Genomic DNA, 72,089 nt, shown 5'->3' with positions numbered 1-72,089 from the left:
GGGAAAGATCCGCTCGTTTGGCGATGTTGCCAAACGAGCGGATCTTTGCGTCTATGGCCACCTTTAGTCAGAATACTATGAGTAATGTATGTAACATTTTAAAATACCTTACATTGTCTCACATGGTTACATGTATCCTGGTTAAATGTTGGTTCAGTTCAGGGCATTTCTAAGCATTATGAGCCTTTTGAGAGTGCTTCCTGGCCTTTTGCAGTGTCTTATGCGACTTAAAAGAGTTGGGTCCACCAAACTCTGATGCTGTTAACCCAGTGACCAAAAAGTGGTCTGTTTCTACATTTCTGTTGGTTGCAGATGGTAAAGCACTGAACTTATAGATAATATATATTTTTTCTTTACCCTTACCCATCCATATTCTTGGGGTGTTCTTTGTTTTTTTTTTTAAAACATAGAAGTGGCAACCTTTGGGGGTTATTTCCTAAAGTCCGAATGCAAAAATAATGAAAAATTTTAAATTTTTTTTAATAAAATCCGAATTTTAAAAAATTACGAATTTTTCAGAATTTATTAAACCCCGAGGTTGGAAATGTCAGAATCTGAAAATCCGGCATCTCAGACCTGTTGAGGTTGCATAGAAGTCAATGGGAGAAGTTTTTCGATGGGCGCTGGGTTTCCTGCGATACCCAGAAGTTTTCTGAGTTTTTGGGTAAAAAAATTCCAAAAACCATGAAAATCATGAAAATTGCTTGAAAAAATCCAAAAAACATGGTAAAAATCTGTTTTTTTCCCCCAAAAATCAAATTTTCGGCAAAATGTAATAATAAATAAGCGTAAAAAACCCGAGCGGATTTGATCAGAGTTTGTAGCAGAAAATACTGAGATAAATTCGGACTTTGATAAATAACCCCCTTAGTGTGGGGCCTTATTTGACTATAACGACCTATAGTGTCAAATATATGAGCCTATGGTCATCTCTAATGACAGCCTCTACAATATCCTGGCAGTGCCAAAATTTGCCCTTTGTGTAAGCATTTTGCCCTTTTGATAATGACATAAGAATGGCTTTTTATTATATAAATAACATATATTTAGTAAACTGTAATATCTGGAATATTTCCCACCCTTACATCCTTTCAGTCTCATCTTGTGCATGCTTTTACCTGTGTCTTACTGAGGGTCATTGCAGGGATCTTCAACCTGCTGTCCCCCAGCTGTTGTTGAACACCAATTCCCAGGAGCTCCCAGAATCCCTTTACAGCTGAAACCAACAGACAAACAATTGTATAACTATATTCAGATAGGAAGGAACTAAAAGCCTTCATTGCTGTTAAGCTCCCGACAGACTAAAGGGGTCATACTTCCCTGCTCATTCTTAAGCCTGGCCCCTTTAACCATTCCTGTCATGCTGCCAAAGTGACAAAACTGCTGTTATTGCAAAGGATTACCTTTCATCCATTACAAACATTCATATGGGGTGACACAGTAAAAATATTGAATAATTGTGTTAGCTCAGCCATAAAAAAATGTTGCTCACTCAAAGCAAAATAATATTGGTAAGGATTATGTTTTATCTTAGAACGTCCTCAACAGTTTTATTACAAATTGATTTATATTATTCACTTGGTCCATAAAAAAAACAGGGGCTTTGGAGAATTTATTAATCACGTGAGTTTTATTATAAAAAAGGAAGTCGCGGATATCTAAAATATAAAGCCTGGTTATTTTAGAGGTGTCAGGCAACCGATTTTGTCAGCTAAATAGTCCAGTTTATGAACAGGGCTTAGGCAGATTTTATTATCTACACCTAAATAGGACATATTTGGTCCTACCGTCATTAATCTACAGAGACATGTATATATTTCATCTATATAAATTATTATGATATATTTAGTAACATGGCATTATTGTGATTATTATTTTTTTCTATGTTTTATTTTTCTCTCTATTCCTGTGTCTGTGTTTTGTTTGAAAGTCCATCTCATTCTCACTGTTCCTGAGACTCCCACAATGTTAATTAATGGTTCCCATATGTGTGTTGTGGATAGTAACTTGTGGTATATATATAAAACGTTTATGATGGGTACACACAGCCAAGGCACGTCCCATGGGAAAATAAGGAAACAACCCAAGGAGCTATAACAGTGGACGAGCCAAGCCAAGAAGGATTGAGCTAAATTACTTCTGTACGACAAAAAGAAAAGCCTCTTAGTATGTTTATATTTTAAGTTTGCTGCTGAGTTTGTGTTTGAAGTGTTCATGAAGTCCATATTGTTGTAATAAGGTTTTATTATTTTGTGTAGCCAGATTACCAGTGGTATGTTCCAGACCAGCTTCCTCCAGATGTGCAGCACAAGGAGAATGGTAAGAAAGCAGCTGTGCTAGACACCCTTTTCAACTTTGCATTCCCTGATAAAGACTTTTTAGGAAGATTCATAAAGTAAGCCACAAACTGCAATTGGAGTTTTATTGTCTCTGTTTTGTTATGTATACTTGAGCCATATGTATTGCATTGTCTTTGAGCTTGATTGTCACAGAGTACTCCTATACATAAATTCCCTACTGGGTTACTGGTGTAGGGCTAGTACTGAACACTTTCCTTGTTATGTATGAATGCATATTTTTATTTATATAGCTCTACTTATGTATGCAGCACAACACTGATGATCTTAGATGATAAGCATTAGAATAATGCATTTAATATAGACAGTGGAGCCAAATGGAAATAAAGCATAGCTATCCTGCTGTTTTTTTTTCATGAAAATTAACTATCCAAGAAACCATACACACAGAAAAGTAACAAGGAGTGTGATTGGTTGGGGTAATAGGCAGTGACTGCAGTTACAAGAAGTAGGAAGTATGAGGAATCCTGAACTATCATAGCACAACAACTAAAACAAATACAAAATCAATTAATTAGAAATATGCTCTATTTTCTATAAAATTTCAAATACTATTTAAAATGTTGCATTGGGAGACCCATTTATCAAAGTCCAAATTTATCTCAATATTTCTGAAAACAAAACCTCAGATCAAATCCGCACAGTTTTTTTCATCTTATTTATTAATACATTTTCCCAAAAAATTATATTTGCAGGAAAAAATCCGAAAAAAACTTGAAAAATACTAAATTAACCTATTTTCCTATTTTCGGATTTTCCAACTGATTTTTTCTGATTTTTGCCAAAAAACCCGGAAATCTTCGGTTATTGCATGAAACCCTAGTGCAGATCATAAAAATTGACTTATATGCAACCTCGGCAGGTCTGAGATGCCGGATTTTCGGATTCAGACTTTTTCAATCCTCGGGTATAATTAATTCTGAAAAATTCAAATTTTTCAGATTTTCTGCATTCAGAGTTTAGTAAATAACCCCCTTAGTGTCCTTTAAGTACAATTTGTTTTTGTTTTATTCAGCAGAATAAATGCTTTGGCATACACATGATTTTTAATCAAGCCATACGTGGAAGTGAGGAGAAATATTTGAGACTGCTGGGACCTTGTTGGCTCTGCTAAGATTGCCTTTTGTATTTCTTTCTTACCTTATTACTGGTGATATTATATGTGTAACAAGCAATTTAAATTATAATTTGATTTTTGAATATTGATTATTTGTAGAGCGTGAGATATCCACAGTATGTATTTTGTAAAGTACAAACTATTGCCAATTAAGAACAAATGGTTTATGTGAATTGCACTCTCAGTCAAGACTACATATTCCGTTCATTCAAGCACAGTTACACGTAGGTTACACGTATAGTCAAATATTCCTTTGCAGGACACAGTCCTTACATCATACTCACCCCATGCAGATCACCATCTGCTGAATCCTGCAGCTCAGATTTTTTAACTCAATATGACACTGTTGTAAACTCCACTTTACAATTGATGTCACATGAAAACCTCATATATCTATATTATGGTATAAAATTAGCTAATTGCTTGTTTTTCCATACTTTTTTTTGCATTTCAATCATTATTTAATTTCAGAAGTTGGTTGCTGCATGGTGGAGTTATTTATCCAAAGTGTTTATCCTTCATGCTTATCATGCATTTTTATTTTTTTCTAAACTAATAAAATAAATACTGGAACAAACTTGTATAAAACTCATTTAATAGAATATGGGGATTTAAAAAGCTCTAGCAAGCAGAGCAAGCTGTCCCACTAAGAATATTGTTTTCAATAAATAAAAAAAGCATTTGTTCTCATAATCTCAAACTAGCCAAAGGGTAAAGAAAATATATCTGGGGCGTCTAAAAAACAAAATCCCAGATGAAAGAAAACACACTGTATTTTCAGTATGAAGCAATGTTATTTTGGAGTAACAAATCTCTGAACATTCAATTTGTGTACATAGACACTCTGTTCTTTTTAAGAGTTGAGTCATTCTGCCACCTGAGACCCTTGCACTGCTGTCCTACATACGGGCTAGCCCACGCCTAACCTTATTTGCAAGGGCATTGTTTCCTAGTAGTGAGGTGGTGGTAAATTCCATTATTAGGAATTGAAAATGGTCATTAAAATGTATTATATTCAAAGAATATAATGTATAAAAATAACCTTCTATGGTATACAATATATGTGAAACACCATAACATTTAAGAAAAGCATTTCATTAACTAGCAGTATTATGTAGCACATTTTTTCGTACAGTTATGTCTCCTCTGGCTTTGCTTGATTTATATAGATGGCATGACAGTTTCAGTTAAAATGAAGGCTGTAATAAGAGGTGCTATGTGATGTCAAAACATAGGTTGCTCCAACAGCTAGTGGAATGCCTTGGTATATTGCCATTAGTATCTCCAGTTCTGGTGGGAGGAATTCTTTGGTATATTGGCATTAGTAGAATTTAGAGATCTCCAGTTCTGGTGGGAGGAATTCTTTGGTATTTTGCCATTAGTAGAATTTAGATATCTCTAGTCGTGGCTCTCGCTGCTTGTAATCTAAACCAAACTAAACAGATTTATATTAAAGCTGCAAAATTGGTTTGTGTACGGTGGTTCCCCTATGCCAACTAATATCCATGTACTAAAGATATCATTCATTTCCGGAATATGGCAGGTTTGAAATTTTCAATTGTTAATGATGCCCTAAGCATGGTGCATCAGCAAATAAGGAAGTGAAGAGGAGCTGTAACGTCATATCACTTCTTGCTGTTCTGATCATTCGTGGTCTCTCCACAAATCAGGACAATAGAATAGCGCCCATACCAGCCCGGTCCCCGTACACTCTCCATTTGTTCGGCCAAAGAGACTTTGAAAGCGTAAACAATGGGATTATGTGTGGCTGCCTTCAGGGACGTTTCTGTTCTGATAGATATATAGTATTATCATTGGCATATACAGTAGGCTGACTTTTGGGATATCTGAGGCCAAGTATTTTATAAATTAGGCGCACGTGCAGATGTCTAACGTAATGATTTAACTGATCAACCCGCTGACCAATTTGATGGATTGCTATATAAAGAGTTTTACCAATTGAAGCTCACATGTAGGGGCCCATTTACTTAGCTCGAGTGAAGGAATAGAGAAAAAAAAACTTCGAATTTCGAATGTTTTTTTTGGCTACTTCGACCATCAAATGGGCTACTTCGACCTTCAACTACGACTTCGAATCGAATGATTCGACCATTCGACTAGTCGACCATTCGATAGTCGACCATTCGATAGTCGACCATTCGATAGTCGACCATTCGATAGTCGACCATTCGATAGTCGACCATTCGATAGTCGACCATTCGATAGTCGGAGTACTGTCTCTTTAAAAAAAAACTTTGACCCCCCTAGTTCACCACCTAAAAGCTACCGAAGTCAATGTTAGCCTATGGGGAAGGTCCCCATAGGCTTTGCTAGCTTTTTTAGCTTGAAGAAATTTTTTTCGATCGAACGAATTGCGGTAAATCCTTCTACTTCGATATTCGAAGTCGAAGGATTTCAATTCGGCAGTCGGCAGTCGATTAACCCTCGATATTCAAACTTAAGTAAATTTGCCCCTAAGTGATGACCCCTTTCAAAAGTAAGATAGAGTTGGGCTCATTTACTTACCACACCGTAGTGTGCAAAGTACAATGTTCTGCTACATGTGTTGCCATGTTTTTTACTAACAATTCCAGTGTTGCTGTGCTCGCCAAAGTGTTACAATTTGAAGAATTGCACCTGTACCTCATTGTAAATTGGGCCTAATTTTGTTTTTTTCCGATTGGCATAATTTCTGGCATTTGTTGTTTGAGTAACGTATGCACGTATGCTAAGGTGCTTAAGTGATTGACGCAAGATGCTGTGGGAACCTTTGAGCTACCACCTGGTTCAGAGGTGGTTGTAGCTCCAGGGTTCACTGTGTCAATAGCCACAATCTGTTCATTTATGACTGGGAGTTTGTAAGGTCTGAGCATAACTATATAGAAGTGCAAAAAGTGCAAGTGCTTTTAATGAATGGGATTTTATTTAACTTACTTTGGGCAAATCTGCACAACCGCAACTTTGGTAGCAGGTGTAAATTAGCCCAAGTGTGTTGGGTGAAGTTGCTCTTTAGGGGTTCAATGATGTTTTTGAAAAGGAAGAAAGTATTAACTGTATTAAATATATACAAATAACATAAAAGAACACATCTTATGATTTCATCCAAAGATTGAATGCAGACAGTTATTTGGTGTAAATTTACTGATGTAACATGCTCCCCCAGAAATCCCATGAGAGGAAGCATCTGTAATATCAGCGCATCAACAGAGGAGCCTGGGAAAGCTGAAGAGGATAACAGCAATAATCTCACAGGTTCTTGTATCTTTGCCGTGCTATGGAAACCTTCAATAATAACAGCATCAAGCAATGTCTGGGAAACCGAATGTGCACGACTGCCAGCAGAATAAATGCTCCCATAGCCACGTTTAGAACATAGCTTTGTCTCACATCACAGATCATAGGCCGAGGCTTCTTGATATTACTGTAACAGCTAATGCTTCTATTTAGAGACAATATACGCACATTATTATTGATATATAGCAGTAGTTGTAAAGGTCTGGGTTGTTCTTTCACTCTCAAGAAAAAAAATAATTAGCTGCATTAACATTGTAACGATGAGACTCTGTAACACTATTTTGTCCAGGTTCCTGCTGCTTCCCACAAGATGCACATTATTTACAACTCTCTCTCAGGTGGACCCTCACTGTAACTGTCTTACTGCTGAACTTCACAACACATAGGTTACAATTCCCTCTACAGTTGTCCAGTGTCGAAGTACAACCCTGCATAGTGGCACCCTGTAGGGGTGTTTCCATCACTGTTCTTATCTGCTTGAAACCCTATCCTGGTTGGTAATCCATAGTCATTAACCCTTGTGTTCTCAGTCTGCATCTAATTTCTTTATTAGCTACTTTAATGGGAAGCTGCACCCAAAAAACAGGGGTTTTTACATAATAAAAGAAATTGTAATATTTCCTTTATACTTTAAATACATTTTTAGTTGATTTAGGGTTATTTGTAAATGCAATTGCAATTAAAATATACAGCCAATTATTTGTCTGGCTGTTTCATTCCCTGCACAACTGGTTATCACAACTGTCCTTCCAGACCCATTCTTGGGGCCAACAACTGGATCAGTCCAATGCTGCACTCATGCAATGCAAAAAGTGCAAGTGCAAAAACACACAAACAGTGCAGCAAGGGTTAAGTCCATAAATCTCCAGGATCACATGGCCAAAAGGCACAAAAAAGTCTTCTGGCTCCTCTTCCCCGAAGCTAGTGGGAGTCACTTTATCCCCAACATCCCCGGCCAAAAAGCCTATAGGAGGCAAGTGTATTCAGACCCCTTTGCTGAAAGGCAATGGGTGGCCCCTCTGCCCTTTCTCCTCAAGCCCGAAGGTCAGAATAACCAATGGTCCTCCGAGGAAAAGACGGCTTGTGTGCCCAAGTTGGGGCTAGGTTTCAGGAGAGGAAGGAGTCTAACTGCCACACATCCTCCTCTTTGATCCATGCTTTGACCTGGAGGTCTATTGAACCATGATCCTAAAAGTGCTAAGTGCCAGGGGTCAAAAATTTGCAACCTCATCCAATGGTCAATGTTGGCTCTGCTGCTCTCAGCCTCTGTTTTGTAGGCAGGTTGAAAGATGCAAGATCAGACTGGGTGGGCGGGACACCGGGAAAAAACCTCAGAACCTCTCCCTGCATGAAGCTGTTTTTCTTTTTTCTATTTCTGACCTTGCTCGCTGGCCCCCCCATACTCCTTGGCACAACCACAAGAAGAAGGTAGGTGTGGGGGGGGGCAGAGGGGGTTTGTGGCTTGGACAGGGGGGCCAGAGGGGGCTTTGATGTTGGTCTGACACTGGAGAGAAGTGTATCCACTCTCTTCCACAGCTCCATATTGCTGCATATGACAGGCACATCTTCTACCTTCACATGGAGATTATTGTTTTCTTTTGCATTTGCTATGTTAACCCTTTAAGTGACCCAATCCAATTTAGTGAAAAGGATTTACATGATGACAGTCACTAATAATATGTTTGGAAGTGCTGGTATTTAAGGAATAAAAAATACAAATGAAAAAAAGGTATCATTATCATGTATCATATTGGGGGAAATTTACTTACCTCCGAAAATCCGCCAGCGCTGGCTTCACGCACATCGCAACACTTCGCCAGGCATAAATTCGCCTGGACAACGCTAATTCACAAAGATCCGAAGTTACACACAGGGTACCGAACGCTTGCGAAGTTGCGATTGCGATAATACGATAAGCAGTTCGAAGTTACGCTAGCAATGCCTAATTAGCATACGGCATGCAGTTAAAGTTAAATGGATGTATATGTTGCAGCAACTATATTACATTACACAAGGCCAGGGAACCTTAATAAAATACAATAGAGTTGTTATAATGCCCTACACATGTGCCCACTGTATAGTTTAGGTGCCATATGTTAGGAAATGTAGGCGGGAAGGAGGGTACCCCAAAAAGAATTTACGATCTTTTTCAGCCTATTACCCTGTAAAAAGTAAAAGACGCCGGCGTTTTTTTTGGCAAACTCCTATCTACTCTATTGTACTTCGTCTGGTCTGAGCTGGCGAAGTAAACTCTGGCGTAACATTCAGTAAAATAAAAAACGTAGTGAATTATCGTAGTTACGTTCATTCGCCAGTACGAAAATTCATCTGTTGTTAGAGTGCGAAGTACCGCTAGAGTCTAGGGGGATCGTAGGATTGACGGTGCCTACAAACAAACCATACTTGTTAGGTCAAATGAGCCAATTAACATACAGAGTTCTGTCTTTTGCTTCCACACTTATTCCTGCTACAGTTAGAGCTGCAGTATTTCTGGTCAGGTGATCTCACAAAATGGTGGTTCAAGGTAAGAGATGTAAAAGGGCAATATTTACTTAAATATATATACCAGTTACATAGTTACATAGTTAGTTAAATTGGGTTGAAAAAAGACAAAGTCCATCAAGTTCAACCCCTCCAAATGAAAACCCAGCATCCATACACACACCCCTCCCTACTTTTAATTAAAATTCTATATACCCATACCTATATTAACTATAGAGTTTAGTATCACAATAGCCTTTAATATTATGTCTGTCCAAAAAATCATCCAAGCCATTCTTAAAGACATTAACTGAATCAGCCATCACAACATCACCCGGCAGTGCATTCCACAACCTCACTGTCCTGACTGTGAAGAACCCTCTACGTTGCTTCAAATGAAAGTTCTTTTCTTCTAGTCTAAAGGGGTGGCCTCTGGTACGGTGATCCACTTTATGGGTAAAAAGGTCCTCTGCCATTTGTCTATAATGTCCTCTAATGTTCTTGTAAAGTGTAATCATGTCCCCTCGCAAGCGCCTTTTTTCCAGAGAAAACAACCCCAACCTTGACAGTCTACCCTCATAATTTAAGTCTTCCGTCCCTTCCGTCATTTATATCCCTCTTAAGGACTGGAGTCCAAAACTGAACTGCATACTCCAGATGAGGCCTTACCAGGGACCTATAAAGAGGCATAATTATGTTTTCATCCCTTGAGTTAATGCCCTTTTTTATGCAAGACAGAACTTTATTTGCTTTAGTAGCCACAGAATGACACTGCCCAGAATTAGACAACGTGTTATCTACAAAGACCCCTAGATCCTTTTCATTTAAGGAAACTCCCAACACATTGCCATTTAGTGTATAACTTGCATTTATATTATTTTTGCCAAAGTGCATAACCTTGCATTTATCAACATTGAACCTCATTTTCCAGTTTGCTGCCCAGTTTTCCAGTTTAGACAGATCACTTTGCAAAGTGGCAGCATCCTGCATGGAACCTATAGTTCTGCACAATTTAGTATCATCTGCAAAAATAGAAACAGTACTTTCAATGCCCACCTCCAGGTCATTAATAAACAAGTTGAAAAGCAAGGGACCTAGTACAGAGCCCTGCGGTACTCCACTAACAACACTGGTCCAATTAGAAAATGTTCCATTTACCACCACTCTTTGTAGTCTATCTTTTAGCCAGTTCTCTATCCAGGTACAAATACTATGTTCCAGGCCAACATTCCTTAATTTAACCAGTAACCTTTTGTGTGGCACTGTATCAAATGCTTTAGCAAAGTCTAAGTAAATCACATCCACTGCCATCCCAGAATCTAGGTCTCTACTTACATTCTCGTAAAAAGAAATTAAGTTAGTCTGGCAAGATCTATTACGCATAAAACCATGCTGGCACAAACTCATAGTATTATGATTTGCTATGAAGTCCAGTATCTTATCCTTTATTAACCCTTCGAAAAGCTTTCCTAATACTGACGTCAGACTAACTGGCCTATAGTTTTGAGGCTGAGAACGGGATCCTTTTTTGAATAGAGGCACCACATTAGCAATTCGCCAGTCTCTCGGCACAATGCCAGATCTCAATGAATCCTGAAAAATTAAGTAAAGAGGTTTGGCAATCACAGAGCTAAGCTCGCTAATTACCCTGGGATGAATACCATCTGGCCCTGGACCTTTGTTAATCTTAACATGTTCAAGTCTCTTTTGAATTTCTTCATGTGTGAACCATGCATCATTAGTTTGGTAAGATTCTTTAATATGACACTTAATATGATATAATCTGTTGCTTAAGTATTCATTTTGGGGATATAGTTTTCCTTTATTAAGCCCTGGTAAACATAAGGTAGGGTTTACTAGATGGGTTTTAATTCATGCTTTCCTCTAAGTCATAGAATGAGAAGTAAAACCTTTCTTGCTTTTAAATCAATAATGTATGCAATGTAAATAGCAGCAGTAAGAACACTTAGCGAGTCTCTTCAAAAGCTTTTGTGACAAGTTCAGTGATTACCCGATATTTTTCTTGCCACACCTACTGAGAAAGGGTGTATCCTAATTGCACGTCCCTACTGTCTAGACTGAGTAAAAACGATTCTATTTCTTTACAAACGATTTTTGCGATCCACAGCCGCATTTGGAAATGGAGAGAAAAGGGGGAAGGTATAAAAATATATGTCATACCAAAAGGAAAGAATTAACTAAATTGCAGATGGTGAATTATTTTAACTTCCCATTAGAGTTCCACACAGAATTCTTATGGCTTTGAACACGTTGTTAACAAGTTCAGCTCTAACTCTTTTTATACAGTATATTGTTACAATGGACTGAACGTGATTGTGAATTTTGTCTATGGCTACAGATGGGCATTCTTTTCTAAACCTTTGCATTTTCACATTTTTAAGAAAACTAGTCATTTTTGTACTGCATTTGCTAATCTGCCAGCTGAAACTGTATACAGTATAGAAATAAGGTGTGTCAAACATTGCTCAAAAGTTTATGCAGCTGTTTCAGTATTCAGAAATGGAAGCAAATTTGGTGAATAATATTATCAATATCAGCCAAATGACAGTGTAGAGAGTGGTCCCCAATCCCATATTCATGTCACTCACTGATGGAACCAGTAATAAGTGTAATGCCATCTCACCATCTCCATAACTGGTATTTGTATCAGAACAAAGTGCCAGAAGACTCTCTTAGGAGGCCCCATCCGACACTGGTAGTTGTTATAAGGAGCTGAACTTCCTACAAATCTAACATTTTTTTTTGTAAATACCTGTGGTTCTTTTTGGCAGGACAGACAAATTTTATTATTCTACACATGGTGGTAGGAAATCAAAACGAGACTATTGGAGTCTAAACAAATACTCATTGAAAGTAACCATCTAATTTTTCTTGAAAAGTTGGTTGACAGTTTAAATTATTTGAAAGCATAGGTGCCTATTATTGAACAGTCTCTTTGCCAGACAGTATATATTATTGCCAAAAATTCCTGCGGCACACTGATTTGTGAGCAAGAGATAATATTTATTTAGCGTAATAACATACAGGTAGGGGCACATTTACTTAGCTCGAGTAAAGGATTAGAATGAAAAATACTTCGAATTTTGAAGTATTTTTTTGGCTACTTCGACCATCGAATTGACTACTTCAACCTTCGACTACGACTTCGACTTCGAATCGAACTAAAAATCATTCGAATATTCGACCATTCATTAGTCAAAGTACTGTCTCTTTAAAAAAAACTTTGACCGCCTAATTTGCCATCTAAAACCTACCGAGCACCAATGTTAGCCTATGGGGAAGGTCCCCATAGGCTTTCTAGCCTATTTGGGATCGAAGGAAAATCGTTCGATCGATGGATTAAGATCGTTCGCTCGAAATCCTTCGATTTTTCCATCGAATGATTTTTCCTTTGATCGTTCCATCGAACGAATTGCGCAATCCTTCGACTTCGATATTTGAAGTCGAATGATTTAACTTCGAGGGTCGAATATCGAGGGTTAATTAATCCTTGATATTCGACCCTCGAAGTTAAATCCTACCAATAGTAAATGTGCCCCGTAATGTTTTGCATCTACCTGGGCCCTTTTTCAAGTATAGGTAAGACTGAAACATTGTCTGTATACTATTTGCTAAATAAATATAAACATAATTCAGTGTTCTGCTGTAACTTTCAATTATATTTTTTTGACCCTTGTGCAGACCTGGGATCCATAGGGAGCACCTGCCACTACAACATGGTTTTTGCTTACAGGGGGTTAAGTATTTCATATTTCATATTTCAATTAATTAGTAGATAATACTGTGACTGTGGCAATGCATGATGAATAATGATAAACAAAACTTCCCTGTTTCGCTTTGTCAAAAAATTCACAACATGGTAGAATAATTCGAAGAAGCCAAAAGCATTGGAGTCAATGGGGATTTGCTGTTTTTTTTCTTGCACCAAATGCATTGGGGTCAGTGGGTGTTTATTCTCATGCCAAATGGAGTCAGAGGGCATTTTCTTCCTTAGATTTTTCTTGTACCAAATACATTGGGGTCATTTTTTTTCTTGGGTTTTTCTTATGCCAAATGCAAAGGTCAATTGGCATTTTTTCTCATGTCTTTTCTCGCGCCAAATGCACTAGGGCATTGTTTCTTCTTGGTTTTTTTTTCCAGTGAAATAAAATGCATGGTGAAATTCTAAAGCAGATTCTCAAAGTTTTGCCACTTGCAAAAATGCACATTTCATCACAAATCTCTATCCTGTGAATTAAATGCGCTTGTCCCTACAATAGTAATACTAATCATCATCTTAGGTGCTTTAGAATGACATAATGGAGAGTGTTTATTGATGCAATTCATTAAGGTACTTGTTTCTAATCATACTCCTGTACTTCCACATGGTTGCGAAAGTATCTGTCCTGTCTCTTGCAAAACTGTAGCAATTGATGTTTCAGAACCCTGGAACTACCATCACCCTGGACCTGGTGGTAGCTCCAGGGTTCCCATACAGGGTGCATCAATAGGCGCACCCAACTTTTTTTTTTTAAATTTAAGCTCCAGAAGTGATGCAACCCCAATTGTGAAAAGGCAAGATGAAACTTTTCCAAACCAAGTGCATTTGTGTGCAATTTTAACACATTAAGCACAACCAATTTCTAAGCATGATCACAATTATGTTGGAATTATGAAGAAAATACTGCATTATGGGTAAAACCATGATAATTTGCATCCACAAATTGCACTTCTGTTTGTAAATGACTCCTATATATTTATGGAGGCTTTCTGTTTAATAAGATATTGCTCTTTTATACATATAATCATTCAGATTTTTCATATTCCTGCATTTATCAAAAAAGGGGTTTCGATTATACTATAAATGGTACAAGGCACATTTTAATATTTAGTGAATCCTACTTGTTCCTTTCCAAGTAATTACGTTGAATCATGCTCCTACACTGAACCCCACTCTTGCATGATACCCCCTCTGTGATTTTACATATGCTATTTATATCTGGAGCCATTCCATGTAACAATGTTTGTCAAATAGTTCTGTCAGTGGAGTCACAAGACCAAGTCAATAACCTTGAGCATTCCATCTGTACCTAATGATGTATAAGCTTTTCATTTGGAAGAAATATACCCCTTGTATTACTTGTAGTGGGGTTACGCCCAATCCATCATATTGGATTCAACTGAATACCGAACCTTCCATAAAAGATTCTGCCATATGATTTAAGAGAGCAGCCCCACTATAGGTGCTAACTGATTTGAAAAGACTTTGGAAAGGAGGACAGTAAGCTTCTTGCTATCTTCTGTTCCTTGGCTCTGCAGATGTTGGAATCCCATGTTTCAGAAGCAAGCCTGACAGTGACATAGCAGATTAACACAGTGAAACAATAAAGCAGGCATATAGTGTCTTAACAGTATTATTTGTATGCATACTGCAAACATTTTATGCAGCTATTACATCAGTCCAGCCAGAATCTGAAAAAAAGCTATACCCATTATGATCACTTATATTTCTGCTTTTCTTCAGCCCAAGAACACGTCTGTCACCACGAGCTCATGATTTCCATATGTGCAGGCCTTTCTGTGGTTCTAAAGGGCAGTTCTGTAGGCACAGATGTGAAGCTTAGCAGGCGCTATGAAAATGCAATGGCCAATGTAGGCTGTGAGCAGCACACATTTTAATGAGACACTTCTACTTCTCTTGGTCTTTAAATCATGTTAGCTTTACTTATTACAAAACATTACCAAATAATGTGTATTGCACTGCCCCCAGTTTATGTGCAAACAATGCAATAAACTGTGGGCAATGCAATAAGGAAGGAGGCCGGAAACCCTTCAAATAATTGCATGCTGTTCAACTGAAGCTCTAAATAAATTAACTAAATGCAATAATTATAAGTCAAAAATAAGTCTATGGCACAGTGGCAAGTGTGCTGCGCCAATGTGGTGAGTTGAGAAACTCAACTAAGGCAGCAGCGCCCCACTAAGAACCAGGGGTGGCAAAAATGCTGGTCCTGGTAACTTAAGAACCGAATTTCCGATTTTCAAACCAGAAATTTGGCTATTCTAGTACAGAGAGTGCAACTTACCAATGCATATTGAATAAGAGACTGGAATATGAATAGGAGAAGCCTGAATAGAAAGTAATAAAAAGTAGCATTAACAATAAATGTGCAGGCTTTTTTTTTAAGATGGGGTCCCATTTGAAAGCTGGAAAGAGTCGGAAGGAAAAGGCAAATAATTAAAAAAACAATAGAAAATAAATAATGAAGACCAATTGCTTGAAATTGGCCATTCTACTGTATAATGCATGTAAAGGAAAAACAATTAAATCCTATTTTTACTTTCTTTAATGAAAAAGAAACTCCAATATACTTTAATTAAAAAATGTGTACCGTTTTTAATAGAAAACTGACTGTATGCAGTGAATATAGGTGGATAGGAATTGTCAGATGGTCCCTAACTGGTGAGCAGGGGAACAATCATACTTATGAACAGCTGGAGCCCCTGCCTTACTTACCAGCCATGCAGAACTCAAGCAGCTTTGTTTATGATGATCCCTAAGCAGCCCAGACCACACTGAGCACAGTCTTAGTCTTGCAAAGATGTTTAACAAAGTTACAAGATGGTGACCCCCTGTAGCCAACTTTAAAAGCATAAATTATTTGTTTGGTTAGGCTTGTGGTGCAGTAAGTTCATGTTTATATTTAGTATAAAAAAAACAGCATTTCTAGGCTTATTCTATTTTAGACTTTACATGTCCTTTAAAGTGAAGGTGTACCACCCCTTTAAGTTATTTGTATATGTATTGCTATTAAAAGCAGTGTATGCCTGTCCTTTCTATTCTCTGTCCTGATGGCTCAGACTGTTGAAGCAATGTAAGACAAGGCAGCTGATTAACAGACCTGTCTTTGCTGGGAAACTAAAATATATACATAAAGCACTAAAAATGTTTAACAAATATATAATGGTAAGTTGCTTAGAATTAGTTTTCTTTTATTAGACAAATTTTTATTTTGGGGTTGACCTGCCATTTAATGGTTTGAAATTCCATAACAGTGCTCTTCTGAAAACATGGTGAAAAGTAATATTCACTATTCCACAGAATATACAAAAATATACATTCTGGTATCTTGATCTTTTTTTATCATACACAGAAAAAAAAGGTTTAAAGGTAAATTATACCCCCCCCAAACAATGTAGGTCTCTATAAAAGAATATTGCATACAACTCATATGTAAAACCCTGCTTCATGTAAATAAACCATTTTCATAATATACTTTTCTAGTAGTATGTGCCATTGGGTAATCATAAATAGAAAATTGCCATTTTAAAAAATAAGGACAGCCCCCTGGGATCGTACGAATCACTGTGCACACAAATAAACCAAACATGTTAGGTCACATAAGCCAATTAATATACAGAATTGTGTCTTTTGCTTCCACACTTCTTCCTGTTACAATAAGAGTTGCATTATTTCTGGTCAGGTGATCTCTGAGACAGCACACAGACCATCACAAAATGGTGGTTCAAGGCAAGAGATCTAAAAGGGCAATATTTACTTAAATATATATTCCAGCTTGGTAAGATTCTTTAATATGTCACTTAATATGATAATATCTATCTGTTGCTTTAGTATTCATTTTGGGGGTATAGTTTTCCTTTAAGGATACGAATTTGGAAGACTTGAAAAAATCTGAATAAATAAGCCAGTCCCTGCCGCCATAAGAAATATGTGCTTGTGTATGCCAGCAGTAGTGCAGTTTTATACATTCCCACATATAACTTACTTGCGGAGGCCGTGCCAAAATTTACAACCTGAAATGCAAATATATTGTTCTTTGAATTCTTCCAACAAATACTGCGTAATATAAAAAATAGGAGAGGGCAAGATTTATCCTTATTTAAAGCCATTTTCATTCCTCACTGTCATTAAAATACTACACTGTACATAAAAGGGAACACTTCTTTAGATACATCCCATATAGTTTTAAGTTCCATACAGTGATTAACAGTTCCTCTTCTGCCCTTCCACATCGACCCCAGTTCCCATTCTTATTTCCTATTCTCGTCTCAGATTCAGTCCTATCATTGGCCAGCTAAGTGCAAAAATCTTCATTTGAAGTGGGTGTTTGAAGCTTACAAATGTGTAAACTTTGTCATTTTTATGACTTTTTGGGCACGAGAAGTGAAAGTAAAGTGTTCTTTTCTTGAGCATGACAAGCAGTCTCAGAGAATTTATCGAATTCCTTTACAAAGTTTGTTTTTTTGTTTTAAATGGAAGATTTGTTGACGTATGGTGACATTGTCATCTTATTAGCAGATTTATGAGCTTCCTCTGCTTTTGTAAACCAAAGAGCCAAGCACTGGCAATCAAGTTAAGATCTAAAGCTTGGACTTGTGTGGTCTAGATAGTTTGTGTACAACAAACCTTGTATATGATTTTATGTCAGCCTGATAAAAGGTACCAGAATAAAGCAAACATCTGTGTGCTTTTGCCTTGCTTTTTATAGTTTGCCGTTAATTCTGGACCTAAATCCTATTGCATTTACAGTATTATGTGTGTGCAGGTATAGGATACGTTATCCGGAAACCCATAATGCAGAAAGCTCAAATTACAGAAAGAGCATCTTCCATAGACTCATTCTATCCATCTAAGACAAATTCTCTCTGTAATTATAAAACAAAAACGGTGGTACCGTGTTAGCCAGTAGCAAAAATAACAAATAAAAAAACAAACAAAAATAAAAAGTATTGTAGAAGTGATACCTATATTGGCTAACAATAAAAATACATTGTAAGCTTGGTGCTCCGAAAGCTTGCAATGTATTTTTATTGTTAGCCAATATAGGTATCACTTCTACAATACTTTTTGTTTTTTTATTTGTTATCTCTGTAATTATAAAACACTAACTTGAACTTGATCCAAACTAAAATTAAAGACAATTGGGTTTATTTAATGTTTTCATGATTTTCTAGTAGACTTAAAGTGATTCTGATGCTAAAAAATGATTATTGAAAATATTAATGTACATCAAAAGTTACCTATAGGTCATGTTGATCGTTTTCTACAAATAATGTAATGTAAAAGCATCTGTAAATACTTGTATGGTAAAATTATAAATAGCATGCTAAGACAATATAATGATAGATGTAAAAAAAAGGTTTAATTCCTGGTGTCAGTCTCTCTTTAAGGTATGAAGCTCCAAATTACAGAAATATCCATTTTCCGGAAAGCCCATCGTCCCAAACATTCTGGATAACAGGTCCCATACCTGTTCCATATTATTTAATTTGCCATTATCTAATAGATTTAAACAGATGTAGCAAACTGGAAATGAACATGAAAATGTGCGACAAAGCAAAGTGTGTTCGATTTCTATTGATTTGACTCGCTGTTGGCTTACTCTGCTGTGGGTTACAAGAATGGTGATTGCTCTCTAGTTAACTGCCTGACAGCTTCTACATGGGAGCTTGCATCTGCTGCACTGTTGTTATAAAACTTGTGCTGTGCTGTTTTGCCAGGAAGAGCCTTAATCTGAATCATTTACTATTTTACCTTTCTCCAAATAAAATTTTAAATGCTATCAGGTTGCTGGAGTTGTCAGCAACCTTTTAACAGAAGCTCTTCTACTTCTCATTCAGTCTGTGAAACTGCAGAGTGGCAATAGAAAACCAATACAACCAAAAAATAAAAAGAAGACAAACTGCAAATCATCAGCTAAGTGGGACTTGCCGTATTATAATCTTCAGCAGGAGGATGTGTGTGTACGATTAGTGATGGGGGAATTTATTCAGCAGGTGCAAACTAGCGTAAATTTCGCACGATTCGCCGCCAGTGAATAAATCAGCGAAACCGACGCGAAAATTAGCCAGTGTCAGAAACGGATGCTGGCGTCAAAAACGAGACACTGGCGCTGTTTTGCAAAATTTTCGCCGTTTTGCAAATTTCGCAGGAAATTCATGAATTTTTCTGCAAAGCGAAATGCCACTAATTCGCCCATCACTATGTACGATCTCAAGTCAAATCAAGCAGGTGATTTTATGTTGGGGGAAGTATGAAGACATATAGGTCTATGTAATAAAGTGCTGTTATGGGAAGGAGGAAAAGGCAAGTGGCAGTTAAGAGCATCAGTGGTGAACCCAGCTGTCAGAAAGTTCCCTGCAGCACTGGTGAACAGAGCTCTATTTTGTGTGGGTGATTTACAGCCAGTTTGCAAATAATGCTATTCACAGCTATATGTCAATGTTTTTCAGTCGTTGAGGGTATTTGGTTTATTTTGTATCTAGCCACTTTTTGTGCAACATACTGACTTCCCAGCGGTTTTATATTAATATATTTAAGCTTGGAGGGGCTAAGCCTCCCCAAACCTGTTTACAAAAAAATTAAAAATCCTCTGTCTCTCCAGTGTATCTGTTTGAGCTTGTCTGGGGGGAAGGGGCAGAGGGTGCTTTACCCAAGATGGTTGTTTGTGTTGGAGATCACGGCCAAGGGGCAAATTCACTAAAGCGCGAAGTGGCTGACGCTAGCGCAAATTCACTAGCGAAGTGGACCTACTCTAGCGCTACTTCGCACCCTTATGCCAGGTGAAGTTGCGCTATGGCAAAGGGACGTAACTACGCTAATTCACTAACTTGCGGATTTTCATGAACGTTAACTCTTGCACCAGACTTGCCTTCGCCAACTGAGACCAGGCGAAGTGCAATAGAGTAGATAGGGCTTGCTTCAAAAAAAGTTGAAATTTTTTCTAAGTCCCAAAAACGCTGGCGTCTTTTCCTTTTTAAGGGTGATAGGCTGAAAAAGATCGTACATTTTTTTAGGGGTACCCTCCTTCCCCCCCTACATTTCCTAACAGCAGCGTTCCTAGAGGGGGACGGGCCCTGGTGCGGGATGCGCAGCCGGGCCCCGTCCCCCTCCGTACGGCACGCTGCAGGGGTGATTTCAGTGGAGTTTAAGCGCTGCCGGGGGGCCCTGAGGGGGTGCGGGCCCTGGCCCGCTCGCACCCCCTGCTCCCCCGGTAGTTCCGCCACTGTTTCCTAACATATGGCACCTAAACTATACAGTGGGCACATGTATAGTACAAAATAACAACTCTATTTTATGAAGCTTTCCCAGCTCGTGTAGTGTAATGTATTTGGTGCTACACATACGTCCATTGTACTTTAACATGGCACCGTATGCAAATTAGGCATCGCTAGCGTAACTTCGCTTTGTTTGACGAATTAATGCTAGCGCAACTTCGCTACCGTTCGCTTCCCTGAGCGCAACTTCGCATTTTAGTGAATTTGCGTACCGCTGGCGAAACTACACCTGGTAAAGTGCGGCTGAGTGTGGCGAAGCTATCGCCGGCGCAACTTCGGATCTTAGTGAATTTGCCCCCAAGAGACAAAGCAGCTGCTCATCCTTCACCTGTCTGGTATGGGCAATTTACATTGCATCTGAACTCCTGGATAAGTGGTTTTGGAAGTAGTTATTGCAAGGGGTTACTGGTATAAAACATCATGGTCAATGGCAGTTCCATCAAACTATTCAGTTAGCTGTTGGCTGAAACTGAAAAGGGTGCGCAGGTGTGATACAGTCATTATGGTGCCTTTATGGCCAGATCACACTTTCACACCTTTGTGAATTTCAACCAACACCTACATGAAAAGTTACATTGTGATTGGATATTACATAGTAACATAGTAAGTTAGGTTGAAAAAAAGACACACGTCCATCAAGTTCAACCTTTTAACTTTTTTTAACCTGCCTAACTGCCAGTTGATCCAGAGGAAGGCAAAAAACCCACCTGAAGCCTCTCCAATTTGCCTCAGAGGGGAAAAAATTCCTTCCTGACTCAAGAATGGCAATCAGACTAATCCCTGGATCAACTTGTACTATGAGCTATCTTCCATAAACCTGTATTCCCTCACTTGCTAAAAAGCCATCCAACCCCTTTTTAAAGCTATCTAATGTATCAGCCTGTACAACTGATTCAGGGAGAGAATTCCACATCTTCACAGCTCTCACTGTAAAAAACCCCTTCCGAATATTTAGGTGGAACCTCTTTTCTTCTAATCGGAATGCGTGACCTCGTGTTAGCTGGAAAGACCTACTGGTAAATAAAGCATTTGAGAGAGATTATTATATGATCCCCTTGTATATTTATACATAGTCATCATATCACCCCTTAAGCGCCTCTTCTCCAGCATGAACATCTCCAATTTGGCCAGTCTTTCTTCATAGCTATAATTTTCCATACCTCAGCTTAAAATACAATAATGTCCTGTTTGAGTGATGGAGACATTGGTGACTGTTTCTTTAAACCGTTACATCACTGCCCATATGCACAGTTTGTTTTGTTTTTATGTATTGGACACAATTGCTGCTGATGCAACTCCCCGTATGCTCACCATTATCATGGTATTCTTGGGAAAACTGCTGCATTGTTGGTAAAAAAGAAATACCAATTTGTACCTGTAAATTTCACTTTACACCGTGTATTGCATTTATAAGCAGCCCTTCTGCTATCTGCCAGAGCTCAAATATTTTCACCTGACTGGACTCTTTCCAGTTATGGTGACCATAGCAATTTGAGTTAGTAAAAAGTATGTGTAAACATCATTGTGGAAACCATTCCTTCCCAACACATGCAAGGGCCAAACTGATTGCGAGAGTCATGTGCGACACATGCTTTGCTGGGAGTCAATAATAGTATCACATATATTAGAACAAGATGAGTGATGCAGAAATAGTAGGGCATAGGGAAGATTCTTATAAGAGAATCCTTATTTATTTGCAATTAAGTTTGCGATACCTACCTTTTAGAATGAAAGCATTTTAGTTTTAGGAAGATTTACATCCTCTTTAAGTCTAGGCTTCCCATTGGATGAGTGTTTAAATGAACATTGTAAGCACCCATGTGCAGCCTTACATTTAAGAATGTGAATTCTGTCATTCTCTTTTTAACCAGTAGGTGGTGACTGTACTTCACATACTAAAAATGTGTACTGAACAAACTACTTGCTATGGAAACTCCCTCCGGCAATATTTTTCCATACAGCATAAACAATCAGAGCAGCCAGGAAAAAGAGCTTATAACATAAATATTTATCCTGCTATTTTTATATTGTTATATGGAGTGGTAATGCTCTTCTTTTATCTTCTAAACATTCACAGCTCCTGTCTACGTTTTGAAGCTGTCATCTCCTCTGTTACTGAGAAGCCACTGTGTTGAGCTCCATGAGAAAGAAAGGAAAAACGTCTGGGGAATAGGTTAATGTCTAAAAGACAGAAACAACTGATAGTGACAAACGAAACCTTTCGTATCCTACAGGAGGAGCTCATAAAATCATCACGTGTGGCAAAGAAAACAGAGATTAGGTGCTAGTGTCTGCTGTGCAGGATCTGTCAGCCTCAATAGGACTGTTCCCATTCATAGCAGCTCATGTCCCAGCACATCATTGGGGACTGGCTCTATTTACTGACTGACATAAGCTCAGAGGGGGAATATGACCAAGTGTTTGGAGAAACAAATGCGATTTCAGGCCATTTACTGTAATAGTCTATCAAGGTTATAGCAAATCTACAATCTATAGGAGCATCTGTAAAAGGACCGACAATATCAATAGCAAGTTTTTCCCATGCTGAATTAGAAAATGGTACTGGTTTTACATCTGATCTCAACTTAACTTTGTTTACTAAGTTTCTTTGCACAGACCAGTGAAGTGTTGCTTTGTGGTGACATTTTAGACACTGGCTGTGTGGCAGGCACTGGTGCTGTAGTAATGAGACCATCAACTAATTGTAGGTTTAATGCAGCAAAGAGATCCCTTCCAAGTATAGCAGTACCCTTATTCACAACGTAAAAGTCACATTTTGCAGTATTTGATTCAAATTTACAGTCACTGGCACACAACCAAGCACAGGGATTGGATCATTTAAGTAACTGACCAGTTTCATCAAAGGTGCAACAAGCAGATCTTTTGCAGGAATCACCCAGTCTGACATTGTCTTTAGACCGCCAGTACTTATGTATGAGAGAGATGAACTAAGGTCAGATGATTAATGATTTCCTTGGACTAACTAAACAATATGTAGGGCACCTAAACAAATAAACAAGGTAAAACACTCAGCATTCTATTGTTATTATATGTTGACAACAGTTTCACAAACCACTTATACTCTGGAGATGACAGATCCCATCCAGACCACAACATAAAGCTTCACAAACTGCTACATGCAGCATTCCCTATGTTTATTTTCACTTGTTCTGTTTATATATGTTTAGTAGGAGATAAGGAACACTGCATCTATAATAACAACCTTCTAATTATAAAATGTGTCCCACAATAAGGAGGTTCCCCCATGAAACAATTGACTGTTCAGATTTCAGTTCATTTGCTGGCAGGAGCATGCTGGTAGTTGATTTTCTGTATTAGCTGGAGTGTTGAAGGTGTTCTTTCTCTATGGAAGTTAAAAGGGTTAATATATGAATATATTAAAAATGGTTATTCTGTCCCAGTATTCAGTTTTGAAAGCACTGAAGTTAACAGTCATCCAAGAATATCTTTAATATTGCTCCAGTAAACAAGACCTCAACCTGCAGAAAAATGATAACAGGGAACAACAGCAAATACTGTATATGTTCAGCCGAGACATCAGCAGGACACAAGCTTATATGTGCCAGGCTTATAGGATTGTCTGGAGCCTTCATTAACACTACCATTGCTGGAAAGGAAAGGATTTTGCAGCAAGCAGTTAAGAGGTTTATTAGAATTTTTTGTCAGGGCTGTTTAAATATAAATGCAAAATCAGTAATGGATTTGGCACAAGTATTAGTATTAATATTGAGTTGGAATATGTTATACTATTTGACAAAAAGTATGCAGATACCTACTTGTCAATGTCTCATTGTAAAACACAGGGATCTAATGGTCTTTATGCTTCTGAGAAAGTTCTGAGATTTGTTACAGTTCAGCCCCAAGAGCATTAGTGAGGTTGGATGCTGTTGTTGAGGATCAGGCATACTGTATATAATATATACTGTAAGTGATGCACAACATAATATTATCTTGTCTAAAGGTCCCCATACACGGGCCGATAAAAGCTGCTGACAAACTGAGTCGGCTGCTTATTGGCTCGTGTGTGGGGCCATCTGACGGGCTTCTCCCCATTGATATCTGGCCGATGTTGATCGGGCCGGGTAAAAAAGCCGCGATCCAAAAAAGCTGCAGTCCCGCGGTCCGACTGCCCGTATAGCCTCCATTCTGATCTGATCATTGGGTCCTAGGGCCCATGATCGGATCAGCCCGATATATCGCCCACCTCAATTTGGGCATATCGGGGAGAGATCTGCTCATTTGGTGATGTCCGATCTCCCTTTGTATGGCAACCTTTAGATAAGAGTCACATATAACCTGTGAAATGGTGTTTATGTATATCGTCACTTATAATTGGTGAAATTTTTTTTATGTTACATCATGTACAAAAACCTGTGTATATATATATATATATATATATATATAAGAAACATTCTATTTAGTCTAACATAGACTATATTACTGGTCCAGAAAAACCCTATAGTAGAACCCCCTGTTTTTACAGTTTCCTGGATTATCCTCTGATTATTTGCAGTCCAGCACTCGTTTCTTCCTGGATTTTATGTTTTCCTGAATTTTACGTTCGTTTTTAGTGGTCCCTTGGAAAAAGTTAATGCAGTTTTCTACTGTATTTAAACCACTTTCAGAACTTCTATCCTCAAACCACATTACAAAACCAAAGTAAGAAAGGCTGCAGCTCATTCATTAAACATTGTATTACAGTGGCAGAGATGGAAGATAGTGTGTTGTACACGTGGTGGAGGGGACCCAAACAAGTATTTCCTGGGTGGCTGGAGAAGTTAGGTAAATTAGCTGCCATTCAGCCCTTTCAGCAGCAACTACCCTACTTACTACAAAGGTGGTGTCAGCCTTCACCTCCACTGCAGGGATCCTGTGCCTAGAATGGTATCATTACTCCCAGCAATCATGCCTCATTACTGCTGTGACAAATATACACTTACCTATTTTAAAAATGATTTCCAAATAAGAAAAAAACTAGATCTAGGGTACATAGTTTGCTGCTTGATCCATTATGTAAAGAAGTCATTTGTAAGCCCTAAAGGGGCCCAGTTAATTATGACAAACCAACCACTGTTTACAATGCATATTTGGCACCCCTGCTACCTTGTATCCCAGTCAACCACTTTCTCTTCAATCTCATTGTTCTTTAGGATATCAGAAGCCACTGACACAGTTTTATCACCTGTGTAAATCAGTTGGTCATGGCCATGAAACTCTCCAGTGACTTGCAATATGCATATATCATTTCTTATATAATATTGTTTCCTATATAATATTGCTGGACTCTGGAGACCAAATAGAAAACGGTATGAGGTTAAATTAAAGGGATACTGTCATGGGAAAAATTTTTTTTTTCAAAATGAACCAGTTAATAGTGCTGCTCCACCAGAATTCTGCACTGAAATCCATTTCTCAAAGGAGCAAACAGATTTTTTAATATTCAATTTTGAAATCTGACATGGGGCTAGACATATCGTCAATTTCCCAGCTGCCCCAAGTCATGTGACTTGTGCTCTGATAAACTTCAATCACTCTTTACTGCTGTACTGCAAGTTAGTGATATCACCCCCCTCCCTTTTCCCCCCCAGCAGCCAAACAAAAGAACAATGGGAAGGTAACCAGATAGCAGCTCTTTAACACAAGATAACAGCTACCTGGCAGATCTAAGAACAGCACTCAATAGTAAAAACCCATGTCCCACTGAGACACATTCAGTTACATTGAGAAGGAAAAACAGCAGCCTGCCAGAAAGCATTTCTCTCCTAAAGTGCAGGCACAAGTCACATGACTGCGGGCAACTGGGAAATTGACAAAATGTCTAGCCCCATGTCAGATTTCAAAATTGAAATCTGTTTGCTCTTTTGAGAAATGGATTTCAGTGCAGAATTCTGGTGGAGTAGCACTATTAACTGATGCGTTTTGAAAAAAACATGTTTTCCGATGACAGGATCCCTTTAATGAATATGGTGCATACAGAATCCATCCATCCATTGGCTCTCCCTCTAGCTGAGAATTTATGGCTTATTATTGCCCATCCCAATCAGCTGTCTCCCAAACCCACACAGGAGCTGAGATTGGTACAGTTACAAGACTAAGTGCCATCTGTGGTGTTTATACAAATGGCCTGTAGATGTCACTGTGCTCAAGACATACTGTGCAGTATGGACAGCTTAAAAGTGAAAGTTACTGTTGTGTAATGCCTGCATGAGCCTGCTAATAAAGTACTGTTATACTCTACTCATCCTCGGCTACCCAAAACATAACAGATTGAAGACGAGATGGCTCTTCTACCTCTGCAGCAGCCTGCACCTTTTCTTCCAAACCCTGGTGAGCCTACCATACCTTTTACTGCTTGGATCCGTATGTTTGAAAATTACATTATTGCTGCTGACCAAGGGGATATTTCTGCTGCTAGAAAGCGTGCTTTACTTATTCACTGCCTGGGAGCAGAGGGACAGCATATATTCTATACATTACCATTACCTAATGATACTTATGAAACTGCTCTTACTGCTATAAAGAACTTTGTTGTGCCAAGAGTAAATGTGGTTGCTGAAAGATATAAATAACGCCAACGTGTACAACGTAATGGCGAATCCACAGAACAATTTGTAGCAGCTTTGAGAGAGCTGGTTGTTACCTGTGAGTTTGGGAATGCTAAGAGACCAAATAGTGGAAAACAAACTCACCTCGCATTAGAGAGAGAGACTGCTCCTAGAGCAAGATTTAACCCTTGCAAAGGCTATTACAGTTGCTAGCCAAATTGAAACAGCAGTGGCAGAGGCTAAAACTCTCAGTCAGGGAACTGCTGGGAATGTACAGATTGTGAATTCAGCACTGTGGCCTAATAATACACAGTCACAGGCAAAATAAAGTGCTAAGGAAAGGGATTCACCTACACTGCAAATCCATACAGCAAATACAAATAGAGAATACTGCTTTCACTGTGGTTCAACACAACACACTGCAAATCATGTTATTTGTCCTGCAAAGGCTATACAGTGCCGCATCTGTACAAAAGTAGGATATTTTGTAAGATCTGACGTAGTTCTGCTAAAGATGTTCATGAAGTCACTACTACAAATGTTACAGTATTAAGTGTGGATAAAGCTGTTACATTTATTCCAGACAAGTTTATATGCACTGTCAGTGTCAGTACTGCTTCTGCTGACAAGGGACACTCCATTAACCTGATGCTTGATACAGGTTCAGCTGTTTCTATACTACCAAAGGATATTTTCTTGAAATACTTTGAGTGGGATCACCCTGTTATTCCTATAACAGAAATGTAGCAATCGCTATGGTAAAATCCCATGTAGAGAACTGGCGCGAATAAGAATACACAGACAAATATAGAAACTGACTTTTCACTTGGGTAATTCATGCACCCAAACAAGAGCTGTGTCTAGTAGGATGCTGGATGATGTCACTTAAAATCTCATGAAGGCTCAAAATAACAAAGATATAATACACCTAATTTGACACCACATTGACACCATTCGCAAAGGAACCCCATATATACAACTTTCAGCCAGTAGCAATGGACCAGCAAATGCATGAATTGACACTAGTGGACCCTGGAATTACCCCCAACTTTGACATGGAGGTGGTTTCGGAGTTGAAGTAGTGGCTTGCGTCAATCAATAGCTGTTACAGACTTGTGACAAGTGGAACAGATTTTTTATCACCACAGCATTAGTTAGCCAGATGTGACAGTGCAACATGTATTTGCAGCCGCGCAACCTATAATCCACCTTATGCAATGGTGGTGTAGACCCCCCTAAATGGTAGACACACATTATACACTGCAATACATTGTATTAAAGGAGCCACACACACTCGATGTGCAGGTAGGGAGCTTACCCAATTTATTCAGACCAGTTACATTTGGGGGTATTAACTTTAAATTAGGGATCCACCGGAACCTGGATCTGGCCAGGATTCGGCCTTTTTCAGCAGGATTCAGATTCGGCCGAATCCCTCTGCCCGGCCGAACCGAATCCGAATCTTAATTTGCATATGCAAATTAGGGGTGGGGAAGGAAATCAAGTGACTTTTTGTCACAAAAGAAGGAAGTAAACATTTTTCCCCATCCCACCCCTAATTTGCATATGCAAATTAGGGGTTGGATTCAGTTCAGTATTCAACCGAATCTTTCACAAAGGATTCGGGGGTTCGGCCGAATCCAAAATAGTGGATTCGGTGCATCCCTACTTCAAATACATGCAAATGTGCTGCACTGATTGCATACTGATTGTGTTTAAATGAAATACAGTGAGAGCAGCGCTTGTAGATGGAATTTATACATATTCCAGAAAATGTACATATGATCTCTGTACATAATCAATCTATCATATGAAGCAGGGCCCTGTATAGATCTATCCGGTAATTACATTACAGATCTGCTTCCCTTCAATGAAATTTAAATAATCAAAAACTTTGACTCCTAAACATCATGGCTCTAGTAAACATTACATGCAAATATATGAAGAATCTACTTCATATGGTATTGGTCCTGTATATTTGCTATTTAAATGGTTCCTTTGGATAATGCCTTTTGGAACTCAAAAATATGTGGTCTCCTGCCTGTTCTACATCCTATTTCCAAACCATGAGTATTGATATGAAGTTGCTTCTTCTTTTGCTGGTCCGCATTTTGCTGCCATAATCAGCTGTACTCTTTTGGTAAATCTTGGAACTCGGCCTGGAACATTGTTGGAGCATTTGCTTCCATTTAACCACAAGAACATGAGGATGCGTAGTGATGTTGGGGATCAGGCCTGGCTTACAGACCATTTTCCACTCGCGGATTTTCAGATGTATTGAGGTCAGAGCCTCTTTGCTGGCTACCGAAGTCAAATTCATCCATTCTCATCTTTGTAAACCAGTTCTATATGGACCTTATTTTGTGCATGTGGTTGTTATCCTACTGCAACTCAAACTGTTGTTACGATGTAGCACAGAATTGTCAAGAATATCATTGCACACTGTAGTCATAATATTTGTTTTCAATGGAACCAAGCTATGCCGGTTACTTTTTGCCTGTTGCCAAATGTTGCACTTGCCACCACAATTGCATCTCAACACAGAACAAGCAGTGGGTCTTGGGTGCCCTATCCAAGTCCAATGCTGCAACCATGGGCCCTTAGCAATGGAAAACAGATTACAGCCCCTGATCTTAGACATTCACCAAACTTTATCCTTGGCACAATGCATTTAGGCAGGTAGTATTCTACTGGTACCTGCCACACTTGGACTTTTCCATCAGACTGCTAGATGATGAAATGTAATTTATAACTCCAGGGTCCAATGGTGATGACCTTTACACCACTCCATGCTTGGCTTTGCACATGTGATCACCCATATAAACGTCACACTCCCTATGAATAGTTACAGCCAGAGACAATTAGGAATTCAACAATGTACCATCTGATGATGTCATTTTAAACAAAAGATACTTATAACAGCTAATAATACATTTGACTGTTTTGTGTATACAATTTAATATTTATTAATTACATTTACTGCTTGTATAGTTTTCATCATCCCATGCTTTGTATTAAACTTACTTTGTACAAATAAATATGGGCTCCATATGGAATGTTTGCTATGATTCTTCATCTGCTCTGTTCTATTTTCCCAAGTCTCTTTGACCTGATAAACATGAAGAAGCATTGTGATCTGTGATACAAACCAGCAAAACTCTTGCCTGGTTATTAAACCCAGACTAAGATCATTTATGAATGCCATTATTTTATATCACCTTCACTTTTGTCAATGGCATAACCCATTGTAGTGATTGGAACAAATTTATTAACCAAAAAAATTCTGCTGGAAAAAGTGCAGGTGCTCAACGTCGCTTCTTTTTTTGTGTTACAATTGGCTCATATTCACGTATTCATGTTTTTTAACCAAAATATTAGCATCACTGGAATTTAAAATGACAAGTACATGCAATGCATTGTGGGTGATTGTGGTTACTGAAAGAATGTGAACGTTTTAAAAAATAGTTTTATTAAAAAAGGTTTAAAATATCCCCCACAATTGCACAGACACAAATACAGATGTATGTGTATATATAAGTAGGTGAAGTGATAGTCCCTTTTTAATATAACTGATATTTCCTGGGTAATACCAGGTGTTATTTATTACTTTTGGGGGTAACATCCCCCTCTGTGCCACAAAGTTCAGTGAATTGTGGGTCATCTCAGACATAATAACTCACAAGTGTAAGTGCTAAATGTTGATTTTTACAGCCCTTTAGTGAACCTTGTCCGTACAGTTGAAATGATTACACAGTATTATAACTATGCAGGATTTTACATGGGATTTTTTGGCAATACTGTTTGGTGTATTTTAACACTGTTTTTGTTTTGGGACCTTTATACGTGTGCCCCTAAGTCAGTAGCAGAAGTTATTGGGCAGTAAGTCATTACATGGGGGTGAAAATCCTGGCTTTGCTAGTGATTGATCATCCTTGTTGTGCGAGCAGTCTTTCTGTATGTGAGAACTGTTTCTGATTATCCTGCACATGCCGCTTGCAAGGTTGGGGGAGTCCTTACAGTATAACAAGATACCTTTGATCTGCTTTTATATAAACATAATCGGATTTGGCAAATTGAAACAATCTTTTGTGGGTGGCTTCAAATTTATGATTTCAAATCAAGAAAAATGGCAGCCTTTTTAAGGTTCTCTCGCTGGAGTCCATAAATTACACAGTTAAAACAAGCTTGGCAATTTGTGTTTGAGCGAGAAGCAACAACTCTGTGCACCAAGTGAAAAAAGCCAGCCAGGGGCACCCCACAGAGGGACACTGGAGACGTGCTTGTAATTTACAGTCTAGTACCAGATGATCCCAGATAAAGCTGGGGATAAATCCTTTTTGATTTTGGTTGAATTTTTTTCTGCCTGCATTTTAGACATGCCTGCATATTTTAGTAAATACAGGGTGACCACAGGGCTGGCGCTTGCAGCAGATCTGTGAAATGCTTTGCATTTGGGCTGCTGGATGGAAACTTCACCTCTCTGTTTATTCAAATAACAAGCTTGTTTTCCTTTCCTCTCCCTGTTTGCGGTGACTTCTCTCTCTCCCTCTCTGGTTTTCACAAAAAGCTACATTTGGGATACACTGGCTTCTCTCGCCTACATCTGAAGGGCAAGTTCAGCTGAAACAGCAGAAATTATAGCTTCATTGCCATTCTCTGAATTACATTAAATATATGAAATTATTAAATGGAGAAATATATGCCATATTCTCCAGCTATTTTATAATAAAAACCAGCACTCAGTAACACCCAGTAGAAGCTATTAGGGGATGCTGGGAGCTGTAGTTTTGTAACAAGTTGTGCCAGAACTACAAAACATTCTAAATGTTTTCTTATTGCAGTTGCCCCTTGCCAGCTGAATTAATATTGACCATCACTGATGGCAAAAAAAAAGTTAGCAGAAGTAAGAGCTTTCCTTTAAAAACAAATAAGACTTTCAGGGTGTACAATGTTAATCTATTCCAGGCCCACTTCCTGTTGCATGTTTCCCCCCTCTATCAGTGGTATTGCCCTTTGTCACTCCCAGGCTGTAGTGCCTGCCTGTGCCCCTGCTATTGTTTTTATAGTTAAAGTGGGCGGGGCTTAGTACCATTCACAAAGTGTGCGAGGAAATGTGGGCACTGATTGGCTGAGACGTCGGTGCCCTGTGCCGCTGGTTGGAGGGTTCAGTGTCGGGCTTTATGCACAGGGTAGGGGAAGTAGCGTGCTCTGCTATTGACATTCAGCACCAATACTGCGCCGTGTCACAGTGAGAAGCTGAGGGATCGGGATACCCGGCAGCAGCGCATCCATTACTGGAGCTGTCTCACACTACTATTGGATAACCCGGACACACAAAGATTTTTGTTTTTAATCACTTGACAACTTTTGCAACTTATTCCCCAACTTCTACTGGCTGCGACTATCAGCGACCAACTTTCTCTCGCAGGAAAGGCTATTAACATAGTCGGGGAACCCCCATATAAAGTGCAAACAGAGAGAGGGGATCAGCTCAAGGTAAGCCTATGATTGGGGTGGCCTGGTACCCCCCCCCCCCCCTTGCTGCAAATCGCAGGGCAAAGTCAAAGAGTAGAGAAACGATGATGTGAGAGCAGGAATGAGCGTCTGCCAATCGGCTCAATAACTTAATTGGTTGCTCTGTGTTCCAAAGGGGCTTTAATAAAACATAGAAGTCGGAAATCGCAGCTTTGATATCGCTGCCAAGGCACAATCGCAGGGGCTTTTATGGCAACACTTGCAAGTTGCAACTGGAGAAGGAATATTACTGTTTTGTTGTGGGGTAACATTTCCCCCCGCCTGATATTTCTGCAAACCTGATATAATAAGCATAGTCCATCATTTTAACAGTGAGTTAGGCACTTGTTTCCTTTAATAACTCAGCTTAGAACTGATCCTAAAGCAGCTAAGGAGATTTGTGGGTGAGGGGGAATCTGTTAGTTGCACAAGGTAGGGCAGAACAAAATGATGGATTATTCTTGCAATAATCTCCCAGCCTTCCTATATATTTATCTTTTTTTCCTATTAATAACATTGGGATCAGCCATCATATTTACCGGCCAGGTGGCAACCCTACCAGGATCTGGGGACATATTGCCAGACTGTGTGTATGGTGGATCCCTTACATAGAAGTATGAGCTCATCCACTGGCACAGTGGGAACCCCGGGGTCAATCAATACACTGAGCACATTGACTGGTAAAATGATAAGGAAACATAATCAGGTTAGAACTATATGTATCAGTATCCAGCTTCACAGGGTGATGGGGGCTGCTTGGAATGCACAGAACCTCCAGCGGGACACTTATATATTTAGAGAGGGAATTGCTCACTTTAACAGAACAAAATCCATTCAGTGACCTCTCTTAAAATCCTGATTTCCCCTTTGTGTTTGGTTTCGCCTTGTTTCACCCAGGGCAGAACTTTATCTGCTGTCCATGTAAATGAGGGTGCAGCAGGAAAAAACATCAACTCAGAACAGACAAATAAATACTAATTCTCCATTGTCAAAACGAAATTGGATTTTCATGAAATTGTTTGTACAGTAGGAGCTGCTGAATGTTATATATTTGCAAGAGCCAGAGGTGTTTTTGGGACACAGTGTAGCAGACTTTGCCCCTAGCAAGAAAACTGATTTTCCATTTGATAAACATGTTATGGCTCATGGAGATTTGGTTTGCTACAGCATTTACCATGCCTTCCCGAAATAAGGAGATTTTTCCAGACATAAATACAATTTATCAGAATTATTAAACCTTGCTTTAGCTGTATGCAGCTCATTTCTATTTCAAGTTTATAAGTTCCCCTTGGTTTATACTTTTCCCAGTGCTGTGCAGCTGTAAGGAACTGGTAAATAATGCCAGTGATCCATGGGGAGTATTTCCTCATATCCTAGTGATGGTAATTAAGGAGAGGTTTAAGAAGAGCCTTTTGTAGATAATCAAAGTTAGTTAAATAAACAAAAACAAAGTAGTGGACCCTCATGATCCCATTAGAATTTCTGACTTGCCTCATTTGCTCTCTTGCTTGCTAGACAGTTTTACTATGCAGTTATATAGCAGCGAGGCTGCAATCCAGAAAGCCAAGTAAATTCACTGTGTCGTAAAATGCGTCTAATCGTCCTGAGCCATTAGGCTTAGGGTAGATTGTCTATTGTCTGTTATTTAATTTGGGAAATTTGGCAACAAAAAAGCACTGGGCATGGTGATTCTTTTAAGGATTAAATATAAACAGCCATTTAAATGCATGCTTATGGTGCATTATTGTCTTATTAACATGCTTGTACGTATGAATATTCTATACGAGTGTATATATATATATACACATGCATTCAGTGACATTTTATTTGGTATACTACACTCGGTTATACATAGTAAATGTTTAGCAGTGTATAAAATCTAGGACAATATACTACATATAATGTCTCATACACTACAAGTATTGTTAAATGAGAATTTATATGGACAAGCCAGTGGCAGTAAAGACAAGAAAATATGCTTCAGATGATGGCTTAAGGCATAATGGATAGAAGCATTGATGCACAAGTCACTATAATGGTTTTTCAGAGCACAATGTAATCTCTTGCGATTATAACTGCATGTGTTTAGGTGTTATTGTTGGCTTGTGCCTTGTTTAGAAAAGTTGGGTTCCCTCAGTACTGAATGCGACTGAAACAGCTTAAAACAAGCTTGTAGGTATTGCTCAAATCCAGTTCATAGATGAGTTCATATAAATCTTTTGGCAGTGCCATGCAGGGGCTGTTGTGTTCAGCACTACCACCAGTGTCGGACTGGCCCGGCGGGACACCGGGAAAAAACCCGGTGGGCCCCGACCCTCATGGGCCCCCGCCGGGCCAGACCACCTCTCTCCATTCACAAATCGGAAAGAAAAAACTGCGCCGCGCAGCCTGCGCATGCGCCGATGCGGCGAGTACACCATCGTGCGTGCGCGCTGAGCGCGACAGAATGCGTGCGCGCCGGCGCACTTCAAAGTAGGGGCCGGACGGGGAGGCCAGAGGGGGGCCCTAGACAGCTGTCCCGGTGGGCCCCGGGCCCCCCAGTCCGACACTGACTACCACTGTGGGTCACTCTAGGGAAACATTTGGAAACCTATATTCTATACTCTATGCCTGCTATCTCAAGATTTGGCTCAGAGGAAGCAAAGGAGCAGAGTCGAGTTATTATTATTCGCTAGCAGTGAATGTGTTAACCTATTTAAGAAGTGTTTAGTAAAACAAAACCAACGTTAAATAAGGAATTTTTATACGGATCAAAAAACGATACTGTACACTGTATCTAACCAATATGCAGACTTTTTTTTCTAATTGGAGGCTTAAAAGATTATTCAAGTAATATGGTCGGAGCTGCACTCAAGTTTATTATCACTTAACCACAAGAATGCCAAAGATTTGCAAACTACAATATTTTTTTTGGGGGGGGGAAACATTGGTCAATCCATACAAGAAAGCAGTTTATTTTTAGCAACAGCTAAACTGCTGCTGCAGTACGCAGTGTTAAGTATTGTAATTGGGAATTATTCTCCTGCCCTTTTAACCCATTAGAGTTAATTATATGGCTATAAATAGAGAATCCCTATTTCAGTTACCATGAATGGTTTGTGGCGTTTTTATGAAGAACTGCAATTACATCCCAAAGCTTTTTACAGTGTAGTCATCTGTTATTCAGCAATTTATACCCTCTGAGAGGAGGAAACTATGGAGCAAATTTTTATTCTTCAAAGATTGTTTCAAAATTCATTGGGGAAAAATTTAGGCAAATGTATCATATTTTAAAATGAGATCCCCACCCCCCAGTTTATTCTGTTAAACACATTGACTGCTTACTGACTAAATGGCAACCACATGTTTAAGGATAGTGCACTTTTGTAGATAAAAAAACCTTGTATTCTCATATCACAAAGGTAAAGTACGCTGAATTCCTTGAATTTTCTTATTTTTTGCTGACTGTATTTTCATTTCCATCCCACTTATTATATCGACCTATACTTACACTGAATATTCGTATGACCGCCATGTGACAATAATTATTAAAATAGAATCTAAATTGTTGGTGCTAAGTATGTTCCCACTGGTGTAAAATGTTGTTTTAAACGATATAATCAGCAAATATTTTGCCTTTGGGGGGGGGGGGGTTATGCTGTAACATACAGTACAGGGAGTCAATTAGTAATTTTATCAATTAGATAATCAAAATCAAAATATCATATCGGGCATTCAGGGCTGTAATGATATTGATTATTGTCTGGCAGCCATCACCATTAAAAGAAATATAATTACCCTTAAAAATTACTAGCGTAAGTGAGATAGACATGCTTACATTCCTGCAATCTGAAATGCTTTTCAGAAGCTTGACTGATGACTTTTGTATTTGTTTTATTTCAGGTTTTATTGTTCATTGGGTAAATTTTTCAAATTGCACCCACTAGACAGACGTAAAATATGAGGTCACAAGGAACCTCAAATAGAATGCATTCTGCATTGCAACAACGTCATATGTGTTCCCTTTCAAAATGTTTAGAGATGATATGCACACAAAAATGTTTCTTTTAAGTCTCCCCTAGAGCTTGTTTATCTAAGCGACACTGGAAGGAATGAAGAAAGATGGCATGCCCTTTAGAAATGAACACATTAAATTCCTTAAGAAAGCTTCTCTTGAAGTAGGAACTGTTTAGAAAATTAGTAAGTGGTATTAGTGTTCTTTCTAAGGGTCTTAAAGAGTGCATAGACTTGGAGGTCATTTAGGGTGAGATCTGGGGCTAAATGTTATTTGCTCTCTTAGATATGAATCAATTACTTGTACACTTACAGTTTCCACTTTATTTAAGATTGTTATTAGCTAAGGGGACCCTCTGCACAGACACCATGTAGCCCACACACTCTCTCATAACCTAACTGACTCTGCATCCCTCCACCTCTGTCTTTCCTGCAGAACTGCAACATTCCTCCTATGCATTCTACTCCCGTTCTTGTTAACTAGCACATTTTATTTTCCATCCATTATCTCCCATCTTATTCTTTGTAGTACAGGTATAGAATCCCTTATCTGGAAAATCCAGAAAGCTCCAAAGGTCATTATTAGAAATTATTTTCTTTTTTTTGGTAATAATAAAATACAAGTATTGTACAAGATCCTAATTAAGTTCATTAATCAGTATTGGTGCTAAAACAATCCTATTTGGCTTATTTATTGTTTAAAAAATGTGATGCTTTAATTTACTAAAGGATCCCTTATCCAGAAAACCCCCAATCACTAGCATTCTGGATAATAATTCTGGATCCCATACTTGTTTAAGGACTACCACCATTGTGTATCCCTCTCTGCAATGCAGACCTGCACTCTCACCCCTGTCCTCTCTATGTTGTATCTATTTATAAGGTTTCCATGTTGCAGCATTCCTTTCACATATGCTATACATCCCTTTACCCTGAGGACTAATTATCCCATCTGCTACCATTTTGGTCCTGTCTTATTTATCCCACTTATTTAAAAGAACCTCTATCTCCTGACTATTCAATTCCCCACCCACTCAGGCAAGTTGCTCCCCTTCTAGTAGCCAAACAAACTAATCAGCAGATAGCAGTTACGTTATTGTTGTTTGAAAACAAACACCTGATTGGTCGCTTTTGGTTAATATATCTGAAAAAAATGTATTTGATATTACATTACTCCCGCATTTGAGTCTGTTTGCTCTATAGCAGTTTGTATATCCCCCACCAACACAGTGTCTCTATTTCAGTTTATCTTTCTGACATGTACCATTAACCAACACAAACACCATTATTTGTATTATTACATATACTGACAAGAGACAAAACTTGGGAATATTGGAATATTGGAATTGGATGTATAATTTTCACGTGCACCTCTCATTTACCTCTCTAGAGGCTTTGATCTGCCAAATGCATTGTAATGGATAGGGCCAAGTCAGATAACCTCTGCACTGTACCACATGCAGTATTCTATCAACATATTGGAAATATCATACATATATATATATATATATATATATATATATATATATATATATATATATATATATATATATATATATATGTATATTTTTATTTTTTTTTAATATACCAATGACACTGTTTCAGAATTGTTTTTCATCCGTGCTTTATAATAAGTATGAGGAGGTCCATGCTATAGATCTGTAAATAGAGGGTCATACACTTTGAAAAACTCTTTATTTTGTGCTTAGGGAATATCAATGATATATTCTATAGCAATGCTGTAGACAAAATTAAATGAGCTGTTAAAATTAAAAGGGTTGTTCTTGGCCCTTTTGATTTTTCCTGTCCCCATATATTTTTGTAATTTATTAGATGCTTATTGGAGGAGATAACGTGGATTATAGGAACAGAATTATGAACAATGACTCAAATTAAACAATGGAGAATCTAAACGCCAAGTGATAATACTTATACTGTAGGTCACATAGAGGTGCTTTGTCACGGGAAGGTAATTTTGGAGGCTTTGTTGCCTGTAAGGACCTTGATTTCCACATGAGCAACAAAGCATCCCGTGTACCATTGCTCTTACGATAGGGGCACATAGACATACAGCAAGAACAGCAATATAAATACATTTTCTAATCATTAAATGACACATGCAGTAATTATGAGCCAGTGCCATTGGCCACCACATGACTCGTACTGACTTGAATGTTAACACATGGAAGTAGAGATATTAGTACTTTTTATCTTAGAGCATATGGAATGGTATTTTAATGTTCATGTATCTGGATAATAACAAACTTTCCATTCATAACCTTTGTTACTGTACTTAATATACATAAAGTCCCTTTAACCCCGAACCTCATAGTTATGCTTGGCAGCTATAACCACCATATACAGGTATGGGATCCATTATCCAAAAATATCCGAATTACGTAAGGCCATCTCCCATAGGCTCCATTTCAATTAAATAATTCAAATTTAACCAAAATATTTCTTTTTTCTCTGTAATAATAAAACTATACCTTGCACTTAATCCCAATTAAGATATAATTAATCCACATTGAGGGCAAAACCATCCTACTGGGTTTAATTCTTGTTTAAGTGATTTTAAAGCAGACTTAAAGTATGAAGACTCATATCCATAAAACCACAGGTCCCGAGCATTATGGGCAACACCTGTACTATAAAACTTTAAGATTATTATGTTATGCATAGCGAATTAGTATGTGTATCTATCAGTTATCAAGTGTTCTGTTCATAAGAATTATTAGAATAACCAGATCACTAGTTCTGTACCATTTTAGCCTAAATGGTATAAACTGTTAACATTTAAGATTTTAAAACATTTTTTAAAATGTAATATGTAATTTTTTCCTCCTCCAAAGGTTATATCTAAAGCTTACTTTGATGCACATCATTTCAGGCAAAGCAGACATAACAGGCTGTGGCATGCTTTTTTATAACAATGTGATATGTCTATTGAAGATGTGTCAGAAAAACTACTAAAGAGCTTCAGGATTATTTTTGTGCATGTGTGCTTTTTTGTAGTGCAAATAATGCCCCAGTTCAATAATGTTCTTTAAACTTGAAAGTCTCTTTCAAAACCCTCTTTTGAGTTTTGGATAAGGATCGCTAATTGTATGGATAAGGAGATGTAAGTGTTGCTGAGTATATCTGGCCTGAGAAATGAATTGCACTATAACATTTGCTTTTTGCACCTTTTTTTTATTTACACTTGCAAAATGAATACCAAATTCCAGCACCTCAAAAATGCTTCCTTTGCTTTTATTAGAGATAATTTATTATGGGCAGCAGAAAACATTATGACAGCGCGTTAATTTGCATTCCTCGGAATTACACAATGAAAACGAACACATATCTTTAGGGGAAACAGGGCAGGTGCAAGATTGCTTCTAAAACAACATTGGAGTTATTTTCACAGCTATTTCTTTTTTTTTTTCTTTTCATTTTTCAGTCCCTGCTGTGCTTGGGTGTAGAAGTAAAAAAGCTAGTGGAGAAGTTGTAGATTGTGTTATGGTTCATCTGCTTTATTCATGTGTATTGCATACATGGCTTGGTTTCTGTTGCTCAATGCATGCCAGGAATGCCAACATCGATTGGGTCAGAGGCTGAAGATCATTTTTTTAAAGCATTTTTGAAGAGGATTATTTAACAAAAAGAACAGATTAAATGAAGTATGATCACATTCCTTTATCTTTGCTAAAAGCATCAGAGCACAGAAATATGTCTATATTCTGTATAATCAGCTAGTTTTATGTTAATACAACAAAACTAATGATCCCTGCGCAGGTGCTACAATATTACAAAACAATAGTTATGTCATTTATCATGTTTGCTTGTATTTTGTGAAGTGGGACATTAGAAGCCTAGATAAATGTCTTCATAATCATCATATTTCAGATATCAGCAGAAAGTATGTTTGAACAGATCCACACAGGGACCAGAGACCATGGTATTGAAGCTATTTTATCAATCATATTTTGGACAATTTAAATATACACATATGGGACCTGTTATCCAGAATGCTCAGGACCTGGGGCTTTCCGAATAATGGATCTTTCCATAATATGGGTCTTCATACTTAAGCCCTAACAAAAAAATAATGAAACATTAAATAAACCCAATAGGCTTCCAATAAGGATTAATTATATTTTAGTTTGGATCAAGTTCAAGGTACTGTTTTATTATTAGAGAGAAAAATAAACTAATTTGAAAAAATTTTGATTATTTGGATAGAATGGAGAGTATGGGAGACAGCCTATCCGTAATTCAGAGCTTTCTGGATAACGGGTTTCCGGAATAACGATCCCATGCCTTTATTACTATTTCTTTTGTCATAGTCATGGCTGATATAAAGGACATAGTGGCTACGTATGATTCCTGGTGATAATTCCTGTATCAAGAATTAAAAGGATATTTGGAGGCAGTATTAACAGTATGTTAATCACATGTAAATTTCATCAGTCAGTTCTTAAGTGTTTGTGACTATTATATGATTTTTACATCTAAAAAAAAACCCTCATGGCTTCATAGGCACATTGATCCCTAGTTTGCTGCTTCCTTACCAAAGTCGAGTCCCCCCCCCAACCTCAGACGTCTGTTCCAACCCCTCTTAGACATATACATACATACTGCATGTATATATATTATGCCCCATTAGTTTGGGTAAGAGGCATGTAATGTCTAGTAGCATTTGCTGCAGAGTTTCCCATGATATGTTCCTGCTTGTACTGCACATTTTATTGGTGCAGCTTACTTAATCAAAGCTTAAACAATTAAAAGGGTATATGTGCGGCTTAATCATTTAAATGCAATTTGTATGATTCCCATCCACCATATTTTTGTAGTGTTCAGTTGCTAATCTCTGTTTTCTTTTTGCAAAATTATTATTTAAGGGGATATGCACTAAGCTGTGAGTCTTTCCAGTAAGCTGAAGTTCTCAGATTCTAAAGCTAATTGACAAATGCCATTTATTCAACTGAATAAATGTCATTAAGAAAAAAGGCTCAACATAGAGAACTTTCTCATATTGAAGAATCTTCTCCACTGTTTTTCTACTATTAGGCCTTACTGAAATAAACTGTTTTAATTTAATTAAAAGGTTGAACAAATATTGCCTTTCTCTTCAGGATTTCACCCTCAAGCTTGTTCCCATTATTACTATTGTAGCTAAACTGAAACTGCCAGTTGACATGTAAAACTAGCGACACGTGTGGTCATTTTTTACTCCCGTTTTTTTTTTAACAAGGATGATACTATGCACATATGGGTCACATTATGTTAAAGTGTTAACGTTTTTAAATGCATCTATTCAATAACTAAGGAATACTATTAATTTATTTACACGCCTAAAATAAAACAATAGCTGCGGGTGATCATCAAGGATACATCTGTGTGTGGTTTCATACGTAAATATGAAGGTTACCAAGGATGCAGACATTTCAGTCTTACATGTAAAAGAAAAAACGTTTATGCTATATTTTGATAAACTGGGTTGTTCCTGTTATTGTATCAGTGTGTGTTTGTTGGCATGTAGCTCTTGCTTCCTAGATATACAATGCTTTCATATATGTGCGCCAAGAATCACATTTACTATTTGTGCAACAGAAAACAGATGATAAAGTCACATAGCTTCCTAATCTGACTGCTTTAGCTGTAATGCATTTATCTTATTAGACATCAAAGCTTGGAGTGAGGGATAAGGAGCACCTACAGACATTTCCGAAGAGTATAATATGACAGCTGGTTCCCTGGCAAGCCACAGACATTCAGCTATATGTACAGTGATGATTTTGAGCATGACAAGGGGACTCCCTTTGCCCAACCATTGAACCCCATTATCACATACCTTAAACAACCAGGAGACAGAGATGGATGTAAAATCACCACAGCATTTATTTCACATTTTATCAAATAAACAGGACCATGCGAGCTTAACCTGAGGCAATATCCTAAAGTCAGAATTTAACAAGAGATCGCTACTATGCTGTGCCCCTAACATGACAGAAGTACAGCAGCCAGGGCAGCCATCAGGGGGGGACAGGGGGGAGAGTTGTAGGGGGCCCTGAGGGTAAGGGGGGCCTGGCCACGCCACACTTACTTGATTAGCCGGCCCCCCATCATTCTGAGAGCTGCTGACTTCGGGAAGGCATGGACGTTTAAGGGGCCTTGGCCACCAATTTTCTCATAATGTGGGGGGGGGGGCCCTGGCCACCAATTTTTTCATCTCATGTGGGGTCCTGGCCACCAATATTTTTTAATGGGGGGCCCTAGCCACAAATGTTTTTTTATGGGGGGCCCTGACCACCAATATCTTTTTATTTTTTATTAACATGTGGGAACCCTAGCCACCAATATTTTTCTTTTTTTACTGTGTGGTGGGGGGCCCAGGGAATTTTGTTGTATGGGGCCCTGCGATTTCAGAAGGCGGTCCTGACAGCAGCCCTGCTGTCGGTCCTGAATCTGCAGTGTCTCGATGACTGAAGTCACAGGAGAGAACCTCCTATCTCCCTCTTCTAAACTTACCTGTGCTGTACTCTAGCAAGGTCCTACCACAGCTGTGACAAATAAAACTTAAAATACATTATCATATATGCACTATTTTGATCCAGAGGAAGGCAAAAAACCCAGCCTGAAGCCAGTGCCAATTATGAGGGAAAATTTCCTTCCTGACCCCAATGGCGATTGGAAACATTCCCTGGAGCATTTGACATTTGACATTCATTTAACATAAATTAATACAATGTAGACTCTCACAATTACAGTATACTGTATGAAGATACAGAAACCACAAAGTAACAGCGTGTTCAGGAAAACATCCAAATTCAGTTATTAATAGATTATAGGAGAACATAAAGAAGAAAACTCCTAACATTTTCCAAAATATGCAAAATGGGGAAGGGTGGGTAGCATGTTTCAACCTGCTCAGAAGATAAGGAAGTAAACTGCTTCTTCCCCTGACATCCAGGGTTGCCCCCTTTTCTGGAAAGAAATACTGGCTTTCCTATATATTTATCTTTTTTCCCTATTAATAACATTGGGATCAGCCATCATTTTTACCGGCCAGGCCGATAAACTACCGGCCAGGTGGCAACCCTACTGACATCACATTCCTCTCTTATGCCTTATGCCTGGGTTCGGCCATCTCCTGCTTTAATTCATTCTTTCTCACCTAAACACAGCTACATGTGATTCTGCCCATGTCTAACCTAGACCAGTGTAATCTGGCTGCTGGTCATTCGGACTCCTTGTCATGCAGCCCCTGTGTTTATAGCTCCAGGGCTTTACTTTCATGGCGGATAAGAGTTTTGAGAACACCTTTCCTACTTAGCTTTTAAAATGTTACATTTGAAGCAGTGGATTCACCATTATGCCCTGTAAAGAAGGAAAATGTCTAGAAAGGGAAATGCGATAAAGGGGCTTCTTCATTGTGACTGATGACATAGAAAAGGCCATACAGTATTTCCCATGAAAACATTATCCATTATGTTTATATAACCAATCAGAACTGAGCAGATCATTTGCACTTGCTCTTACCTCAAAGAAGTATGCATTGCAGAGCAACAGCATCTAAAAGAAATAGCTAGTATCAGGTATTGGACAAGATTCAGTTCCAGGAAAAACACATCTCAGTATTCAATTCCAGATTACCCAATAAACTTCCACAGAGTTTCCATGAGATAAACCACGAGATACGTTTTTCACATCAAATTTATAATGCTGGCATAGCTGCAGTATATTAGAATCATTATGATTAATATATTTAAATATAGGGATGCACCAAATCCAGGATTCAGTTCTGGATTCGGCCATGATTTGGCATTTTTCAGCAGGATTCGGATTCGACCGAATCCTTCTGCCTGGCCGAACCAAATCCGAATCCTAATTTGCATATCCAAAATATTGGATTCGGTTCATCCCTATTTAAATATAAAATCTAATCACAAGAAATATTTTCCAATTAAGCTAGTTATAAAAACATATTATTGAAAATACATTACCATTAATAAAACTGAATATAACTTTGACAAAAAGGCTGAATTAAATGCATATATAGCTTTAAAAAAAAGACTTGAAAAAGACTTTGAAAAAAGTTTGAAAGGCACCAGGGCTCTGTCCTTCATAAAATCTTTTTGGCACTAATGATTCTTAATCTTTGCTTAATCTTGCATCATTAGATGAATCTGTAGATCCTGGAGAATTTAAAAAGAAAAATGTAGCATGTCATTTGATTTCATTGCTTTTTGTTTGTTGAATGTAGAATGTGTTTATCCATTATGAGAAATTTATAAAAATAGATATTTTAAAGCATGCATTAACAGACAAATAACAGGCTTGTGACAAGCAAAGTTGAGATTCTATAAAGTGTTTTGTTGGATTGGGAAGATATGGTTCAACCTGTACTACCTGTACTTTAAAAGCATACTTAAAAGCAATAAGATTTCTGTCTATAAAGTTTGTTTAGTGTATTTTGGATAATGTATATTATTTTTGAGAATTAATAATCCTAGTTTTCTGTGTTATACAACTGTACTGTAGTTATCTAGGGTAAAGTCTTGGTTGCGTATTTTCTATAATCAATGCAAGACTTGCATTCCTGTTAATTTAAAGATACATACAGAACTTATAGGTAATTTATTGTGCAACTAGATATCTGTGTGTGGTCTTATTAACAGACAGACAATAGCTCTTGCTGTCAGAAAGAATATTGCACCTGCTTCACTGTAGGAGGGTGTGGATGGATTATATACCTAGCAATGAAGGCTGGGTCTCTTCCATGCATGACAGTTGCACGCATTTCATTGGGAAGCACCCCCCAGAGGAGAAAGTGATGCCATTATGCTTCTAGCAGTGGTGAAGTGTACCTAATCAAATGGTATTTTACATAACCGGAAAATCTACAAGAACAACTAAAGTTAAATTGCTGGTAACAGTTCTCATGGGAAATGCCTGCACACAAAATAATACATTTGCAGCATACAGTACCAGTATGAGATTATTATTGCTGTGACTTGGGGTTTTTTGGAACTACAGATCTTTACATATTTTAGAACATTATGCCTTATGGCTAGGTAAAAATATTTAAACATAAAAAACAGGATTGTGTTATCATCAGCCCTTTTAGAATACCAATACCAATACAATGTATTCACAGGTGGTAAAGTGCAAATTTAGCTTCTGATTGTGATGGGTGAATTATACTAGGAATGGTGCATTGTGGGTAAAAATGTGGCAGAGGGCACTGTTTTTTTGCACTCCTTTAAAACTTAAAGTTGGGGTGTCACTTTGTTGCACAGAATCAAATCAGTCAGAAATAAACGGTTTATAAAGGATATTATGGCAAATGGCATTGGCACAGCTTTCTGGAAGTACAGGTATAGGATCCCTTAACCGGGAACCCGATATCCAGAAAGCTCCGAATTACGGAACGGCTGTCTCCCATAGACTCCAGTTTATCCAAATAATCCAAATTTTTAAAAATGATTTCCTTTTTCTCTGTAATAATAAAACAGTAGCTTGTACTTGATCCAAACTAAGATATAATTATCCCTTATTGGAAGCAAAACCAGCCTATTGGGTTTATTTAAAGTTTAAATGAATTTCTAGTAGACTTAAGGCATGAAGACCCAAATTACGGAAAGATCCGTTATCCGGAAAACCCCAGGTCCCGAGCATTCTGGATAACAGGTCCCATACCTGTATATCTATATATACGTGTGCGTGAATATAGAACAGTGTAAATGGGCCGTACACTGAAAACAATCGAGACCTGGGTGCTCATGCATGGACACTCACAGGGTAAACCTTTTTTCTTTACCCTTATTTGCCTTTTTCATACAAAAAAGGCAAATAAGGGTAAAGAAAAAAGGTTTACCCTGTGAGTGTGCATGCAAGAGCACCCAGGTCTCGATTGTTTTCAGTGTGTGCGGCCCATTTACACTGTTCTTACTGTTCTTTATATATATATATATATATATATATATATATATATATATATATATATATATATATATATATATATATATATATATACAGTATGCATTTGAATGTCAAAAATAAATTGAGACAATCCATTATTTTCAGCTTTTGTGATTGCTGCATGCAGGGACCCTTGTTGTGCTTTAGTGAATACCAATGCCGCAAACCTTGACAGTAAAGGCAAAGCCTGCGCTTTGTTAGTAGGCCTTAGTGAGTCTGTCACAGTCTGATCATTAATAGAGACTTGTGTAAGGATGGTTGATAGATGGTTTTTATCCTTTAAGGTCATACATGAAAGTTGTTCTTGTTCTTCTCTCCACATCATATTGAGATGAAAGGATTATATAGAAAAACAGAGAGAGGCATACAATAACCACTACAAATTGATACTAAAAAAGAGACTGTTGTAGTTAAAAATAAGAAATGAAATCATCATCCATGTGGAAACTGTTCTGTGGTCAGATGCTAAGGGTCCTTTATGACCCAGAAGTGCAATTGCAAGTGTGCAAAAATTCCATTCTTTACTACTAGTTGAGTTTGGCTCCACTGGCTTTAAATTACACTCCTTGGCTCTAAACACACCATTTTGATGCTGAGTGCCAGTGACACCAACCAAATTTTCAGTACCTGAGTCTGATTCGTATTGAATTGTAATGAATCTGCTGCTGTTGCACCTGAGGGCCTGTGCCTAGGGTGGCAGCTTTGGGGGGGGGGGTACACTGGAACTGACGCTGTGCAAGACATCATTGAGTATGTTGGGGGCACTGTAAGGTTCAGTGTCTAGGATGGCACTGGACCTAAATACAGCCCTGTATATAATACATACTCTCCAACATTTTAAAAACAGAAAGAGGGACAAAAAGTTTTGCTGCATGCAGCGCTGCAATTTTTTTACCACACCCATGTTATGGCCACACACCCTAATTACCATGTCCAATTTACAAAATTTGGCAAGTTATTGAAAGTTTGAACAAATGTCTGGGGGTTTTAGGGTCAGATTTTATGTATTATTACAGTTTTGCTAATGAAGGTGAATTGCCCTTTAAGCTGCAAGCCATAGTTTCCCAAGAGACCTGTTACAATTTTATCTTTGCTTATCTTAAATTGTTACAAAAGCAATTATGTGCACCTGCCACTACTGATTAAATCTAAAATCAAAAAGAGCAGAGGCTTGCCGATGCGCGTTTCACGTTAGCTTTCTCAAAATTGAGAAAACGAACGTGAAATACGCGTCCGCAAGCCTCCGCTCTTTTTGATTTTAGATTTAATTTTAAAAGCCTTCAGTAATTATTGCAGCTGCACTAAGATTTGGGTCAATACTTCTAAGCAGCACTTCATTCTCCGGATCTCTTTTACTCCAAGGCACTGGGGGGTTTACGTTTTTTTAGATAGCTCGTCAACAGATTAGTTAATATTTGAGACCGCAGTCCCCAGTGTCCTGCCTTTCTCCCGGTGTGGTGTCCCACAACCTAGAAACAAGCCTCATGTAGGAGATTTTGGGACAACGCCACCTCTATTCTATTTTCACTTTCAATCTTTTATTTCATGAATTGCTAGCTATTTGAGAAACCCTTTTTAACATAATTTATATTTATTGATACTGGCACTTTAATCAATTGATAGTTAAAAATGAATTCATAAATTAATTGGTATTATATGTAAGCACTGGCACTTTAATTAATGAATTGTTAACTAGAGTTGATGGTTGAAATAAGTTCTTAAATGGTTTAAATGAATTCAAATTAATTGATATTGAAAGATTAATTGGTTTATGTGTTAGCATTCATTGATTATACACAATTGAACGTTGTATGAAGCACTAAGCACTTTCACTAATTTATGCACCTTAATGATAATTTAATATATTAAATTGATTTTGACATAATAAAATATTCAGATAGTGTGGCGTTACTACTTCGTTGGACAAATTGTTGATTGGTAATTATACCTCTATCCAATCTGATCTAATAATAGTAATAAACTACAAGAACAATCTTTGTTTTTTTATGAACTGTTACATTGCTATTTACAGATACCCAGGTTGAAACACTAATGTCCAATTCCTGCCCTTATAAAGGAAGTCCTAAACATTTTTGAAAATGATATATATTTGTTGATGCTTACGCGTTTTACAACATTACCTAATCTAAGCATTATCAATGGCAGAAAATGACTGAATACAGTCCATTAGTCGCAGATCTGCTGGCACGTAAGATGTTTATTATAATTCGAAAAGGGCCACTAATGAAATTCTGCGTAAGCTTTTTTAGAAGTAGTAAGGAGTATCTAAGGGACCACCATGGCCATATATTTATGTGAAAGTTGCAGTGGAGTGTAGAGCCTGGAAGTGTAGAGTCTTTTGTGAAAATGTGTGGAATTTGGAATAATTAATGTGAAATATGGTTAGGAGCCATACCATCTAGCAGAAAATGTATATCCATGAGCCCTTCCATTCTGTATTGAATTTAATAAGACTATAAGAATGACATTTGTGAGAAGCAGTGGTTTTTCTATTTCTCATGCTGCCTATAAACACAGGTTCACGGGCCACTGCCACAAATATAACTGTAGAATAACAATCTTTACAAAAATGTCATACTGCTTTGTACTGAGGTGTGTACCTTGACACAATATTTAGCAAATGTTTTATATTACACAGGGTATCACACCATTCTATACATTCTTTAAGATCATTTCATTATAGTATGAGAAACAATACTACAAATACTTGGGTAGTTATTTGTTGAATAGTATTATTTTTATTGTGTACATCCAAGGGCAAACTGATTTTTGTTTATACCAAAAAAAAGGTTTATACAAACCTATGGAAAATGTAAACGTTATTTAACTTTGTGCCCTTAAGTTTCCATAACAGGATCTTGAACGTTTTGGTTTGTCGGGAAATATAGTTTTCATATTTACTTGGAGCTTCCTGCGGAGCCTTTATAAAATCTGTTGCTTAGGAAGTTGCACAGTGAAATGACTTCCCCCGAAATGCCACCAGAGGACACATTACATCACGTGACAGAATTTCTAACATTGTATGAATATTACTGAGGTTTGTGTTTTTACAACATTTTAGCTAAAAAGACAAGTCACTGATTATTGAAACCTTCCAGAGACAATGTATCGACACTTGGCAACAATAATAACATTACAGATGCACATTCTTTTGTGAGGAGTGATTCTTTAGGTGCTATACAATCACTAGCAGACACAATAAAAGCTATTTTGTATGCATAAGTCACATTTATTTGGAATTTAAGAGGTTGTTCAGGTTGAGATAACTTTAGTATGATGTAGAGAGGGATATTCTGAGGCAATTTGTAATTGGTTTTCATTTTTTATTATTTGGGTTTTTGGAGTTATTTCGCTTTTTATTCAGCGGTTCTTCAGTTTGCATTTCCAGTTGCTAGGATCAAAATTACCTTAGCAACCATGCATTGATTTGAATAAGAGGCTGGAATATGAATAGGAGAGGGTCTGAATTAGGGATGCACCAAATCCAGGATTTGGTTCGGTATTCGGACAGGATTCGGCCTTTTTCAGCAGGATTCTGATTCGGCAGAATCCTTCTGCCCAGCCGAACCAAATCCGAATCCTAATTTGCATATGCAAATTAGGGGTGGGGAGGGAAATCATGTGACTTTTTGTCACAAAACAAGGAAGTAAAAAATGTTTTCCCCTTCCCATCCCTAATTTGCATTTGAAAATTAGGATTCAGTTTAGTATTCGGAGGAAAATTTCCCAAAGAATTCCCTAAGCGGAATAGAAAGATGAGTAATAAAGAGTAGCAATAACAATACATTTGTAGCTTTATTGAGCAGGCTGCATCTTGACTCTCCTCTTACCTCTCTAACCGATCATTCACTGTCTCCTATGATAACAAAACCTCATCTCCAGTTCCACTTAATGTAGGGGTGCCGCAAGCCTCTGTACTTGGTCCACTGTTGTTCTCTCTGTACACTCTGTCTGGAGATCTCATCCATTCATTTGGCTTTAATTATCATCTGTATGCTGATGATACCCAAATATATTTATCCACCCCTTCATTAGCAGCTGAAACAGTGGCTCAAATCTCTGTCTCCTGGCTATCTCAAATTGGATGAACCAGTGCCACCTCAAACTCAACCTAACAAAAAATGAATTTATCATCGTTCCACCTAAGCCTGGTCCTACTCCCCCCTATTTACTATCTCTATTGATGGCATGCTCATTAATCCTGTCAACTCAGCTCGCTGTCTGGGGGTAATCTTTGACTCCTCTCTCTCCTTCTCTGATCATATTAACACCACTGTCAAAACCTGTCACTTTTTCTTACTCAATATTGCCAAAATCTGTCCCTTCCTTTCACCTGATACATCCAAGACGCTCATGCATGCTCTCATCCTATCCAGACTAGATTACTGTAACCTTCTACTAACTGGCCTCCCTAACTCCCATCTCTCCCCTAGAGATGTCGCGAACTGTTCGCCGGCGAACTTGTTCGCGCGAACATCGGGTGTTCGCGCTCGCCGGAAGTTCGCGAACGTCGCGCGACATTCGCCATTTTGGGTTCGCCATTGTTGGCGCTTTTTTTTGCCCTCTCACCCCAGACCAGCAGGTACATGGCAGCCAATCAGGAAGCTCTCCCCTGGACCACTCCCCTTCCCTATAAAAACCGAAGCCCTGCAGCGTTTTTTCACTCTGCCTGTGTGTGCTGAAGAGATAGTGTAGGGAGAGAGCTGCTGCCTGTTAGTGATTTCAGGGACAGTTGAAAGTTTGCTGGCTAGTAATCGTTTTGATACTGCTCTGTTATTGGAGGGACAGAAGTCTGCAGGGGTTTGAGGGACATTTTAGCTTAGGTAGCTTTGCTGGCTAGTAATCTACCTTCTACTGCAGTGCTCTGTATGTAGCTGCAGTGGGCAGCTGTCCTGCTTCTGATCTCATCTGCTGACTGCTGCAATAACAGTAGTCCTTGTAAGGACTGCTTTTATTTATTTTTTTGTTGTTTTACTACTACTACTACTACTACTATAAGAGCCCAGTGCTATTAGTCTAGCAGTGTTGGGGAGTGGGACTGGTGTGCTAATCTTCTGCTCCTAGTAGTTCAGCAGCACCAACTTTAATTTTTTTTTTTAATATTCATTTTTTTTTATTTTACTTTTTTTTATTTTACTACCGCTGTAGTAGTGTATAAGTTGACCTTTTAGGCATTATTTGCCCTGTAGGCATTATTTGCACAGTGTTTTCTTCAACCCGCCATCTAGCTGTGTGACCTTGTTCACATTCTGTCTAAATATCCATAATATTACCGTCTCCAGAAAAAACACCGGAGTGACTTTTTTCAAGCAGCCATAATATATTTTACGTAATCCGTATCCACCGCTGTAGTAGTGTATACGTTGACCTTGTAGGCATTATTTGCACACTGTTTTCTTCAACCCGCCATCTAGCTGTGTGACCTTGTTCACATTCTGTCTAAATATCCATAATATTACCGTCTCCAGAAAAAACACCGGAGTGACTTTTTTCAAGCAGCCATAATATATTTTACGTAATCCGTATCCACCGCTGTAGTAGTGTATACGTTGACCTTGTAGGCATTATTTGCACACTGTTTTCTTCAACCTGCCATCTAGCTGTGTGACCTTGTTCACATTCTGTCTAAATATCCATAATATTACCGTCTCCAGAAAAAACACCGGAGTGACTTTTTTCAAGCAGCCATAATATATTTTACGTAATCCGTATCCACCGCTGTAGTAGTGTATACGTTGACCTTGTAGGCATTATTTGCACACTGTTTTCTTCAACCCGCCATCTAGCTGTGTGAGCTTGTTCACATTTTGTCTAAATATTGATAATATTATCGTCTCTAGAAAAACCACTTGAGTTACTTTTTTTCAAGCAGCATTCATATATTTTACGTAATCCGTATCCACCGCTGTAGTAGTGTATACGTTGACCTTGTAGGCATTATTTGCACACTGTTTTCTTCAACCCGCCATCTAGCTGTGTGACCTTGTTCACATTCTGTCTAAATATCCATAATATTACCGTCTCCAGAAAAAACACCGGAGTGACTTTTTTCAAGCAGCCATAATATATTTTACGTAATCCGTATCCACCGCTGTAGTAGTGTATACGTTGACCTTGTAGGCATTATTTGCACACTGTTTTCTTCAACCCGCCATCTAGCTGTGTGAGCTTGTTCACATTTTGTCTAAATATTGATAATATTATCGTCTCTAGAAAAACCACTTGAGTTACTTTTTTTCAAGCAGCATTCATATATTTTACGTAATCCGTATCCACCGCTGTAGTAGTGTATACGTTGACCTTGTAGGCATTATTTGCACACTGTTTTCTTCAACCCGCCATCTAGCTGTGTGTATTATCGTTTCCAGAAAAACCAACTGAGTTTTTGTTGTTGTTGTTGTTTTTTAAAAAATAATGCCAGGCAAAGGCAGGCCGCCACGCAGAGGCCGTGCTAGGGGCCGTGCTGCTATGCAATCCTGTGGCCCTAGCAAATTGCCCAGTTTTAAAAAGCCAATAACCCTGAACTCCCAAAATGCTGAAGAGGTAGTTGACTGGCTTACACAGCACACCCCATCCTCTACCGTTTCTAACTTTACCACAACATCCTCCTCATCCTCCACTGCTATGGCCACCCCACGTAACACTTCCTCCACCACCGGTGCCCCTTCTTCACTGGGGTCAGAGGAGTTATTTTCCCATGAGTTTCTTGAACTGAGTAATGCGCAACCATTATTGCCAGAAGAAGATGAAGGAGATGAGGACCTTACACCAGATTTAATTCTGGCAGAGAACACGACAGAGATGGACATAATGAGTGATGAGGAGGAGGTCCCCGCTGCTGCTTCCTTCTGTGATGTGTCAGAAGAAATTGATGCATCTGAGGAGAATGATGATGAGGAGATTGATGTTTTGTGGGTGCCTAGTAGAAGAGAGCAAGAGGAGGGTAGTTCAGATGGAGAGACGGAGAGTCAGAGAGGCAGTAGGAGAATAAGACTTAGAAGAAGCAGGGAGGACAGCCCGCAGGGATCAGTAGGGCAACAACATGTATCGGCACCTGTGTTCAGCCGGCCAACGCACCCGCCATTGCCGCCAATGCCGCCAACTTCTACTGTTACCGCCAGATCGCACACTTCCAAAAAGTCAGCAGTGTGGGATTTTTTAATGTGTGTGCCTCTGACAAAAGCATTGTAATTTGCAATGAGTGCAGTCAGAAACTGAGCCTTGGTAAGCCCAACAGCCACATAGGTACAACTTCTATGCGAAGGCACATGAGCGGCAAGCACAAAGCACTTTGGGAGCAACACCTCAAAGGCAACAGGCAAACTAAAAGCCACACTCCTTCTGGTCCAGCATCTTACTGCTCTACCTCTGCTCTCCTTGACCCGTCTGAACCACCCTCCACTCCGCCTTCCACCTTGACCACCTGTTCCCATTCCCAGTCATCTGCCACCAGCCAAGTTTCTGTGAAGGCCATGTTTGAGCGTAAGAAGCCAATGTCTGACTGTCACCCCCTTGCCCGGCGTCTGACAGCTGGCTTGTCTGCACTCTTAGCCCGCCAGCTTTTACCATACCAGCTGGTGGACTCTGAGGCCTTCCGCAAATTTGTAGCAATTGGGACACCGCAGTGGAAGGTACCCAGCCGCAATTTTTTTTCTAAAAAGGGAATACCACACCTGTACCAACATGTGCAGAGCCAAGTTACCGCATCTCTGTCACTTAGTGTTGGGCCAAAGGTCCATATGACTACTGACGCATGGTCCTCCAAGCATGGTCAGGGCAGGTATGTCACCTACACTGCCCACTGGGTGAACTTGGTAATGGCTGGGAAGCAGGGAATGGGTAGCTCAACAACAACAGTGGAGTTGGTGTCACCGCCACGGATTGCACGCGGTTCTGCCACCACCTCTACTCCTCCATCGCTCTCTACCTCGTCTTCTTCTTCTTCTTACTCTGCTGCTGGGTCCTCCTTCTCCTCCTCCACACCTGTGCACCCCCAGCTCCCCCTAGGCTATTCGACGTGCCAGGTACGCCGTTGTCACGCTGTCTTGGGGATGACGTGCCTGGAAAGCAAAAACCATACCGGATCTGTACTCCTGTCATCTCTGCAGTCACAGGCCGATCGGTGGCTGACCCCACACCAACTGCAGATCGGAAAAGTGGTGTGTGACAATGGAAGCAATCTGTTGGCAGCGTTGAGACTAGGCAATTTAACACATGTGCCCTGCATGGCACATGTGTTAAATTTAATAGTCCAACGTTTTGTCTCCAAGTACCCAGGATTCCAGGACGTTCTCACCCAGTCCAGAAAGGTGTCGGCCCATTTCAGACGTTCCTACACAGCCATGGCACGCCTTGCTGACATTCAGCAGCGCTACAACATGCCAGTCAGGCGTTTGATTTCTGACAGCCAGACTCGCTGGAATTCAACGCTCCTTATGTTGGAACGTCTGCTGCAACAACAAAGGGCCGTCAACGAGTACCTTTTTGAACTGGGTGGTAGGACTGGATCTGCACAGCTGGGGATTTTTTTCCCCCGTTACTGGGTGCTTATGCGCGATGCCTGCAGGCTCATGCGACCTTTTGAAGAGGTGACAAATATGGTCAGTCGCACCGAAGGCACCATCAGCGACCTAATACCCTTCGCTTTATTCCTGGAGCGTGCCGTGCGACGAGTGACAGATGAGGCTGTAGACCAGCGTGACGAGGAGCTGGAAGCGCACGATTTCTGGTCGGAATCACCAGAACGAACCCAGGCACCTGCTGCAACGCAGGGAGAGGTGCCAGAAGTGGAGTCAGAGGAGGAAGGTGGCTTTGTGGAGGAGGAGGAGGAGGACCAACAGGAGCAGGCTTCCCAGGGGGCTAGTGGTGACCTTTTGGGGACCCCTGGTCTTGTACGTGGCTGGGGGGAGGAGACCGTGGATGATGCAGTCCTTGATAATGAGGAAGCGGAGATGGATAGCTCTGCATCCAACCTTGTGAGAATGGGGTCTTTCATGCTGTCATGCCTGTTGAAGGACCCCCGTATCAAGAGGCTTAAGGAGAAGGACCTGTACTGGGTCGCAACGCTACTAGACCCTCGGTACAAGCATAAAGTGTCAGAAATGTTACCAACATACCACAAGTCCGAAAAGATGCAGCATTTACAAACCAGCCTGCAAAACATGTTGTACAATGCTTTTAAGGGTGATGTCACTTCAGGAACTCATCAACATTCCAGGGGCAGAGGTGCCAGTAATCCTGCCACGAGCACACCTGCAAGGACAAAGCCCTTTGGCCAGTCTGTAACGTCAGACATGCAAATGTTTTTCTGTCCAAGGCAGCGCCACAACCCTTCTGGATCCACCCTCAAAGAACGCCTCGACCGGCAGGTAGCGGACTACCTGGCATTAACTGCAGATATCGACACTCTGAGGAGCGATGAACCCCTGGACTACTGGGTGCGCAGGCTTGATCTGTGGCCAGAGCTGTCACAATTTGCCATGAACCTCTTGTCTTGCCCAGCCTCAAGTGTGCTCTCAGAAAGGACCTTCAGTGCAGCAGGAGGGATTGTAACTGAGAAGAGAACTCGCCTAGGTCACAAAAGTGTCGATTACCTGACCTTTATTAAAATGAATGAGGGGTGGATCTCGGAGGGTTACTGCACGCCGGAAGACTTGTTCTGACTTCTATGCAGCTGTCCTTCTCTTCAAGCCTCATGACTCCACACACAGCTGTCCTTTAGCGTCCTCCTCCTCCCTCCGCCACCGTTACAAACTAGGGTGCAAACCCTACTGGTTTAATTTTTTCTGGCCTCTGTGCTTCAGTGGCTGCAACCAAAAAAACTGGGCAAACAATGTCTACAAGGTCAACGTATGGCGAAAAATTACTATTTTCAGCATTTATATGGCATATTTTTTCTGGCAACTGTGCTTCAGTGGCTGCGTCCAAAAAAATGCATATTTTCTGCATTTATATGGCATAATTTTTCTGGCCTCTGTGCTTCAGTGGCTGCAACCAAAAAAATGCATATTTTCAGCATTTATATGGCATAATTTTTCTGGCCTCTGTGCTTCAGTGGCTGCAACCAAAAAAATTTATATTTTCAGCATTTATATGGCATAATTTTTCTGGCCTCTGTGCTTCAGTGGCTGCAACCAAAAAAATGCATATTTTCAGCATTTATATGGCATATTTTTTCTGGCAACTGTGCTTCAGTGGCTGCGACCAAAAAAATGACTATTTTCAGCATTTATATGGCATATTTTTTCTGGCCTCTGTGCTTCAGTGGCTGCGGCCAAAAAAACTGGGCAAACAATGCCTACAAGGTCAACGACGTTGACCTTGTAGGCATTGTTTGCCCAGTTTTTTTGGCCGCAGCCACTGAAGCACAGAGGCCAGAAAAAATATGCCATATAAATGCTGAAAATAGTCATTTTTTGCCATACGTTGACTCAACGTATATGGCAAAAAATGACTATTTTCAGCATTTATATGGCATATTTTTTCTGGCAACTGTGCTTCAGTGGCTGCGACCAAAAAAACTGGGCAAACAATGCCTACAAGGTCAACGTATGGCAAAAAATTACTATTTTCAGCATTTATATGGCATATTTTTTCTGGCAACTGTGCTTCAGTGGCTGCAACCAAAAAAACTGGGCAAACAATGTCTACAAGGTCAACGTATGGCGAAAAATTACTATTTTCAGCATTTATATGGCATATTTTTTCTGGCAACTGTGCTTCAGTGGCTGCGTCCAAAAAAACTGGGCAAACAATGCCTACAAGGTCAACGTATGGCAGTTGTTTAAAGAGAACAGTAGATTACTAGCCAGCAAAGCTACCTAAGCTAAAATGTCCCTCAAATCCCTGCAGACTTCTGTCCCTCCAATACAGAGCAGTATCAAGCAGATTACTAGCCAGCAAACTTACTATCATCTGTCCCTGAAATCACTAACAGCTCTCCCCCTACACTATGTCTTCCAAGCACACACAGGCAGATTTTTCAGATACATTTTTGCCCTTGATCCCCCTCTGGCATGCCACTGTCCAGGTCGTTGCACCCTTTAAACAACTTTAAAATAATTTTTCTGGCCAGAAATGTCTTTTCTAGATGTTAAAGTTCGCCTTCCCATTGAAGTCTATGGGGTTCGCGAACCGTTCGCGAACCGCTCGCGTTTTTGCGCAAGTTCGCGAATATGTTCGCGAACTTTTTTTCCGACGTTCGCTACATCCCTACTCTCCCCTCTACAGTCTGTATTAAACACTGCTGCCAGAATTATCCTCCTCTCATCCAAAAGGGTATAGGCCCCTCCGCTGCTGAAGTCCTTATCATGGCTTCCTATAAAACAAAGAATAACTTATAAACTCCTCCTCATAACCTTCAAAGCCCTTCATTCCTCTGCACCTAACTACATCTCATCTCTTGTTTCTCTATATGTTCCTGCCCGAAACCTCCGCTCCTCTCAGAGCAACCGCTTGGTTTTACCACCCACTACTACTGCTGTTTCCTGTATCAAACCCTTCTCTCTTGCGACTCCTTATATTTGGAATGCTATTCCTGAATCTCTCAGGAGAGAATCCTCCTTCAATGTTTTTAAAACAAAACTCAAAGACTACCTCTGGGAGCACCTGGATAACACCTGAACTGGCACTTATAAAACAGTGTAACAAACTGTAACCCACAGCACCTTAATACCCCTCTGAATTGTGTCTGTATGTTACCCTCCCATTTAGACTGTAAGCCCTACGGGGTAGGGTTCTCTATCCTTTTGTTTCCTTGACACTGAGCACTTAATCTGTATTGTAATTATATTTTTTAATGCACTTATTGTTACTTTTTATTCCAATGACCCCTTGTTTTACTGCTAATTTATTGTTCTGCTGTACAGTGCTTTGCCCTCGAGGAGTGATTTTCAAATAAAAATATACATACATTTGCTTTTTAGAAGGGAGTCAGCGATACCCATTTGAAAGCTGCAAAGAGTCAGAAGAAAAAGGAAAATAATTATAAAACTATTAAAAATAAGTAATGAAAACCAGTGGAAAAGTTGCTTAGAATTGGCCATTCTATAACATACTAAATGTTACCTTAAAAGTAAACCACCCCTTTAAGCGTAAACCTTTTTTATGAAGACAGTCTCTGCGATTGAGTTTTAAGTGATAATCCTCATTTACATGGACCTGTGACAATGACTGCAATGATCATGTAATCATATTATGTATAAGTGATGGCAGAAGATTAGGGCCATGTAGGTTTATATGGGATTGCAGTGCATTCAATGGGGCCAGCAGCCATCACGGGTTCTCAACTAAAACTAAATTTGTTTTGCTCAATGTTTCGGCTCTTTTTTTGGGCACATTGTCAGGAATCTGATATATATGATGCACCTATTGAAGTTGCATATTTCAAACATCTGTTCTCAGCAGGCTCCAACCACTAATACCAAATACTCCAGTCTGACGATATCAGTGAAGGCCAAACTCAGCTAGACGTGAGGAGCACTTCCTATAAATTGCTTGTGAAATTCCTCTGTTTACTAAATCATCCTGCTGACTTTATTCAAAAAGCTTATAAAGTAATTATTCCGACACTAGTATTCTCCAAGCGCCACCCACATGCTGCCTTGTGCCAGTATACAAAGAATAAAGCATTGTTTAAATTATCCTGACTAAATTGCAATCATAGACCCTCTGCTCCTTGTAATTAAGCACCAGGTTTTATTTGTTCCAGATGCCACATTTAAGTGCTCCAAATCTATCTGAGGCTGTAAATTACACTCACGTCTCTTTAACTTGATGACAGTTAAGCACAGAGGTAAATGTTTTATCCAGATCAAGGCAGAAAGGGTAATTTGGTTAACTTTAATTTCATTATATTTTATGATCTAAGCGTTCATTTTGCTATACAATTTGCCAGGCTTCCTTGCACATGTGTGAATGTGTAACGGAGAACACTGCTTCAAGTAAACTTTTGTAGCAATGCAAAGGGAACATATAAAAGGGATTATACTGCCTTGGTTTTTTTATTGTGTAAGCCGATCCCCACATTATGTCTTGTTTTCTTAAGACTAAAATTCTTGCTTAGCAGTCTGTTATGGGAGGCAGTTTGTATGGAGTGTGGAATTCTCAGCTTGGAGATAGGGAAATTGGGTGAAGATCAGACAGGCACTTAAAATATCTCAGTCTCAAAGTAATGGAATGCAGTTAAGGTAAAATGCTGCTTGGTTCTCAGTTAAAGGAAAAATAGTATGGCACATAGTGGTATTTATCACCCTTGTTTGCCATTTACAACGCTAAGGGGCAGATTCACTAACTTCGAGTGAAGGATTCGAATGAAAAAAATTCGAATTTCGAAGTATTTTTTGGGTACTTAGACCATCGAATTGGTTAAATTCGTTCGAATTCGAACGAAATCGAACGATTCGAAGTAAAAATCGTTTGACTATTCGACCATTCGATAGTCGAAGTACTTTCCCTTAAAAAAAAACTTCGACCCCCTACTTCGGCAGATAAAACCTACCGAAGTCAATGTTAGCCTATGGGGAAGGTCCCCATAGGTTTGCTAACCTTTTTTTGATCGAAGGATTTTCCTTCGATCGTTGGATTAAAATCGTTCAAATCGTTCGATTCGAAGGATTTAATCGTTCGATCGAACGAAAAATCCTTCGATCGATCGATCGCAGGATTAGCGCTAAATCCTTCGACTTCAATATTCTAAGTCGAAGGATTTCAATTCGAGGGTCGAATTTCGAAGTATTTTTAACTTCGAAATTCGACCCTTAGTGAATCTGCCCCTAAGAATTGTTTCTGCTAAAACACTTAAATTGTATAATTTGTCATTGATTACACAATTTAAGTGTTTGAGCCGGGATAGTTCTCAGTATTGTTTATGACAGGGTATTTTCCTACATTTTGTAGTTGTAACAGAAAGCGGCAACAAATAGCACCATGTGTCATCTGCTTCATTCAGATAAACCATGGTTGGAGAGCTTGGAGTGAAAGTTGTGGTGTTATTAACTATTGTACGTGTTGTGTTAGTCTTGGGGAGAATTCTGGCATACAGTATCAACCCTGGTACCCTACCTGTATGTCGCTTAACTGATTACCAAAAATACGCTTGTGAGACATTTTTAGATATACATATTATTATCAGATAGACTTATTATTGTGGGCCCTATAGAATTTGCTGTAATGGCCACAAATCTGACTATAGTGGCCATAAATGAATTTACATTGTCTGTGTCCCAATTAAGTAACCAGCCTATTGACCCTTTTATGGAGCTAAAACACCAACATTCCTTACCAATAATTCATCAGATAGTATTGGAGACAAAAAATTCTACTAAACAAGGACATTGTCAGCCTTGGATGCAGTTGTCCGTAGTCAGCTCTGCACAGGCTGCTGTCTGATACCATTGTTGACCTGGAGACCAGATAAATGGATCAGCCCATATATGGCCAGCTTTCTTAGTGTGTCCAGATGTTACTAGATCCTGTAGGAGCTATTTACACATTCTAGATGGCATAATTTTTGCCCTATTTTGCTTTTTTTCCAGCCAAGAATCCAGTTCCCACAATGCCACAATGTTCTCAGAATGCTACAGGTCTGCTAATCACAGAATATGCACGGTATTGTGGGAATTGTACACTGCAAATGTTTAATGTACATTGGAAAGTTGCTTAGAATTGCAATTGTATTTTCTTATCAAAACTTTCTCCACCTCAAACAGCAAACATAGATTGTTAGCTCTGGGGGGGGGGTGCAGAACTTGTAGAGTGTTGTATTTTTGTAAAATTGTGCTAGGATTGTGGTAATGGAAAAATTTAGAAAAATGAAGCTGGAAGAGGTGCTGTGATGATGCCCAGAGGCCTTTTGTTTATTCATTAGAAAATTCATGAAATACAGAAAATAGTTATGTTCAAAAAGAGAGAAGAACGATAATATAGTATGGTTTTCAACCCTTTTATTTCCCTTATTTAGTCCAATTGAACACATGTTGGCACATTTACTGGTCTTCATTTTCTTCCCTTTCTGTTAATTTTCCAATACTGAGTAATGTTTGAGAAAAGCAGAAGGCGTATTTATGGTAGGTGGAAGGTTAAAACAAAGTGCCCCACTGTAAAAGTAAAGGAAAACAGTCTCTGGTACAGGAGGGCCTCATATGCTCCACACATGTACAAACTGTTTCTCCTGAGGTTCACAGCAAGCCACTATATCCTTGCATTGTGCATGAGGACATGGAGACAACTTTTCAGGGGTGTCTGCTTTTCTTTCCAGTGGTAGAACTTGCCTCCTGGGGTCTCTTGCTCCTTGATCCACCACACATTGACTTATTGCAGACATCACTGTCCCACATTGACAAGAGTTTGTATGTGGTATGTGGGTTTTACCAGTGGCCTTTGTTTTCAGAAGGCATGTCTTTCACATAAAGGGCTTTTGGCTCCTTTTAGCCCGTCTCACCCTAATCAGGTTAGGTTCTCTGCTTCACCAGGAACCTTTATAATTGCCCCTCATTTGTCTCTTTTTTGTGTAGGATGCATATTGGAAACTGTATTTAAAGCACTTGCTATCATCCCATGGCATTCTATGCAGTGGCAGAAAAAATGTAGTTAACAATGTGGTACAAATTTGAGGGGTAATACAAAGTAAAACATTACAGTTGTAGGAACCTTAAAATTGAGGCCTACTGTTTATTCTTCCTGTGGATGAAGGTGCTTGCTGATTTGGAATAAAAATATTGGCTGTTTGTAATTTAGTGAACAACGACATTATAGGGGTTGTCTATAAATGCCAGCCTTTGTATTTTGTATACATGTTCTTGGGATCATTTGGATGGTTTGAAAGTGATGGACTATTGACATTGTTTCACCCCAATTTAATCTTCCATAGTGGACTGCACTAGAACCTATGAAATTTCATCTCACTTCTTATGGCGTTAAATTGTTTGTTGTGCCAGTGACCTCCACGTTGATGCCGTAGGGTGCAATACCTTATGCTCCCAATAAACACATATTTAGCTGTTGAAAAACACATAGAAAACACTACTCCCATTACCATTTACTACTTAATTGGTTAGAGGTCACTTGGATCCTGCCTCTAAATCAGCACCTATAGTCAGTACAATATCTTTCGGGGGAGGGGTATGTGCATGACAGTCTGAGGGCAAAAACTTTATTGCTTGAAATGTCCTCTTACCCACGCTGATACTTGGCCTCCACTGAGACTATGGCATATTATGGTCCCACTTGTCTCTATCGCTTTCCCTTTTCACATTACTATATACAACTTCAATATCTACAGGTTCCTCGCTGTCAACTGTGTACAGCAGGGAGAGTATCTCACCTGTCATTTTTAGCTAATCTTAAAGGAAAACTATACCCCCCCCCAAACAATGTAGGTCTCTATAAAAAAATATTGCATAAAACAGCTCATATGTAAAACCCTGCTTCATGTAAATAAACCATGTTCATAATAATATAATTTTCTAGTAGTATGTGCCATTGGGTGATTATAAATAGAAAATTGCCATTTGAAAAAATACGGGCCGTCCCTTGGGATCGTACGATTCACTGTGCACACAAACATATACTTGTTAGGTCACATGAGCCAATTAACAGATAGAGTTCTGTCTTTTGCTTCAACACTTCTTCCTGTTTCAGCTAGAGCTGTAGTATTTCTGGTCAGGTGATCTCTGAGGCAGCACAGATAGATTCACAAAATGGTGGTCCAAGGCAAGAGATGTAAAAGGGCAAGATTTACTTAAGTATATATACCAGTTTGGTAAGATTCTTTAATATGCCACTTAATAAGATGTCATCTGTTGCTTAAGTGTTCATTTTGGGGGTATAGATTTCCTTTAATATCATGTGTAATTTTAGCTACTCTTAATAAGTATAACATTAAGGCAGCCAGACAGAAATTTGCACTGCTGGTCTACAACTATACAACTACTGACCTACGCCTAAAACAAGTTTATTATTTAGTCCACATCTATGCCATCTAGTTCATCCTACTTTCCAAAAACAACATCTAATTTTAGCTTTTTGACAGTAAGTAATAATCTGTTTTAAATGCTAAAATGCATACTAGCATGGCTTAAGTACATGTAAAACTGTATGCTAGATGCACCCCTTACTGTGAATAGAATAGCTGGATTCCTGCTGATACGGTTTATGAAATCTTCCTATCAGTATTCATTTAGTGTTTCTCAGATGAAGCGCTTTCATAAGCTTCTTTTTTTTCCCTTGCTTAATCCGGATAACTAAATTTAGGGCAAAATCCTAATGCATAATGACCAGACAAGCGATCAGCTTTCCCTCATCCTTCTATTAATCAGACCTCCCATAAAGAGCAGGATTAGGTAACAGTGGTCTAGAAAATAATATATATATTTATATATAGATAGTAATGGAGGAGACTGATGAAGGTGATGTTGTTTTGAGTGAAAGTGTCAAATACATATAGAAAACAATAAAACAGGCAATCTCTTGGATTGAAATGCCAATAGATATGAATAGCAATGTGCCCTATCCACTAGTTTTCTACTGAAACAAAACCTGAGACCTTAAATATTTCTCTTCACCAGATTGTCAGCTTCCTAGAAGGTATTATCTTTATACACCAAGATCTGGCAATATGGTTGACACCTTTACAGATAAGGTGTTGCAGCTGGCAAGTAGCTCCTTACTGTTTGGAGGGTTCAGATTAGCAACTGCATTAAGCACGTGATATGTTCTTTAGAACCTTGATGATAATCTTTTAGTTATTGCATTAATGAATGCAGCTATCTGGATTACCAATGCAAGTGTGCCTTGATTTCTAACATGGACTGTACCAGCTCAAAGGTTTACCAGCTCTCAACAATCAGAACATTTCTTAGCAGAAATTATTTAAGGGCTTAAAGAGTGTTCCATTATATTTGTGGGGGTTTAACAAACAAGCCAGTAAGTAGGCAATAGATCTTCAGGGAGTTTTGAATTAAGAATATGTTAACGCGTCCTCGCACATAAAGGGGATGGATGCATCCTTAGCATATCATGTTTTTAATGTGATCTTCAAAAGTCTTTTAAGTAGATTAATGATCCCAACAATTTGCAGAGTGATGCTTTATTCTGTATAATCCTATAATCAAATATATTGCAGTTGAATTCAGTTTCACACCAGAGGAGAAGCTTAACACAGATGGCCCCCATTGGTATAACTATTTATTGGTATAATATTTACCATGGAGGGGAAGAAAAAAAAACTCTGTGTACTAACAAACGTACATTTCCTCCATGGTTTTTCTTTCAAATACTGGTGTATTTCTATAGACCTTTCTGATAAAGCTTACTTAGTTTTAACATTTCCTTCTCCTTTAATGAACTTTTGCAATCCAGGATGGCACATTGTGCATGTTCTTATTCCCTGAAATGCAAGAGATAGAGGGCACAGTTAATAAAACCTGAAAGATAAGCAAGACTTTGCAACATACTGTAGGGCTGCTGGTTATGGAAAGCAGCACAAAAGCCCTATGCTATAAAAGTAGATTAAAAGTTATCTTGGGGGTTATCTTGGGGCTTTAGTTTTCCATTAAAAATATTCTCAAGTGACCAATAATGTTTCAGATATTGTTAAAATACAGTTCCCAACACACCGAAAGACCACCACAAGGAAAGCTTGAATTTATGTGCACTGTATTTTATTTTGTGTTCATTCATTTTCTATATTCTTCACACTATTTCTGTATAGTTGACAAATAAGGTTGCCACCCAACTCAGGTACCTATGGGCAGTATTAAAATGTATTGAAAATGGGATTTAAGGTATCCCCTTTATTACGCCTCCTCTCTCAACCAGTTATTCCTAGAATCTGCTCTGACCCCTGCCCCTTACATCAACACCCCGTCCCCTTTATGTCACCTCCAGCAAATTTTGCCCTACTGGCAAAGTATTTTTCTCTCCAACTATAAAAGAGTCCTTTATGTATCCATCCGTGTGAGTGTGCTTCTCGACGCGCTGCAATCCCCGTGCTGGAGTGCCAAAGGTTACTAATACAAAAAGAGGTAGCCGGAGAGCACTTGTTTCTTTAGTTAAAAGATCATTTCTTTATTTCGGACATTTACTGCACTGTATTACAGTTTGCAATGGTCTGAGGTAACTGTTTTACTTCTATTTCATCAGGATGAAGCTGTGCCCCTGGTACATGGCACTGTTCCTGCTGCCAGTCTGTTTGCAGTCCCAGAAGTTACCCACTAGGGATGAAGAACTCTTTCAGATGCAGATCAGAGACAAGGCTCTTTTCCATGATTCTTCTGTTATTCCAGATGGAGCTGAGATCAGTGGCTATCTGTTCAGAGACAATCCTAAAAGGTAAACAGAAAATTAATGGAAGGTAAACAGACAATGAATAGAGGGTAAAAATGGAAAATAACACTGTTACATATTACCTACAGTATATCAGTAAGGGAAAATATATAAGTAAGGGAGGCAGGGTAGATGTAATTGTTTATTAATGTGTAAATCATAAGACATCTTTAGATTGAACTGAGGGAATTCTTACTATGGTGGCAACTAGGGTTGCCACCTGTCCGGCTATGACCCAGACAGCCTGTTTTTTGAAAGGCCGCCCGGGTCAAAACCAGGCAGGATTCCCTTTGATTGGTTAATCTCTGACCATCATGTCATTGCTCCATCAGTACCCACCCCCACAAGATCACAACCTGCCTCATTTCACCATGTCCCCGCCCCCTGCCCGGATTCAACCGGACCAAAAGGTGGCAACCCTAGTACCAACAATGCATTGATTTAAATAAGAGACTTGATTATGAATAGGAGAGGGACTGAAAAGAGCAATAGTTTTTTTGGCTGCCAGGGTCAGTGACCCACATTTAAAAGCTGGAATGAGTTAGAAGCAGAAGGAAATTGTTCAAAATATATTAAAAAGAAAATAAAAATGTAAGTCCGTTGAAAAGTTGCTTAGAATTAGCCATTATAAAATTCTAAAAGTTAACTTTAAGGTGAACCACCCCATTTTTGGAAAAATCCAAAAAACCAATTCATTTATTCAGCCTAACTGGCAAGTGACAGACTTGTGCAGATGGAGTGCAGTATGTTGCAGCCATGAAAAGAAAACGTGTTCCATTGTATTTAAAAGTTCATCCATATGTTTTGTTTTACTACAATTTTCCTCAAACAGTGATTTGTCAGAAACTGCAAGAAAGGAAAGTGGAAAGTAAAAGTTGTTAAATTTTTTTTGTTTAGTGCAAAAAATAAAAAACTATTTTATATCACTTTGAGCCCCCATTTTGCTTACAGTAGTCTCTGCATTCCTTTCTAGATATTTTTTTGTAGTGGAAGAGGATAATACACCTTTATCAGTTATTGTCACACCATGTGATGCTCCATTGGAATGGAAGCTGACTCTGCAGGAACTGCCTGAAGAAGCCAGTGGAGAAGGATCAGGTAATAAAGAGTTATGTATCTTACACAGCTTCCTGATGTTAATGCATTTTGCATTATTTACCCTTCTTTCATTTTTAATTTTGTAGGTAATTTTGTGATAATAAATAAAGTCTCACATAGATTTTTAACCAGCATACAACCAATCAGTGGAAATCAAGGGGCAGATTTACTAAAGGGCGAAGTGACTAACACTGGCGACGATTCGCTAGCGTTACCGCCCGCAGGGACTTCGCCAATTTACTAATGGGCGCAGGCGTCACTTTGCTAGCGAAGGAGATAGACTCTAGCGGTCATTCACACTCTTTTTATCGCCAGGCGAATTTTTGCTCTGGCGAATGGACATTACACCTCAAATTCACTAAAATGCAGATTAACTGTTTCACCAGACTCGCCAGCTCAGACCAGGCGAAGTGTAATGGAGAACAAAGAACATCCTCAATCTTCAGTTATTCAATCTTCATATTCAAAAACGCTGGCGTATTTTCCTTTTTTTCAGGGTGATAGGCTGAAAAAGTCTTTTTTGTCTAACTAGTTCCCACCCCCCCATTCATTTTCTAACATATGGGAACATTATTTTACCGTGGGCTCATGTGTAGGGCATTATTACAACTCTATTGACTTTATTAAGGTTCCCTTGGCACGTGTAGTTATCAGTGTAAATGTAATGTATTAGATGCAGCATGTAACATAAAGAGGTCTATTCAACTTGAAATTTCCTGCCGTATGCAAATTCTCTAACGAAGTTGTGCTACGCAGAATTGAACGCTAGCTCATATTCTTTGATTTGCTCGTGAAAATTCCTCAGCGTTCATCTGCCGAGACGAAACATCCCATTTTAGTAAATTAGCGTGGTCTGAGCAAATTTTCGCCTGCGAAGTGTTGCTATGGGTGCGAAGCCATCGCTGGTGATTTTTTGCCGGTTAGTAAATTTGCCCCCAGGAGAGCTGAAAAGTAGGAAGTAGTGTTCTGGCTATTATGTTAAACATCCGTCACTCCAACCTTTATACATTACATTTTACATAGAAAACATTTTTTATTTTTCACAGTCTATCCATTTACCCATTTTTTATTTTTATACTGAACTATTCCTTTAAAAGACAGTACGTTTGCCCAGTTGTAGTAACCCACAGCATCCAATAAGATTTAAAATAGGTGACTGGTATCTGCTTCCTGCTGATTTGACAAATTAGCAAACTATGTTACTTATTATGTTACTTATTGGTGTCATTGGCACTGCACCCTGGCGAATATTGCCATGGCCTTTGGGAGTCAAGGAGATTGCTGAGATTCTTTTTTAAATGAATCACATTATCCGTAATGTTTCATGTTGTCATGTGTTTATTCCTTCTAAAAGTTAGCTCCTGCTGTTCTCTCACACATACCATTATAGATTTGGGCATAATACTAGTTTGATTTTAACATTTATTCTATTTACTCAAATACCATTAAATATATGTGCAAGGTAAGCCAAAATATTATTGGAGCAACTCTTTGATTTACAAATGGGTGTGCACTTGTCTGGGCCTTCAGCAGTTATATGTGTAAATTAAATGTATCTACAAGGTAAAAAAATGTGAACCTACTGAATATGGTTGGAAGTGTAGTGATGGGGTCAAATAGTCTGTGGCTGTAGTCAAGTACAGAAGATATGCTAAATAATATTAACCTACTTCCTGACTTTTATATCTGTCTAAGCTCTTCAGCGTTATAATAGTATGTACAGTTATGGGATCAATTATTCAGAATTTCTGGGGGTTTTCAGATAAGGAATCTTACTTCAACATTTATTATTTGTTAGGTATAGCATTTTATACCCTTTGTTAGAAATAGTTTTTAATGGCGTAAAGGACTTGCAACAAAGTTTTCTATTTCAACTAAATTTACTTCTGTAAAAGCTTCTGTTCATTTAAGGATTTGAGCAGATGCTCGCTGAACTGATTTTGCTAAAATTTCCCATTGTCTGGTTTTTAAAATGCAGTCTAGCATTTCTAGCATGTGACAGTAAAAAATGCACAGTGATTTATTTCTACATGTTGGTTTTGCAGGTGAACCTGAACCACTCGAGGAGCAAAAGCAGCAGATTGTTAATGAAGAAGGCACCGAGTTGTTCTCTTATAAAGGAAATGATGTGGAATATTTTGTATCATCAAGTTCCCCTTCTGGCTTGTATCGGCTGGAGTTGATATCCACAGAAAAAGACACTCATTTCAAAGTTTATGCAACAACAACTCCAGAGTCTGACCAGCCGTACCCAGAATTGCCACATGATCCCAGAGTTGATGTGACATCCCTTGGGCGCACTACAGTCACTTTAGCCTGGAAACCTACGCCAACTTCTTCTGTTATGAAGCAACCCATTCAGTACTGTGTTGTCATCAACAAGGAGCACAATTTTAAAAGTATCTGTGCAGTTGAAGCCAAAATGAATGCAGACGATGCATTTATGATGGCCCCTAAGCCTGGAATAGACTTTAACCCCTTTGACTTTGCTCATTTTGGTTTTCAATCAGACAACAGTGTTGGTAAGGATCGGAGCTTCATGCCTAAAGCCTCCTCCTCTAAGCTATTAAGGCAGATAACAACGAAACCAAAAGTGGATATCCAGAAGTTTTGCATAGGGAACAAAAATATTTTCACAGTGTCTGATCTGAAGCCTGATACTCAGTATTACTTTGATGTCTTTGCTGTCAATGCTGCTACAAATATGAGCACAGCGTATGTTGGAACCTTTGCTCGAACCAAACAAGAAGCCAAGCAAAAAACAGTGGAATTAAAGGATGGCAAAGTTACTGATGTATTCATCAAACGAAAGGGCACAAAGCTTTTAAGGTTTTCTCCAGTTTCTTCTCACCAAAATGTAATATTTTCTGTTCATTCTTGCCTGGACACCATCCAGATCCAAGTCAGAAGAGATGGAAAGCTCCTCTTGTCACAGAGCATTGAAGGTGTACGTCAGTTTCAGCTAAGAGGAAAACCCAAAGCTAAATACTTAATCAGGCTCAAAGGCAGCAAAAAAGGTGCCTCAATGCTAAAAATTTTAGCAACATCCAAGTTTAACAAACAACCATTCCCTTCCCTTCCTGAAGACACACGAATCAAAACCTTTGAAAAACTGCGCACTTGCTCCTCTGTCACTGTAGCATGGCTGGGCACCCAAGAAAGAAATAAGTTTTGCATTTACAAAAAAGAAGTAGATGACAATTACACAGAGGAACACAAAAAACGAGACCAAAATCAATGTTTGGGACCAGACACCAGAAAGAAATCTGAAAAGGTTCTCTGCAAATATTTCCATAGCCAGAATATCCACAAAGCAGTCACCACAGAGACAATTAAAGGGCTGCAGCCTGGAAAATCGTACCTGTTAGATGTTTACGTCATGGGTCACGGCAGCCACTCAGTCAAATATCAAAGTAAAATTGTAAAGACAAGAAAGTTCTGTTAGGATCCGTCTGAATTCTTGTGCAATGTATCCTACAGTGACCATACTGACTGACTACTTGTGCAGCTGGGCGCTTGTGATTTGACTTGAGCAGTATTTATAACTGTGTAGAAAGATATCAACTTGTACTCCTATGTTTACACAAAAAGTGGTTGCGTGTCAGTGCTAAACCCCGCTGCTGCTCTGGAAATGTCAATGACAGTTGACTTTACTACATGTCAAACACTACATGTCTAATGCAGACTAGATGCTGAAATTCGCAGACATTGGGAGCTGGAGTTGGAACAACCTATGTAGCTTCACACACTGCATGAACTGCTTCTAAGTTATTTTAATACAACCTTGGCAAGTCCCAAGACTGCCCTCCTACTCACGCAAATACTTCCTAGATACGATAGACTATCTGTAAATTATTTTATAAAGTCTTGCCCGAAATGTATATGTTTCATGTCTGTAAACGATGAAATAATTCCCCACGACGCGCAGCTTGAGTATTAACTGGATGGTTCTATTCTTAATGTCATCGGCTATTGTACATTCCTACTAGGCTGGTTTATTTTTTAAATATGTAATTGTATGTATAAAGTCGTCAAACATATATTCCTGTACATATAAAATTAAAAAATATGAGATTATATATATATATATATTTCCTCTGTTTATTCAATGTTTAAATAAATCAAGAACTGTGATATTGTTATTTGTATACATGGTTCCAATTAATGGGGGAGGAAGAACAGAAATCCCATTTAGTTTGTGGAAGAAATAAAAAGAACTAAATCCTCATTGCTGGAGTTGAATAATAATTGCTTCTTTGTGGGGATTAAAATGAGCATTCAATAACAATTAAGAGCCTTGGTGCAAAGTACAAATGATTTTGCCCACAATGCACCATTTTTTCCCTAAGGTTCCCATCCACGGGTAGATTTTAGCTGCCGACTCAGCTTCTTCAGTCTAAAGCAGCTTACTTGCACTCCAGCAGTCTTACCCAACTGATACCTGCGCAAAAATTGACCAGATATGCATCAGACAGGTTTAAAAATCTTGCGGATGATGACTGTATTGGCTGTATTGATGCAGTCGTTGTCCTGACATCATGTATCCCCGTCGTGATCTGATCCGTTGCTGAACTCATTTGTGTTTTATACATTCAATTGCATACAAGCGTTTGCCCCTTTTAGCAGTTTTTTAGCCCAAAACAAATAGCTTGGCTTTTCCCAAAAAAGGAAGCTTGGGGGGTACTGTTTGTTTTCATTTTTTAAAAACCATCTGTCAGCAAGCCAAAGTGATCTATAGAGTTCTTGATCTTACTCAGATAGACTGAGTGGGTTAAAGAACTCACAGCAGCTTCTGCAATCATTTTGCCTAAACCAGGTGGTTTCATGAGCCTTTATAAATCTACCCCTGTGGCTGGGTCCTTCTCATATGGAAAGGTTGCAGTTTGAGTGTAATGACTGGGAAATAATCAATTTGAATACTTTTGTATCATTCCCCCAATTGATGCACCAAAAAACTGAAAATTCATCATTAGATATGGTAATTAGAGGTAGTTTAGGAAAACCCCAGGGCCTCGGCATTCCGGGTAATAGATCTTATACATGTATAGAAATAAGCATGTTTGTTAAAATTATAATTGCCACCAAGGCCGTCGGGTAGAAGACACAGATGCAGTACTCGCCCTGATGGGAAAATAAACCCGTCCGATGGATATCTGCCCAATTTTCAACCAGATATTGGCCCCATATGCTGGCCAATAAGCTTTTGTCTTTCCACGTATGGCCACAAGTTGACTCCCATGTTGCTGGTGTGGGTTCCCCACCTTTTTTCAAGTGCTCAGT

General features: G+C 38.9%; 1 protein-coding gene across 1 annotated transcript; it reads left to right on the top strand.

The window, feature by feature from the left end:
- Window positions 1–32,059: 32,059 nt before the first annotated feature.
- ndnf.S (neuron-derived neurotrophic factor S homeolog) lies at window positions 32,060–70,886 on the top strand. Its single transcript, XM_018243373.2, has 4 exons — window positions 32,060–32,390; window positions 65,529–65,717; window positions 66,685–66,809; window positions 68,855–70,886. Exons 2-4 carry the CDS (start codon window positions 65,530–65,532, stop codon window positions 70,252–70,254), a joined length of 1,713 nt encoding a protein of 570 aa, XP_018098862.1. The 5' UTR covers window positions 32,060–32,390; window position 65,529; the 3' UTR covers window positions 70,255–70,886.
- The last annotated feature ends 1,203 nt before the right edge of the window (window positions 70,887–72,089 follow it).

The sequence above is a fragment of the Xenopus laevis genome, chromosome 1S (genome assembly GCF_017654675.1).
Source record: "Xenopus laevis strain J_2021 chromosome 1S, Xenopus_laevis_v10.1, whole genome shotgun sequence".
Taxonomy (NCBI): Eukaryota; Metazoa; Chordata; class Amphibia; order Anura; family Pipidae; genus Xenopus; species Xenopus laevis.
The sequence above is the reverse complement of the archived record's forward strand: the minus strand, read 5'-3'. Positions and strand labels throughout refer to the sequence as shown.

Bases quoted from the DNA above. Each gene is read 5' to 3' on its own strand.
- ndnf.S (XM_018243373.2), top strand. From the start codon at position 65,530: ATGAAGCTGTGCCCCTGGTACATGGCACTGTTCCTGCTGCCAGTCTGT. The intron at 65,718-66,684 runs GTAAACAGAAAA...ATTCCTTTCTAG, and splicing joins TTCAGAGACAATCCTAAAAG to ATATTTTTTTGTAGTGGAAG. The intron at 66,810-68,854 runs GTAATAAAGAGT...TTGGTTTTGCAG, and splicing joins AGCCAGTGGAGAAGGATCAG to GTGAACCTGAACCACTCGAG.